The sequence below is a fragment of the Ascaphus truei genome, chromosome 17 (genome assembly GCF_040206685.1).
Source record: "Ascaphus truei isolate aAscTru1 chromosome 17, aAscTru1.hap1, whole genome shotgun sequence".
Classification (NCBI taxonomy): domain Eukaryota; kingdom Metazoa; phylum Chordata; class Amphibia; order Anura; family Ascaphidae; genus Ascaphus; species Ascaphus truei.
The window spans coordinates 34,192,423-34,264,511 of NC_134499.1; the positions used below are offsets into that span (position 1 = coordinate 34,192,423).

General features: G+C 40.4%; 1 protein-coding gene across 1 annotated transcript; it reads left to right on the top strand.

Moving 5' to 3' along the window:
* Positions 1–428: 428 nt before the first annotated feature.
* Positions 429–36,820, top strand: LOC142467798 (uncharacterized). Its single transcript, XM_075573661.1, has 4 exons — positions 429–492; positions 33,665–33,970; positions 35,364–35,441; positions 35,805–36,820. Exons 1-4 carry the CDS (start codon positions 429–431, stop codon positions 36,800–36,802), a joined length of 1,446 nt encoding a protein of 481 aa, XP_075429776.1. The 3' UTR covers positions 36,803–36,820.
* The last annotated feature ends 35,269 nt before the right edge of the window (positions 36,821–72,089 follow it).

The window sequence follows — 72,089 nt, forward strand, 5'->3', positions numbered from 1 at the left end:
AGCAGATACATCATTTTTTCATATAATGAGAATAGGAAGCTCACGATAATGACGGTGACTTATTACAAACACAAACATTGTAGGAAGAATAATGACATCTGGAAACACAACACTGCGATCAGTAATAATAAGTTACAAGATGCCAGGCTGTATGGATTTTTATTTCCAGAAATATCATAGGTGACTCCCAGTTGCTGGCACCAATTAAAGTTAATTATTGTTCTTGCTGGGTTCTCTTGCTTATAAGATGTCATTAGTAAATAAGCAACTTCTTACCAAGAGACATTTACTTAATATATCAGAAACACATCCATCGTGTTTAACCAGGCATTCAGTGTTAGCAGATTTAGTATAAGTGGCAGAATATTTAATATTGCTTCTACATTGCTGCTGTTGTGAAAATGTGTTGACTGGGACCAGGACCACTTATGACATCATACTTCACCTATGGCTGGCAACCACAGGATGCTCATTATGAGAATGCTGTTGATGGTAAGTACAGGCATACCCTGCATTAACGTACGCAATGGGACCGGAGCATGTATGTAAAGCGAAAATGTACTTAAAGTGAAGCACTACCTTTTTCCACTTATTGATGCATGTACTGTACTGCAATCATCATGTCTGTGCATAACTGATGTAAATAACGCATTTGTAACAGGCTCTATAGTCTCCCCGCTTGCGCACAGCTTCGGTACAGGTAGAGAGCCGGTATTGCTGTTCAGGACGTGATGACAGGCGCATGCGTGAGCTGCCGTTTGCCTATTGGGCGATATATATTTACTCGCAAGTTTACTTAAAGTGAGTGTCCTTAAAGCGGGGTATGCCTGTACAGGTTTGGGGGCAATGGCATTTTAGGGTAGAAAAGCGTGTCCCACATACAGCAAGTTTCCTTTGTTGTTGGTGAAATCACCTTTCCTCCAATCTTAAGGGATGCCCCTGTGTCCTTTGTAGTTCCCTTGGGATGAATAGTTCTTTTGAAAGCTCCTTGTACTGTCCCCAAATATATTTGTATATAGTTATCATATCCCCTCTTAGACGCCTCTTTTCTAATGTAAATAAATCTAAGGCCTCGGTCCCGCTGCGCTCGTTGGCGCAGGCGGCCACACGCGAGTTCCCCACCAGCAGGGGAATCCTCCCGAGCCAGTCCCGGTCCCCCCTGGCGGCACAGCGCACTACACGCTGTGGCGCGTCAGACTGCTATGGGACACAAGAAAATGGTGTTCCCTAGCGTTGACGCGTCACGTGGTGTGGCTGTAAGCCAATGGGGAGGAGAGGCTTCGGGGAGCGGGGAGGAGTGTGGAGTGACAGCAGCGTGAGTGCCTGTCTGTGTGTTTGTCTGAGTGCGTGCGTGCCTATCTGTGTGTGTGTCTGAGTGCCTGTCTGTCTGTGTGTGTGTGTGTGTGTGTGTGTATGTGTGTGTGTGTGTGTGTGTGTGTGTGTGTGTGTGTGTATGTGTGTGTCTGAGTGCGTGAGTGCCTGCCTCTGTCTGTCTGTGTGTGTGTATGAGTGTATGAGTGCCTGCGTGTGTGTGTGTGTGTGTGTGTGCCTGCGTGTGTGTGTTGCTTACCTTCAATCAGCAGCTCCAGCCCGAGCCCGTGGAGGGAGGGGGGGGAGAGTAGCGGGTCCCTCCGCTCAAGCCACGCCCCCCTCCCTGTCAATCCTCCCACTCCCGCCCACCTCCCGCTCCGGCTCCCGTTCCGGCTCCCGCTCCCTACAGACCGCATATCGCGGTCTGTGTATGTCAGCGCACCGCCTGTGTGCAGTGCGGGCGCGCTGACTCTGGGAGCGGGGCCTTAGCCTAATTTAGCTAGCCTCCTCACCAGTCAAATAAGGAAGGTATTTTGCAGTCCTATACACCCTTCACTAGCAATAGGAACAAGAGTTAAAGAGCTTTCATTTGGATACCAAGGTTTATGGCTGGATACCTGACAACTTTCTGACAAAGTGGCAACCAAATTGGAGCTTTTGCTTGAAAGAATATGGTGGTTTGGTTTGCGAAGGCTATCAACAAGACTAAAGCTTATGTGAGGTTTTGTAAAGCACTGGAAACATAAAACACCAATGCATTAAGGCGTTTGTCATTGCAGACATAGTGAAAGCAGTTGAACTGTTGCACAGAAAATAGATCTCAGCCCAGGAGTCAAAAAACCTGCCACATAAATCAGTGATACATTGGGACATGTAATGGAAAGGATACAGGTGCGAACTATTTTGGTCTGCACTGCTGTACATTGTCAGCTTCTCAACCCTTTTTGTACTGAACTTCAAAAACAATCACTGAAGAATGTCATGAGAGATTTAGGAAAGGCTGTGGGTATTATTAATTAGCCTTTCCCACAGTCAGAACTGTCACTTTTTAAGGCTTCTGCCGGTGCATCCACTGCAAACTTAAATCACGTTAATCTAATAGTGATGTTTGCAACTGAAAGATATTTTGGAATCGCTCTACGTGGTAACCAATATGCAAAGTCTACCTTCTTAGTACTGGTAAGCAGCATCAGAAAAATCAACAGTGGTCTAATTATGAACTTGGTAAAATATATCATTTTTGAAACCATATCTTCATATTTCATTTTCAATGTCGAATCCATAAATGGTTAGAGCATTTGTACCATAGCATATATTTGTATCCCTTTCAGTGCATTACAGCAGGAGTGCTCAACTCCTGTCCTCAATCCCCCCTACCCCCCCCCCCCAACAGGACAGGTTTTCAGGATATCCCAGCTTCAGCACAGGTGGCTCAATCAGTCCCTGCTTCAGCACAGGGCTCTCAATCAGAGACTCAGCCTTTCTTTGACTGAGACACCTGTGACGAATCTGGCATATCCTGAAAACCCAACCTGTTGGGGGGCTTGCGGACTGGAGTTGAGCCCCCCCTGCATTACCGGGCCATAGAGAGCTGATGGCATTTATAAAGGAGAGTAAGGGTGCAGGGAAAGTTGAAAACCAAAGACAAATAATATCGAAGAAAACATACAACGGATTCACTGAGCTCCGTTAGAGAATAGAGAGAGCGTTAACGATCATTGTTGTGTATAGCGGTTAATTCCTAGATTAAGATCAGATATCTCTTATCAGAAGTTAGTGAATACCCCTCGTAGCGCAATGTAATTATGAGCATATTACGTAAGACATTTTGGAAAATGTAATAGTCTCATTATAGTTTTGCTTCAGGGAACCTTCAACCATTGACGAACACGCAGGATGTTCACATAGATATCATTTTGGGATGTTATTACATTTGGAGGAATAGCTCAAATCCTACTGCATAATTATGGATAGTGTGTTGGAAATGACTGTATGTGAGGACGTCACGCATAATGTGAAAAGAGCGCAATGTGGGGTGTATTGTGGGTTTCCGGAATGGTTTGTATGATACGTTTTTTCTGTTTGGTGACTCAAAATTCTCTATTGCTAACACTGTGTCACAATTTACTCCTCTTGATTAGAGATGGAAAAAATTTTGGGGGCGTATTTGGATCTGCGGCACATCGACCAGTTCCTTTGGTTCGTGGATTTCTGTGGATCTATCTCAAAAAGGGCGATTCGCGTTGTGTGTTATTATTACCAATACATTCCGCGGATTCCGCAACCTGTGGACGGATTTGCAGAATCCAAAACATGGAATCAGCAATCTGTTGACGGATTCTTAAGATTCCGATTCTTGCTGAATCCGCGGATTGAATTCTACAAATACATCAACGGGTTGTATCCAATCTATGTGTAGCAGAGCAAACAATTTGTGTGCCCAGAGCATTCGTTGTGTGGAGTAGATCTTGACCAACTTCAGAGAGATCATCGTTGACCCAAAGATAATGGTTCAATCAGCAGGTTTTGGGTTTTGGGATTTTATTTTTGTATCACTTTTTTTTTTATTGAGAACAACATACATCCAAATGATAACGACAATGTCATAGGCACATGACATGACTTTTCAACTGAGTTAAACAACATGTTGTCCCAAAATGGGTATTTTTCAGTTGGTAGTTGGTGGGGGGGGGGGGGAAGGTCTAAGGGGGGGAGGGGGGGAAGACATACTGGGGGGGGGGGGGTGGGGGGAGACTGGTGGAACTCTGTTTTCTTCCTCCCTTTCCATCAGTACGAGGATGGCCTAATGCCGGCCTAGTCCTAGCGGGCCGCTCCAGGGGTCCCAGGTATTCCGAAACTGTGGCATTTTTTTATTGAGCATTGCTGTAAGTTTGTCCATGGCCATGACCTCGTCTATTCTTCTCAACACCGTGTTACTCGCTGGGGCTTTGGTGTGTTTCCACGCCGCTGCTATTGAGCATCTGGCTGCGGTTAGGATAGCTGATACTAGTCTACTCAGGGGAGGGGCAGGTCGTCTATAGGTTTGCTCAGCACGAAGGTCAAGGGGTTCAAGGGGAAAAGAAGCCCCATAGTTTCTTGTAGAAGCTTCTGGATCTTTGTCCAGTACCTCTGAATCTCCGGACATGACCACCAAATGTGGGCCATGTCCCCCTTTTGGCTGGGTTTTGGGATTTTGATGGCATCAAGATGGTGGACTGAACCTTTCAAAACTGCACAGATTATAACCAAATTAAGCAGGATTGTAAGTATTGTACCTGGATCGAATGTAGAAAATCCATGTTTTGCACATTGGTCAACTTGATGTTGGATGCTCCAGAGTGGGAACTGGAAATAAATGTTTGTTTTTGCACCCGATGGGGAAAAAAACTAAAATATAGTTTACCAAACAGCGTTAGAATACAAATACATACATTGTTTTTCATTAAGAAACTAAAAATGATCCATTTATAAATCGAAGTATTTTTCCGTTTCTTAGAATTCCCGAGCAATGCCGGGTACTTTCAGCTAGTTTAATACTGTAAGCTCCAGCACCTGGCGTTGCTTTTCTTAGGGCTCATATTTATATTATTATAATTGCAGTTAACATACGCCGGTGCCGCGTAGGAATGAGTAATGAATATTACAAGAATGCAAACATTAGGTAGGGCAGACTTATGACCTTGATGTTGTACTCTTTCACCTCGTTATTCCCCTCGTCTTGTACCATTCCACTAAATGCCTCTACAGTGACTGCATTTCTGTGTTTGCCAGCAGCGTTAATAAAGAGCAATTGGATGTTTGACACTTTAGTAAATTCAGCTTTTGGCAGAAGAAAGAAGGGGAGCAGATGCCTTTGATAAATGGGACTTTTGTTTCAGGCAAAATAATAATGTGTGGGAGATTTCTATTAGCTTAGAAGGAAAATACACTTGATGCAATGTCATTAAATGTAAAGCTGGGGGTAGGAAAAGTAATATTAATATTTTCATTAATGTATACATCTGTTCTGTATTAAACACTGCTTTGCATTAAATGTGCAATTTAAATGCATTATTTTAGAATTGCTAGCATGGAAATAATTGGAACTTCTCTTATCTGAATCAACACCATATGAACAGTATCTTTATTTTATTTTCCATGCAATGGGAAAAAGAACTATACACGGTGTAAACCATCTTGTTGCCTCTTACTACATATTTCTATCATCATAGTTCAGATAACAGGAGGTACAGTAATTTCACATACAGGAGTCTAATCCTCTCTGCAATACCTTAAAATAATACATGCTAGCAGAGGTGGATTTAGTTACCGCCAGAGCTAAAAAGATAAATATGGTAGAGCTCTGGAGGATACCCTGGTTTTAATGCAGTCCAAAAAATATATACAGTCTATTGAATTAAGGTTGGAATACTGCTTTAATTCTCCAATGGAAGTGTGGCCATGAGTTTCTGAAATACCACAAATGAAATTTGCCAATGCTTGAGATATGGTGTAGCTTAGAAAACAGAACTACTCAAGCACTTGGTTTTCTCACCTACATACAATATCATCATAGCAATAATAATTTAACTTTAGAAATAAGCCTTCATTGTTTTTCTATGTTGTAATGGAATATCCTAAACCTAAAATAGTGGACAATTATATTGATGTTTTATGGTCATGTACCAATGTGTTTACACTACCAAAGCACAGCTTAAGGGTCCTCTGTGTTTTTCAATGGTATTTACACTCCTAGGACATTTACCATCGCAGTGTGTGGAATTCTATCCAGCAGCTAAGGGGTAAATCAACCAACCTTCGGCAATAGTTTCAGGCTATTTATAATAGGTCAAGATTTTTTGAAACCTTGAATTAGTGGTTAATTGTACATGGAGCACACTGACATTGACTAATGACCCTGAAATGAAATATGCAGAGAGTTTATTGGTACTGAAAATTAAAAATACATTTTTAAACAGTTTTAATGAAATATGGACAAGAGGTGACTTGACACGATGAGGAAAAAACTGGCTGACAAGATGTTCTAGTAGATGTCTAACTGCTGCTGAGAAACTGCACAGTGAACAGTTTGTTATTTAGGTCATTTAACTGACGCCAAAACCTTCCATGATGGTGTTACAAAGAGATTTGGATCACCACATCATAAAAGACAGGATTCTAGCTTAGCTTGTTTCCTCCTCATTGAGATTTACCATTGCTTCGATTTAATAATAATATTTTATTTCATATAGTGCCTTTCTCCTAATGGAACACAATGCACTTAACATTTACAAAATAGTGCGTTGTATGCCAGACTGTACATAGAATTTTACAGAACCAGTCCCTGCCAAGCCACAATCTGTTTGTTTTGGTGCATGATGAGGTCAACAATATTATACTGTTTTTTTTTAGAGCTACTGCCTCTATTCACTGAGTCACATCTTCTATAAGGCTTATTTCCAAGGTACCTCCCCACATGTTGTATAGTGTTGATGAGTGTTTTGGGAGTTATATAAGTCATGGGTATCTACAGAGGCACTTAGTTACCAACCATCATAGTCCTACTCCACCATCCACTGCCCTTACTCTTTCCACTACTGTCTCTCTAAGTCTCCCAACATGACACTGAAGCTGGAAGCCCTGCGGAAGAACGATTCCCTTTTATGCTGTGTCCTAAGTGTTGCACCTATTGTTTATCAATCCCTCTATCCTGTTGTGTATTTTCTAAAGCACTGAATATGTTTTTGATGCTATATACATACATTTATACATACATACAAGATGATTGTCTCCATAAGTTTAAAAAGGTATTTGACACACGAATTAATAAAACATGACAACAGTCAAGGCAGCAGATCAGTATGAGGAAATGGCAAGCCTGCTCATTTGAGATTTGTAAGGTAGAATACTCCTTAACCTAATCTGTGTACGTGAGAAGAACAGGAGGGGGAAGGGGCTGCATGGAGATCAAGGGACAGTTTGAAAAATGCTTTGCTTGGTTCATTTTGTTTAATGAACAAAAAGATTCAAACTTTGTTATCAAGTGACTGTATACATTATTTATGCAGAACTCTTCTTTTCAGATTCACCAAATTGCTAAACTATTTGAGCAAATAAAGTTAAAATCTTTATAGATTAAAACTGTGAGCCTGAAAATGCATTGATTGGGTTTTATTTAAGTACAAAACATGTTTACCCTATGGTTATTTATTTTGCTTGATACATCTCGTGCATCACGAGATTGCTTCATTGTAATGATTTCTATTTAAGGGAAAGTGTGGTCACATCAGCCAATTTGACAACGCTCGATATGGATCGTTTCATGCAAACCAATTAATGATAAGCCTATTTTTGGTGAAATGATCATTAGGAAAAATATATAAATCAATTAATTGACATATTGATGATAGCATTTTGTTTCCCAATAGACTGAATAGTTTTGGCGTTGCTATAAATTCTGTTGAACTGACATAAATACAATACAACTCAATATGCTGCTTTGTGCTACAATGTAACTACAATTCACATCACTGTGAAATGCTCCAAGAACTAGATAGGCTATCCCTTGAGGCCAGACACATGGTCGATTTTTCCTGTCTTGCCTGTAAATACTTTCTGAACAAGCTACCCACCTATCTGATCAAGTTCCTCACCCCTACCACACGCAGCTCTTATCACTCGAGATGTGACTCTATAAGACTGTTCACTGTTCCAAGTTCAACAAGGAATGCGGTTACTCCTCCTTCTGTTACCGTGCACCTCACGTCTGGAACAACCTACCTGAGACTCTCAAAGCCGCCTCCAGTCTAAGTAATTTCAAGACTTCAGCTGTATTACATTTTAACCTTCTCTGTAACTGTTCCGTACGCCTATAACTTTTATTATCTCAAACTGTACATGAAATGTCTGTAAATATAACGTATAACCTCTGTTCATTTAATGTAACCGTGTATTGTCACCATAACTCCGTGCCCAGGACATACTTGAAAATGAGAGGTAACTCTCAATGTGTTATTTCCTGGTTTTTAAATACAATTATATTGTCACCCTTTTATTGAGATGCCTATTTGCTGTCTGCAGTTTATTGACTGAATGGAAGTTTGCCATAGTATCAGAATGAAAATTGGAGCAAATAAATCAACCCTAAATCAACACTCCAAGTGAAGACTAATACCAAACAATGCTGCTTACTGTACAAAGAAGTCTTATGTATACTATGTCAATCCTACATAAAAACGCATGACAGAAGTGCAACACTCTTTCAACTGGGATCTGATTCTTAATTAAAGACGTGTTGACATTTATTTTCAATGTATCTCTGAAGATAACTTTAAGAATGAGACCATGATAAACACAAACGGTTCACAAAACTGTCACATTGCTGGGGAAATAATGACAAAAAGGCCCCAAATCCACAAAGCTCTGTTATTGACTTCACGAGATGTTAGCTTCATTTACCAACACGTTAAGGGTTAATGGGTATCTTCAAAGCTGACTAATGCTGCGTTAAGTGCTGTTTTCAGCCATAACGGACGTTAGTGCTAACAATATGCCAAAAAGGTGTTCATTCTAACAGTGCATAGCCTCAGAGCTCCGTTACAGTTATGGTTGGTTAGGTCAGAGCTAAAATTGACGTTACTCACATCCAGACCCTGAAATAGGTCACTTACAGGGTTTGGATAAGAGTAAGAGTGAATTATCGTATCGTAATTTACAGGGTTCTTTTTCTCTTCTTTCTTTTCCTTTCTAACTTTAATTAAACAGCTATCCATGGTCTTGATGGGAGTAACTCCACCTTTGGGTAAAACGGGTTTAACGCCATGTTAGTTGAAGATAACGCAAGGCAGTGCTAATTTAACATGGTGTTAAGCCTATGCTAATGAGATCACTAACGGACATTGTTTTTGCATATAATTAACTTTGTGGATACCCATTAAACTCAGGGGAAATGACGTTCGGAACCTATTTAGGTAACGTTGCTTGCCCTGATTCACGTAGCTCTGTGGATCTTCCCCAAAGATTCAAATGAGGCAAAAGAAAATTGAAGTGGTAAAGCAACTTTGAGAAGATTCATGCCAGTGACCATCTTTAACGAGCCCTGCAAATAATTAGCTGGTGTTCCCCCCAAAGTAGATATTTACTAAAAGGGTTCAAAATGAAATATAAACCCAGGATAAGACATGAGAAGTTTAGGTCCTTTGTAAAAGAAAATGTTTTGGGATGTATTAAATTGGACCAGTGCTTTAATCATTGACGTTTAGTAGTTTTTCCCGTCGGTGATCATTAACAATAAAAGGTACCAAGAAATATACAAGACATCAGCAGCTGGTTCCTCATCACCTCCCTTACGCATCATAAACCGAGGATCTCTGTATACCATTTCGATTTTATTAAGCAAGAGTGTAATGGAGCAAACTATCTTGTGTTCCAGAAAATTGATTTGTTTCGGCTGTATCATTAGCATGTATATTTCTCGCCTGAAAAATGCAATGGTGCGAAAGGGCATTAAGACAGAAGATAGCACAGGGTTTGTATACAGTATAAAAGCCTCACATACATATTTGGGGAGACAATCAATGGAAACATTAGTTTCTCCCAGGAAATTGAAGCTACAAGATATAAAGAAAAAAGAAATTAAAATGGACTGTGTATATGTCTTCAGGAATACGTAGAAATTGGAAAAATAACAAAAATACATTTGTAGAATTAAAGAGCAAATAAAAATATCACTTGTGAGAAAATTCTCATGTCTCAGACAGGTCTGCAACCTGCTTTTCCCCCCATTATCTCAGCAAACAGTGCTTCAACTGCAGCCAGGGATTCTGGGAAATTCCATGCAAATAAGCACACAGTGTCACCTTTTTGCTTCTTATTCATTTTAACATGGAGCCCTCTGCTCCCATGGTCCACCTCTCACGCTGCCACCTGTCTCTGCCACCGCCCTGCTCCGTGACCACAGACCGTCTTCCTCCTCTGCTCCCACCGCCGCCCCCCCAAAATGTGCCGACATAGGCGACCGCATAAGTCTCCCAGTGGGTCCATGCTCTCATAGCTTTTCAGCATAGCCAGTAAACGTACGCACAGACAGCTGTTTCCACCTTTTGGGTCTCATCAGTGTAAGAATGGTTATACTGGCTGTGCAATATGATGCTGGGATAGGTTTCAGTGTGTTCTCATTTGCATGTAATTTCCCAGAATCCCTGGCTGCAGTGGAAGCGTTGTATGCTAAGAGGTAATGGTGAAAATCTGGGTTGCAGACCTGTCTGAGACATGTGAATGTGCTCACACGTGATATTTGTATTTGCTGTACACTGTACGATGGAGGTTTTTGTCAATTTTTGACCCCCCATAACTTATTTAATGTTGGTAGGGGACATTTCCATCTGCCTTGTGCATCAAAGAATTTTAATCCAACTTGGAGAGAGTCATTAGGAGGAGTTGGGGAGGAGCTGCATGGTGCACAGATTATAATGAGATGTACAGTATCACATTCTGCGTCTGTGAGCTATTTGTTTTCCCTTTTACTTGCCACAAAAATACCTCCATACCTGATGTGGCACACGTCTAAAATTCTGTATCAGACCTAGGGTTGCCAGTTGTCCAGTATTGAACCAGTGTCCTGTATTTGGACACTATGTCCTGTAAACAATTAGAGGTAATACTGGACATGCCTGTGTCCGGTATTACCTCTTTGGACATAGTGACCTAACCGGCTTGGGGGACCGTTGGGTTTCCCTGAGCAGGGAGAGAGCAGGGCTGTTGTTAGGGGCCTGGGCAGTTTCCTCCATCCTCATTGGCTGCTGCTAAGTAATGCAGCCAATCAGGAGGAGGTGTCAGGAGACAGGGGTTGGGGCCAAGGAAAGGAGGAAACAGCATGAAACAGAGAGAGATGAGAGGGGTGTGTGTTTCTCGAGCGCTTCACTTCTTTCACCATTGTGTCCAGTATTTTTGGTGAAACCATCTGGCAACACAATCAGATGTAAGAAACTATTATTAATTATGCAGCAGCTATGCTCCAAAAAAAATAGAGTGATGCTTAAAAATACATTTCTCTACGCTGATACAAAGAGCCCCTTAGAATTGACAGATACATATACAAATACATTTGCCCATATGATTATGGAATTAGCCATAGTAACATTCCTATGAAGTGCAGAAGATATTATATTGACAGTCTCTTTGTATCCACCGGAGCAGAAGAAACAAAAAGCAATCCAGTCATAAGAGAGGTGGAGGGGATGAGAGGAAGGAGGGGAGGGGGAAGAGGGAATTATGTCTAGTAAGGTAAATAAATCTACAACAGCTCTCTTGCCTCAGAATCCATTAACAGATTGCACTGGCCAGAAGTTTACGCCACGTCAGGCTTAGTAACATCTTATTGATACACAGAAAACAAAGGGGAGAAAAATATGAAAATGACCACCTGGCCAAACTGCATATAGGGAAAAAGTGGTGAAAACAGCCGTGCAACATTGATGCGCAAAGACACATGATCTATTGTATAGGGCTAGGCATTGAGTTTATGCCAAAAAGACCCATTGGTTTTTTTTATGCCAAAAAGACCCTGGGCTTTGTAAGAAGAGCTCAAGTTATCTCCACACTGGCAAACGTAAAGGGGGAGCGTTCCTGGAACTGGAATTGCATCACCATATAAATGAATAGCTGACACAAGGAAGGTCAGCGAGACATCAAAAGAAAGTGCATTCAATGGTGCATGGGGTAGTGTTTCATTTTTAATTAAGTGACCACATGAAGTGAAGACAAGTGAATTAGTGAATAAAAATACAAATATTAAAATGACACGTGGTGCTGCTATCTCTATAATAGTTTGCTGAAAGAGATATAAGTCTCTATTAGAGTGTGAGAGATGGTATGTAACCCACAATTTGGAGTGATTGTGGTGTGTATATAAAACCCATGTATCATAAATTGACAACTGCCGTATATATTTATAGCGCTTGACCACCTATGTTGTTAAATGCTGCTTATCATTCAATTGTAATCTAAGCTCCTTTAATAAGGTAGTGAACAGGTGCTACATTTATATTCCTCCAGATTAAATAAACCGCATGATGTTAACTCTAAAGGCCATATATATGCTAGGCATTCATACAGCATGTCCAATAGAAAGCTGTATAATCACCACAATAGCCATTTACCTGCACAATAGCCCACAGTAAGGGGCTTCAATACAGATTGCTTACACATATTGTATAGCGGCCTATTCACAAAGCAGTGATAAGTGGTTTTAAGTGCGCTAAATGCCCTTATAGTGCAATACTGCGTGCTCTGCTGTTCACAAAGCAGTGATAACAGTGCAGTATCGCACTATAATGGCTTTTTATCACCAATAAACAGTGAAAAAATAGTCGTACGATAGGCCCAAAAATGGCAAACCCGCCGTTTTTTGCCAGTAACTGCTATTCACCAAGCAATGATACGTTTATCGTACTGTAAAAGCTCACCATTTCTTTTCACCAGCTAAAGACTGGCGCAAAAAAGATGGAGACATGCATAAAAGCACTTTTTTTCTGCACAGCATTAATACAAGAGGCTGGCTAGGGTCTCTGGGTAGTCCCTGCGGGTGTCTGGGGGTCCCCGAGCAGTCCCTGCGGGTGTCTAGGGGTCACAGCTGGCCTGCAGTACCAATCCTGTGCCTAGAAAAAATAATATATGCATACATTCAAATAAATACATCTCCCCCCCCCAATACAAACAGTACAGTAATGGGCAAAATTACTATTATCTAGATATGGATAATAGCTCATTTGCCCATTATAAAATAAAACATTAGCTAGCCAGCATAAATAAAGTAAATAAACCTTTCTACTTACCCCTGCCATCATGAATGGCGTCCTCGTCAGCATACTCCAGGTCCATGTCCTCCGATGCCAGCAAGAATACATGAAAAAATACAATCTAATGCCCCTAACCCTTAATCACCTTAGCGGTTAATAACCGCTATAGTAATTAAGGGGTTAACCCTCCCACGCTACACACGCGGGAGGCCAAACAACCCACCGCTGGACCACTACACCCACCCTGTACCCATTGATTGGCATAGTGGTACATCATACCCATATAATATGGGCATGATAAGCCACTATATAACTCAATGGTCACCCTCATTAAAAAGCATGAAGGCCAAAAATACACAATAATAAAAGATATACACAAGCACCTAAACACCCCATTTCAATAAATAAAAGCACTAGACAACCAATTAAATACATAAATAAAAGCACTAGCCAATCAATCAATTGAATAAATAAAAGCACTAGTCAACAAAACAATTAATTAATTAATTTTAACCACTAGTCAACAAATCAATTAATTAATATAACCCCTAGCCAACACATCAATTAAAACCAGTAGCCAACAAATGAAATAATGAATTAAAAACGCTAAACAATCGGAAAATGAAATAAAAACAAGCCATCCAAATTACAAATAATTTTAGCCAAACAATAAACAGAAAACTAAAAAACAACAATCAATAGAAAAAAAGCATTTGCCAAAAAATGAATTGGCTGTCACTGTATTGTTCTGTACCCTAAACGGGCACAGTTTAATACATTATTAGTCAATGGGCAATAAAAAACATGAAAATACAAAAATACATTAAAAAAACTATAAAAAATAAAATGACATACATTTAATATTTTTCTTACCTTCTGAAGTGTTGACCCTCCAAATCACAGCGATTCTGCAAGCTCTCGTACCACGACGTCATCAAAGTCAATCCAACGCCATCCACCATGTAGATCCGGAGGAACAGGTAACAAAATTCTTCTTTCTTTTATCTTCTATCACCGTCTTCTTTCTTCATCTGTCATTATTTCTTTCTTTTCTTTAATCTTCTATCTTCATCTGTCAATCCAAAACCCAATGGTAAATCCAAAACAGGATGTTCTCTCGTCGTCTCCTTCCTGTTAAATGAGGCGTCCAGGCCTTTTATAGGTCAGATGTTACAGATCCAATCTGATTGGACACTGTATCATGTGCCCACATCCTTCTTTTTTTTTTTTTTTTTAAGGATGTAATGTCATCTCCAAGAGAGGTATGTCACATCCTTAAAACCGCATGGCTATATCACATGGTATTACAGCGAATAGGTTTGAGGACAATCCCATTGGTTGCTGCACCATGTGATAGGTAACATTAGTTCAAAAGGATGTGACATCACTTTAAGGGATGACGTCACCATTCATTTATATGGTATCCATTAACCCTAGTACATAAGTTGCACCCATTGCCAGATCTTTAAATAAAGCCTATTTGTTCAGATTAATTTAATAACCTCTGTATTTTGTTCTTAGTGAGCGGTGTGCTCTCTTTTGTGGTTTACTGTAATTGCATCACAGTTTAAAGTACTTGTAAAACTGCAAAGCACTGGTAACCACTTCAGTGCGTTGATAGAACTACACTATGCACTTCAATGCTTTGTAGAATACAGTACTTAACCACAGAAGGGGCAGAACCACTGTTATTTACACAAGCCTGAATACAGGATGTGACTGCGATGTTTTTGAAAATATGAGACACCAGTCAAATTCTTTGAGCGTTTTTAGTTAAAATAGGATTTGTCTATATGTGCACTGTTAAAATGAAACAATATTCAGTACGATAACAATAAAACAGCTTTAGAGAAAACCGACAAAGGAATTGAGTAACATATGGCTCATATGGCATATGACTGGCTATATTAACATTGGAAAAATCATGATTTTATGACTTTTATTTGAAAACTTAGAGCAACTATCCAAGAGATTATAAAAATAATATGTTGAAAGAATGCTAGAAGATGGTACAATCTTTTTTTTTTATGCAATGAATGTATCAATACATCTAAATGTTCTCTTTTTATACATAATAATAATAATAATAATAATAATAATTTGAATTGAGACTTTAGTTTTATGACACACTGTGTGTGCACATAATCTATGGATGTTATATTGTATATAACTGTAAGTTATTGTAAACAAAAAGAGATACCGGCGCCTAACGAGTCCAAAATGATGGAATCCTGGATATCCAGTAGAAATAGTTCCAATCCCAAGATAATCAACAGTCTCTGAATCTTTGGGTGCTCAGATAAGACTTCATGCAGGGGAAGTGGAACATGAAACGAAAAAAAGAGATATTTAGTGCAACACAGCTAAACAAATTATACAGACATTAAATTGCAGACTGGCTGACACTGGGTGACAAGACAAACAGACACAACAAGACAAACAACACAAAGCAAAGCTAATGATAAAAGTTAATTTAATATAACTGGATGAATAAAATGGTAGGACAGATAGCTGGTGAGCTGCTCCGGTCGGTTAAAACCTAGCTAACACTCAGAAGACAGCAGATAAAATATCGCAGGGTCTCTGCGGACCCTCTACACGTGGCAACCAGCCTACATCAGTTCACTGCGATATTTTATCTGCTGTCTTGTGAGTGTTATCTAGGTTTTAACCGACCGGAGCAGCTCACCAGCTATCTGTCCTACCATTTTATTCATCCAGTTATATTAAATTAACTTTTATCATTAGCTTTGCTTTGTGTTGTTTGTCTTGTTGTGTCTGTTTGTCTTGTCACCCAGTGTCAGCCAGTCTGCAATTTAATGTCTGTATAATTTGTTTAGCTGTGTTGCACTAAATATCTCTTTTTTTCGTTTCATGTTCCACTTCCCCTGCATGAAGTCTTATCTGAGCACCCAAAGATTCAGAGACTGTTGATTATCTTGGGATTGGAACTATTTCTACTGGATATCCAGGATTCCATCATTTTGGACTCGTTAGGCACCGGTATCTCTTTTTGTTTATGCTATATATTCTGATTGTACTATCAGTTATCATCAGGCTGCCTATTTACCATTAGGGTTCACCCTCAGAGTAGGGCACATTATTTTATTCCCATTAGCGCTATCACACATCACCTTTCTTTTCTTGTAAGTTATTGTAGCATAACTTTGCATTATCTTCTAGCCCAGTCTCGGCCTTATTCTAATCAAGATCCCATATTAGGACTTTTGCTGAAGTGGAAAGAGTTATGCCTAACTAGGGTGTTAGTGTTACACCCAAAAGTCATACTTCAGGCTCAGGGTGTGAATAGGAGTAATGACAAGTTCACTTTAAGCCTTAATGGACTTTAGTGGATATGTGCTATCGTGGTAATGCATCATTTGATATAATTTGCATGTCATTATCATTGACGTCCGTTATACGGTAGATAACAATATGCTCTTTGCGGGAGAAAACATAACAATGTTACTGCAGGTTATTGTCCTTGGAAGATGTACAATTACAGACGTAGTAGGACTTGATGTCTCCGGCACCGGGGTAAGTTGGGTGACCGCGACCACCCGGAGACCATATGATTATCGCTGCAGTATTATCTTCAGAGTCGCAGCTTTTTGCTTTTTCCGCCATGGCTCCAGAGACATTAAGTCCTGCTACATCTGTAGTATTAACGGGACTTCTCTTTAGGATTGGTGACTAAACAGAGCTTGGTGGATCTGCAAAGAAGGAAAGATCAAAGAAGGAAAGATGTGCTGCTGCTTTCAATGAATTCATCCAGGGCCACCGACAGAGGGGTAAGAACCAGGACCACCGTTCCGGGCCCGGTGGCTAGGGGAGGGAGCGGTCGGTGCTGGAATTGAGCTGCTGCTATCAATGAATGTGCCACATCAGTTTTAGAGGTTGATGCTCAGAACTGGTTTTTTTTTATTATCAGTAACAGTTTATGATATGAATGCTGTCAACTTTGACATAAGATAATGACTTGTCAGCCATTAAACACAATGAGCTCTAGTTAATTGAAGGGTTGTTATGGACAAGATGCTTTAAATGCAAATGAGATCCCTACTACCCTACACATTGCTGACAGTTTTTGGCACCTGTTTATAGCATATCTTTTCAATGGAAGATTTTCTGGAAGAGTAACAATAATAAAAAAGCGAAAATAAAAGAAAACATGTTTTTTTTATTTTTTATATCGTGTTAAATATGTACAGGCATACCCCGCATTAACGTACGCAATGGGACCGGAGCATGTATGTAAAGCGAAAATGTACTTAAAGGGAAGAACTATGTTATCAATGCATGTACTGTACTGCAATTGTCATATACGTGCATAACTGAAGAAGGAAAAAAGATAAGCCGGCGCCAGTTCAAACCGTGACGTGTATAGTCCAAATCAAGTCCTTTTGTGATGGTGATGAGCAAATTGCAGATTTCTTCCAAAACGTGACGTGATATGTGAAAAAATAAAGAGAGAATTATAGTGCAGTATGTCAAATTGAGGACATAAAAACATATAACACTGACAACGTGAAACAAACAAGACAAACTCACAACACAAACTAGCCAGACAGAATTAATAAAAAAGCTATTTAATGACAACTAATATAGGATTCTGGATGTTTACACACACTACTCCGGGGGGGCAAAATCGTTGCCCTACTCACAGGATGCAGGATAATTAAAAGCAGCAGGACTGGAAGCACTTTCTGTAGATCCAAGATGGCGACCGGAGCTCACTCTCTGGCGTCCCCACGTGTGGCAGATGCTGTCTGGGGCTCCAGAGGGTCTGGATCAGTGGTGCTGCTGCGCGTGACTCCCTCCTCCTGCCGGTTTCCAATCCTCCTATTCTCCTCCTCTCCTGTTACCCAGCCGTGCGGTATACTCCACGAATGATTTGCTTCTAAAAACGAGTCCTCCCAACGCGTTTCGTGCGCATGCGCACACTTCTTCAAGGGATGTGACTACCCCTGAGTCTGGATAGTTTATATACACAGTCCACTGTTCCAATTGGTCCAAGTTGTAATTGGCTATATGTTAACTGTGTGACCCTAAACTGCTGCCGTGACAGTGACAAACTGGTCAAACTGACCCCTCCTTTAGGAACTTCAGTCCTTTTTGTTCGTACAAAGTATTTTGTATTTACCCTGCTCCAACTGACTCGCAGCTCAGCTCAGTTGGGCTGCGAGTCAGTTGGAGCAGGGTAAATACAAAATACTTTGTACGAACAAAAAGGACTGAAGTTCCTAAAGGAGGGGTCAGTTTGACCAGTTTGTCACTGTCACGGCAGCAGTTTAGGGTCACACAGTTAACATATAGCCAATTACAACTTGGACCAATTGGAACAGTGGACTGTGTATATAAACTATCCAGACTCAGGGGTAGTCACATCCCTTGAAGAAGTGCGCGCATGCGCACGAAACGCGTTGGGAGGACTCGTTTTTAGAAGCAAATCATTCGTGGAGTATACCGCACGGCTGGGTAACAGGAGAGGAGGAGAATAGGAGGATTGGAAACCGGCAGGAGGAGGGAGTCACGCGCAGCAGCACCACTGATCCAGACCCTCTGGAGCCCCAGACAGCATCTGCCACACGTGGGGACGCCAGAGAGTGAGCTCCGGTCGCCATCTTGGATCTACAGAAAGTGCTTCCAGTCCTGCTGCTTTTAATTATCCTGCATCCTGTGAGTAGGGCAACGATTTTGCCCACCCGGATTAGTGTGTGTAAACATCCAGAATCCTATATTAGTTGTCATTAAATAGCTTTTTTATTAATTCTGTCTGGCTAGTTTGTGTTGTGAGTTTGTCTTGTTTGTTTCACGTTGTCAGTGTTATATGTTTTTATGTCCTCAATTTGACATACTGCACTATAATTCTCTCTTTATTTTTTCACATATCACGTCACGTTTTGGAAGAAATCTGCAATTTGCTCATCACCATCACAAAAGGACTTGATTTGGACTATACACGTCACGGTTTGAACTGGCGCCGGCTTATCTTTTTTCCTTTGTCTAGTTACTGACTGTACAGTCAGTTTTTGTCTGGCTGCCTATTATATTTTATTGTCATTGTGTGTTTTAGCGCTGTTTTGCACCGTCTTTTCTGTTTATACGTGCATAACTGATGTAAATAACGTATTTGTAACAGGCTCTATAGTCTCCCCGCTTGCGCACAGCTTCGGTACAGGTAGGGAGCTGGTATTGCTGTTCAGGACGTGCTGACAGTCGCATGCGCGAGCTGCTGTTTGCCTATTGGGCGATATGTCCTTACTCACGAGTGTACTTAAAGTGAATGTCCTTAAAGCGGGGTATGCCTGTAGCATGTCCACTTATGTAGTTCTTCTATAAAATAGGTTTGTTAGTTTATTCTTAGTGTGAGGTAGAGAGCCACTGTCCATTCAAAAGCCATGGAGGTGATTATTGGTCAACTGAATTGCAATATTTGCCCATTGAGAACTAGCTTGGTTTAAATCAATATTACAGATTTGTGTACCAAATAATTATTTCATACATTAGGCACTAGCATTCAGCCATTTTATGACCCTATTCAATATAATACAATGATTACATACAGTTAATGATGCAGTGCCTTCCATTCACTTGAATCTAAATACATAATTAATTGTGAGTCACCCTGCTTCTAATTATATGGAAGCCTTTATAGCTACAAACTTGTCTGCTTTTTTTCCCCTCTTCAAGCCCAAATTAATATACTGATAACTTTCATTTCTAAAGTTGCATTAAAAAAGAACACCAACTTTTCAATTGAAAGCAGCATTGCAAAGATATTATTGTTGTACAAAGAGTCAAATATTTTAATGTAAGTAATGATTGGATTTCACCACTTCACAAACGTTGTCCAGTGGTGATATCCAATAATTATTTATAAATACTTCTGGCTGGAAAATCTGTGCAAAAAATAATGCGCCGATTTAAAAATAAAATAAATAAATCAATGGAGTAGAAGCTTAAGGTGACAGTATGTATCAATTGAATGTCATTACCCAGAATCCCTGGCTGCAGTGAGAGATAATGGTGAAAAGGGTGGCAGACCTGTCTGTCGTGAATGGGCTCACAAGTGGGATTTACACAGTATTTGCTTTAAATCAATGGGAAGTGTTTCCTTGATAAATCTGGGGTAGTGTTTGCACTAGTTTTGCCCCAGCTTTAAAGCCAGCAGACTTTAATACATTGCCCTTACACTATCTACCTAAATAACATACTTACATAAAGGCCTTTCTGTCCTTTTGAGCCTATTTTACAGGCGCATTGTGAAAGGAAAATACAACAGGTACATTGGGTGTACTTCCTGAGAAGAGTCGGAGTTAGAACTCTCACTGCCAACCCTTGGACTGGCCCCAGCAAATACTGGAAGTATACACGTTACACTCTATTCCAGAAATGTTGGCTGAACCTGGCTGAATTATCAAGCTTACAAATAAAGTGCGAACGTTTACATAAATTACTTTATAAACTTCCAAATGTTGCCTTCAACTAATGTTCGTAATGGTGACTTTTTTTCTTCTTCTTTTAGTGGAAGGAATAGTTTTATTTTTAGTGTTAGAACTAATTATTGTGATTATCTATTTGTGACAAACGCTGGGCTTGGTTAACATGTCAAACTGTGGGAAATGTATCAATTTGCATTGTTTTCGGTGGCTCACTGCCCAAAGTTGCATGCTGTTTGTCCCATTTAAATCATTTTGCTAGCACTATAAATAAAACCTTTCTGTGCCTGATCATGTTCCCCATTATTTTGGAGATTTTCATCCTTAGATAGGTTGTCCGTCTCTGTACAAAGCGTTAACTGAATATATGATTGTAGAGGTCCTAACAAGAATATTTGGACCAAATGGTTCCCATGCTTCTGTAAGTTTGAATCTGATAGCAACCTTTCTTCTTATTGAAAGCATAATCCTTTATTTGACTTGATAAGTCCTTCATGGGAGAATCTGAGGTCACCTTCATTTGACCTTCCTGCCAACATTCCACCTCATGCTGCACAGTGATAGTTACTGAAACTAGATCTCATATAATTGGCAGTAAACTTACAGAAAATAATGGGGTACATTATTGAATGGCCAATATATCAAGGTTATGTCTCAATTCTCTTCTGTCTAGCAGAAGCAATATACCATTTAGTAATAAGTAATATATTCAATTATGTCATTGGTATGAATTACTATATGTTAAAAACTATTCCTATATGTTTCATATTTTTTTAAATATGCCAAAGTCTCAACCGGGATCCGTTTTGTACCTTTCATTTTAAAATGATAAATGTGTCACTTACTATTCCCTAAACCAAACACATCTGGGATCAAGTCCCATTCTGAAATCAGTAAATTACTGTAACTATCTCATTACGCATATTGGTAAAACACAATGGCCAATTTGAATTTTACATGGTATTGCTCCCTTAACCCTATGAACATCACACGCCAGTCTATCTCATTGAGTTCATTTCTTAAATGAAACTGGAAAATTAAAGTAAGCAGCATTGTGTTATTAGATGCAGAAGGAATTGAGGCTTTTTTACTGTCAGCGAGGTGATATTTTGGTTGGTGCACTCACATGTACACTGTAGCATAAGAGGGCGCTTTGCACTGCTCTAAAGTAACACTCTGCTCTGATTAAAAACTAAATATGTAATTGAGATGGGTTGTCACAATACGTTATAGAGCAACATTTATTCCAATAGAAAACATGTTCCTATTAATATGTTGTATTGCATAGAAACTCGTTTATACACAGATACGTATTTCTGGTGAGAACCAATCTGCGAACAAGTAATAAGAACTTGGCAGCACAATTTCTTTTCTAAATTACAATCAGTTACAACAAATGTTCACCCCAGTTGACGGTTATATGGATATTTAACATCTGAAAGGAACACGGAACAGAAATTAAAATAAAAGCTGTGTTACCTGTTAAATATTTCATGTTTCTACAGAATAACTATGGATCTTAATACTGTATGAAAATATTTGATATAATGTGTGCCACCATTAATGTGATGTTCCCCTTGCAATGTAAAGATGTATATGTCTCAAAAAATACAATAAAAAAGATGGAATATATATATATTTAATGTTTCTGTGATACAACAATAATTTGTGTAACCCCACCACGCACCTCCACGTTCTTGATCTCTCATTCCACCATTTGGATTTTCTGATGATCTCACCCATTGTACAGTATATCTACCGATATATATTTTCATTAGGTCTGAAAGATGGTTGTGCAACATTTTAGCAAATAGTATCTAATGAATTACGTGTAACACATCTACTAGTCTCTTATGAGCTGTGCATTTATATTAGTTTAAGGCAACAACCACATAGGAACAATTCTACTCATTTGCTGTTTACAAGACACATTTTTTTTTGCATTTGATACAGTGGCTTACAATACTCATAAGGGCTTTGTGGTCAATGCTCTTTTGGCGCTGATGAAATAATGTATATCTAAGTGCAAAAGTAGCAAAGCAGAAGTCGGGAACCAAGCTGAAACTAAAGGGTTTGAAAAGATATAGAATGCTGTCTTTGCTTGTAATGCCTTTTTAGTTATTTAACCCAGGCTGTGCAGTATAGAAGGCTTCATGGATGTTCCTATAGGAGCCAATGTGTAACACAATCATGAGCTTAATTACCATTGAAGGTATCACTGAAGGCAAAGGCATTGAAGTGAATGGACATATTGTGCACAATGTAGCCACCTTGTTTTTGTAATTAGGGCACATTGTGGACTCATTTTCATGAGTAGGTGGCAATCTAGCTTAAGAGAGTGCTTTGAAATTGTTGGTTGAAACACTACAATGGTGGATTGGCTTAAGATGGGGGGGATGTGGACTTGTCAATTTTGTCCTGTATCTTCAACTTCTTCCATCATATTGGCTCTGGGTTTTAGAAATGGAAATAGAATTTGTGCTGTCGGCTACTATAATACTCCCTTTCATCTCACTCAATGACAGGGCACTTATTCACCCAAAAATACTGTATGAAGCTCACATCAGAATCTAACATACAGTATTGTGGTGGAGATGTCTGTGGCATTGGTTAAGGGAGGAGAATTGTAGCAGTGGGGCTGTCACGGGAGACCAGGACTAATACCAGGGATCAATATTGCCAGACAGAAACACAAGATTTTATCAAATTAATTTATTGGAAAGCAGTATCCATAACTGACATATTGTAACGCTGTGCTCACCACAAACAAGGCAGGACCCTGGGACTGAGGTGTGAATTGGTAGAAACGCCACCCACAGTCACAGGGGCACGTCTGGAGAGTGGGTTGGTCAAGGTAGCCGTGTCGGGTTGGAGAAGTCAGAGTTGTCATAATACTTGAGAGGTCAGAGTAGGAGAGGTCCGGATTGTAGAAGGTACTATTAGCCAAGGTCGGGATTGGACATAGTAGAATAGTTGTTGTCCGAGTGCCAAGGTCAGGGTTGGAGAGATGTGGAGGGTCAGAGGTAAGCCGGGGTCAGTAAGCCAGAGGTGCGAAGTCCAAGAATAAAGCCGGGTCAGTACACAAAACAAGATACAGCAAGACAAGACAAGACGAGACTGTGAAGGCAAAGGAGAGATGAAACACACCAATAAGTGGGTCTATGCTCAACCAAAGTGCCAGAGGCACTGCAGAGCATATACTGTATAGGCCTGAGTAGCCAATGAGACAGGGGGGCGGAACAGAGGCGTGGACTCAGCGGAAGCCATGATTGGTTAGAGCAGTGCAGGAGACAGGTGGGAGTGTGTAATGTGATCAGTGTTGTCACAGAGCTAGGGTGCGCTGCACATGCGTCACGTGCGCTTGACGCGCGATGCAATCCGGAGACGGGACCTAGCCCCGCAGTACCTGGTGACGTCAACTGTGTGCGTATGCGCGGCCTGTGGATGTTTCCCTGGAGGTAGTCCCGCGCGTGAACGGAGGTATGGCGGGAGCGCACCGTAGGCAGCACAATTCCTGAATCCTCACACATAAACAGACAACACATACTCACAACTGGGGAAACTGGGCATACCCGGCAACCTGGTTGCAGGGATCTCCTTGCAGAGATTTCCCCTGTTATCTTCCTTCTTCCTGCACAGTGCCTACAGGGACTGGTTTTCAAACCTGGGACCAGCACTGGAGCTCTGTATCTGCAGCTGGAAATCACCACCAGAACTGGAGCTTGAGTTAGCAAGGGGTCTCCCTCCCCACATGTTTATACCCTTAACCCACCAGCTTGCAACATTCAGGGCCAGTGCTGGGTACATGCCCAGGCCCTGATTGGTGGATAGAAATGCAGCATTACAAAAATCAACATAAAAGAGTAACATAGAAAGGTCGCAGACAATCGTTGCAACTTTCCAACTGACACACAGTTAACCTCTGGTCCCTGAGCTGCTGGAACCAGGCAAAATACATACAGTACACATATACACTGGCGACACACTTTATTCGAGCTCGGCTAGTCCCACGAATTCGGGTATACCCGGGTGTATTGAGGTTTGTGACTGTTTTCTGCCCGAGTGCATTGAGGTATTTTCCAGGCAGGGATTGAAGCATTTTATTCCCGCTGGCTGCAATACTGCACAGTATATATATATATACTGCATTACAATTCATGAATTTATGCCATCTGGTAGACACGCGAAGCATTGCAGCCTATTAAATCCTAATCATTATCATTTAACAGATCAGCCGCCCATCAGCCAGGCATGAACCCAGGCTGGGAAGGCAAACGCAACGGGGCTTGTCAGAGGTGAGGAGCGGCGCATTCCAGGTATCTGCCAGGTACATACTGGGTATTTGCTCGAATAAAGTGTGTCGGTGCAGTATATAACATAATATAATCCACTGTATTATTGACAGGTAGGGGTAATGGCAGGCTTAACCTTTATTAACAGAAGCCATATTTACCCCCTACCGTCACAGGGGTCACCAGATGTTATTTTCAGTGAGACTGGACACCCTTACGCCTTTTAAACATTTCCATGTTCAGAAGGTACAGTCATGTCCGAAAAATGATTTTTTTATTTATTTAAAAAACAAAACTAAACTCCCACATCTTTCTAAAAATGGTCCTCAAAGCTTTGCCTCCCCATGAAGTAAGATTGTACTATCCTGCTTCCTCGCACCGCACCATTATATTTGTATTGCACTTCAGCCCCTGGGTGTTGTAAATAAGCCCCTGTGGATGAGTTTTGGGATGAGAGAAATAAGGAGGAAAAAAGGGATATGGAACGGGATTAATGATGGCTGGTATTGGAAGACAGCACTAATGATTATAATAGAACATAGAACAAGAGTGACTAAGAAACAAACAGAAAGATGACAACCTATGAAAATCAGCAAGATAGAAAAGACGGGAGAGATATTGTGATTTACTGTATACACTTAAGTAACTGCCAAAAATGCATTGAGAAAGATAACATATGTTTCTTGCACATAAGTAGTTGAATAAACCATGTCAGAGCTAGATCTCAGAGATGAGCAATCTTAGAGGTAAAGAGATCCATTGCCTTTCATATAATCCGTACATGCAGAACTGGAGTGTACAGTGGTTCCCAGCACACAATAAAGAAGAATCAGAGAAAGTGTCAATATGAAAATGCAGAAATATATTGAAAAATGGATGCAGATACAAAGCCAACCCTAATGAGGGCCTGGAGGATACATCCCAGGGAGTAAAACAAAAATGCAGAGAATTGAGGGGAGATGGTGGGTGGAGGGGAAACAAAGGGAGTGGAACAATACAAAAACAAGGCGGAAGGGGGAAACAATGTTTAACGCACGCAATGAGCAAGGTGATAAAATGTAGGGGGGGCGACGTTTCGGGGCCTAAAATGTCCCTTCTTCAAGCCCGTTCCCACAGACTGAAACAGTCCATGGTACTTCCCTAATTTGTACACCTCCAACCAAAAAAACTCTCAACTTAGCAAGGTAAATAACATAGAGAAAATGCTGAATGGACCTATTAAAGCTAATACCAAATCTGAACAAACACAGTCAACCTATCAGAATGAATGTCAGTATATGAAGTGGTTCAAAAGCACATGACCAGGGCACCTACGTTAGCAGACTAAGGTCATTAGAAAATCCTATACAATAAAGTATCAATGTACTAATAGAATAATGGCATAAAATGTACTGTAATCTGATAGAGCATAAGAATGAACATGAGACAGCTACACAGAACACTCTATAGTAACTCAGAGATAAGCTGATAAAGCAAAAATTGAAAAATATGAATCCTCTGCTGTGCTGTTTGTCAGTGTCTCTCATACAATCTCCGTAGTGGTCCCTGTGACACGCCCTTCAATTCTCTGCATTTTTGTTTTACTCCCTGGGATGTACCCTCCAGGCCCTCATTAGGGTTGGCTTTGTATCTGCATCCATTTTTCAATCTATTTCTGCATTTTCATATTGACACTTTGTCTGATTCTTCTTTATTGTGTGCTGGGAACCACTGTACATATTAGTGATTTTCCCTGGGGGCGTCTGAGGTCCCTCCCTGTTCCCCTGCACCATATTATTGGTTTATTAATTTACTAAACACCCTTTACTGTGGAGTGCTACCTAACCCACACACTTTTTGGAATGCATAACTGGGGGTTCCTTACAGTTATTAGATCTTTTCATGTTTATCTGCTTGTTTTGCTAAGGGATTCTAAAAGGCTTCTACAATGTACTGTACCTCATTCTTCCCCAGGCAGGCATAGGGAAGCATGCTGCCCCTTATTTGAAATGCTATTTCATTAGGATATTGGTTATTTATTGACTTCCTTCGACTTGTAACTTGTGAATCCAGGAAGCAAAGTTTCTGTAATATATTTGGGTCTTTAAAACCATCTGCTATATGTACCACCCACATTCCGCCTGTTTATGTCTTCCACTTAATGATTGATTTTTTTCAGACAGTCTTGGCTGGTACACATCTAGACTGTCAATCTTTTCTTTGACAGTTCCTTTTGTTCAGACAGGTGCTGCGTAAGATCCCTGAGCAACTCTGTATACACACATCCATAATATGTTGCATTGCCTTTGTTATTAAGGTATTAGGAGGCGTACAGAGCAGAGATTGTCAGGGTTGCTTCATTGTGCGATTCTTAGGGATATATTATTATTATAATAGTATTTTGCTGGTGAGAAAATGCTGACAAAAAACAGCATGCTTATTATTCTGCAGTAATGAAATGGTTCTTGTGCATTTCAAATTAGCATTAATTCATAATTAGGCAATAATGTGAGGTACACCTGTATAGATCATCTGCATATATGTAACATGGGTCTTTCTTAGGTCTTAGGTATTCCTTACTCAAAAGCATAGATGGAATACTACATGCTGATATTACAGTATGTAGTAAAAATATGGAACAAATTACACCTATCATAAAATATCTACAATTGTTTGTGGTATAATATTTGTGTTGGCGAGAAGTGCTGACAACTTCTGTATACTTCTTGACGGAGTGGAGGAGCAAAGCAATTTGTCAGTCTCCATGATCTCTATGGAAATTCCATCAATTTAACCCTTTAATCAAGAGGGTAGTGTTGACGCACCTGTACATGCTTTTCTTGCCAGAGAGACAAACATAAAATCAGACAATAGGAAAGGAAGTTCCTGTCCCGGGGAGCTTACAATCTATGTGGTGTTTTTATAGGCATGTAAGTGTAATGATACAAGTACAACCTGTAGGCAGCTGAAAAACTGGCAAGGGTTTAACAAAAAATCTCCATAGTAAGGATGAGCAGGTTCATGGGTCCAGAATAGGAGCCGCCCCGAACACAGTTGGACTCCAGACAGGCAATCTATCCGGTACACACACTGATTACACTGGGCCTCCAACAATTACTGACTGCACTAACAGTGGAGCTTGCACGTTACAAACGGGGCTGATCACTGATCAGTGGCTCAGGGAGGCATTACAGTCCGCTCTGTGTATAGCATACACTTGTGCCCGTGGCTGGTAGTGTGATTACTGTGGGACCTAGGGTCAGCGATGGCAGGCTGTCCCTGAGCCCAGACACGCAATTTATCCAGTATACACACTTTTAACTTCGGCTTATTAGGAACTGCCGACTATGTTAACAACGGAGCCTGTGTGTTATGTATGGGCTGATTACAGCCCCCCTTCCCTTGCTGTACCCCACACGTGTATTCACACTACCAGTGTTGGTGATAGACTACACATCGCACAACATTTGAGTACGTGGGTTACTGCATTTGCTACTGTGGTTCAAACAGTAGTTCCCGCATTTGATTTATGATAGTTTCTCCCTTGCCTTTTAATTCACATAGCTTATAGGCATCATGTTAATTAGGCTCATGGTTTTAACCCACTTTATTTTATATTTGGGGTAATACTCTTTAATAAAGTTTTGGTTTTAATGTTATAACCATATCATTCATTTTGTCCTCTCACCCATTCTCATTTGAGGTTCCACAGTCCTTAGTTACCATCATTAGTTCTCCCATTTATAGCCTCTGAGTGCTCTCACTACATACAGTAGGGGATTCTTGTTCTGTGTGTTCATCTGGTGGTATAATCAGATGTTCCCCCAACCTCAGGGGCTGGAGGTGGACACGCTCATCCCGCAATGGGAGAGACTCATAGCCCTACTGCTCTCTTCCTCATCCAGAGCAGGACTGACTACATTTGGCACTGCCCCTAATCAGGAAGGAGAAGGGGCGGGCTCATGGTTTATACCTATCCCTGATAGGCTTACACAGGCCATGAGTCACCACAGTTTACTTCTGTCCATCAGAGAGGAGCACGAAGGGGGGTCACAAGCCCACAGAATTAACCTCTTACAGCCTGCAGCTAGCAGGACTTACATAACAGGGAGGGGAAAGACAGACAGAAAAGACATACCCTGTTACATACAGATAGCATGATGCTTCATTAATTTAACCATTTGAGCACTTTCACCTGAAACCTGCTCTATTTGGAGTGTACTTTGATGGGGTTAGCCAGCTTAAATCTTGTTTTGATCAACATTTTTTTAACTAAACTGCTCCTTTGTTATTAAACGTAGGTTAAACATTTAGAAATGGCGTTACAAAAATGGCAAGTTAATTTGGGAGGAGCGCTGGAATTATATATTTATTTTCCACATCTGTACGATAGTAAACACTACAAATATATCAGCCGCTGCCCTATCCGACTTGTCAAAAATACAATACAACTGAGAATACAACAATTACAGTCTAGTTTCCAATACGGTTCTGTTATATGGTTTGTATTTCGTGAGTACTGATTTTGATGTACAGTAGTTATATTTGGAATTTCCCCCTCTTATTTGATGCATTTCATACACAGGCCAAGATATTTTATTTTAACACTAGAAATCAATTTATGTTGGGTAAAAAAGGGGAAATGTACATTGCAGCTGCGTGTGTGAGGTGAGGCCATACACAGCACACCTCAATAAATCACTTTCTCATCCTTTCTCTGTCATTTTCTTTCAGCCTTGAGCAAGCACAAATGCATTTCTTCTTCCAGTAAATAAAATCAGGACGCTCTGTCCATGGATGATAACCTGGGTTGTTTGAATGCATTTAGTGATACCACAAATAACGCTTTCACAATTTGCTTCTGCAGTCGTGTTTAAGTACTTCTATTAAATTAGACATTACGTCAGCATGGAACAGGAGTTAGCTGGTGATCATATGCAATATTTCTGTGTGATACCGTATCATTACAAAGTGATAACTTCATTGATGCCCATTGTTGAATGCAACCTACTTTCAGCTATGACCCCTGATAGCTAATGTTAGTGCAGATTAACACTAAGCTTTTCTGAAGCTTATGCTAAGGCAAAGAGTGAGATACAGCCTGTAACATGTGTTATTTACCTAATGAGTGTTATAATGTATTAACCAGGCTGCAATAGAAAAAACTACAGTAGCTTGACTAAGATCAAAATGGTTCATATATCTGATCATTAGATGTAGTTGATTATGTTCCTTAGACAAAATGACATGGCTGTCCCATTATTTTACTTCTGAAATATGACAGAATGCTTCATAAGGTTCCCATATTCAACTTAAAGTGGGTGAATCGTACAAGGTTATAACACAAAATAACCAGCAACTGTAACCCCTTAAAAATGGCCATGTTAAGGGTATAAAAAAAAGGTCAATAAAAAAAAATGTTCAGCTGTCAACCAACATTCATATAATCAATGCGCATTACAGTAACAGAGAACGCAGTATCTCGCGCTAAAAGAAACCAAAATACGTGCTTGTAGAAATGATAACTTGGAGGATAATTCCGCATCTTGGTTGGAGTTTAGGGCTTTCAACTTCATTGTTAGGCTATTAATTAATACTTAATAAACGTCTTTGTTGCCAGAGCGGCCTTGGACGATGAAAGAAGCTCATGTCATTTTGTAAAGAACTATCACACAGAAAAATTATTTAAATATGCATCAAGAAGACAGCAGTAACATAATATATTCCAACAAATATCAACCATTCTTACCTCAAAATGCTGCGTCAAATGGGTATATGTTTGACACAAGTGTCTACTGGAACCAGAAGGTGTTTTATAACATAGATTCACCTACTAAATATGGCCCAGGGTGTCTTACAGCTCAGGAAGGCATCTTTTCGCTAAGCATTGCTAATGCTCACTATATATAACCTCTTATCTACAACAGTTAGCAACACTTTGAGAAGTAATAGTACCTATTTATTTATTTTTTTACTCAGCTTTATTTTTTTTTTAGGGTTGGAAAGGGATAGAGAAAACAAAAATAATTGGGGAGGAGGGTCGCAAATAGGGCGATGTTGAAAAAGGTACAATGATTAGTACAAGAGGTTATTTCAATTTAAAATGTAATACAATTAAAAGACAAAAAGTGAGGGGGGATGAGGGCATAATGAAAATTAATTTCCATAGAATTCACTGTGATGGATTGGATAAAATGCCTATTTCTTCATCTGTAATACTTTGCTATGATTCCTTACTCAAAATGGCTACCGCAGCTACCCCTCCCTTCAAGTAAGGAAGATGGCACCGAGGAATTCCCCTCAAATGCTGATGTGTCCAAAAAACCTGCAATAACAGGACCATAAACTGCAACAACAAGACCATACAAGGAAAAGACCCAACAAGAACCAATGAGATACTGACATGTGTATTTACACACAACCTTTAGACCTGAGAGAGCTCCTTTTGCATACAATCCCCCAATGCAGCCTCTATATAGGAACGCAGGCTGTAGGAATAAAGTCAGACATTATCATTCTGAACATGTGTCAGCGTGATTTTTTCTCAGTGCACGCATTACCTACGTGGGAAACTAATCAGGACGGGGACAGATACTCTGCAGACGGTTGTTCTGATCCAAATCATCACTATATTGGTAACAATGACCAATGAAAAGATGGGCCACCGGCATAGTTACACCATGGGCTCCACATGGTTTGAAATGTATTCTGCGTGTCATTAAGAAAGCTAATTCATTTTTACGTACTCATAGCATGCTATATCCTCCTGATCTGTTGGTGACCCTTGAGGACTGGAGTTGGCCGCTCTTGGTTAAAGGCAGGGGCGCGCAAACCTTTTTTTGTGGCGCCCCCCCACCTTACCTTCTCCGTTGGCCGCCCCCCCTCCTTACCTGACGCAGCAGGGTCGTGTGACGGCACGTCACGTGACCTGCTGCGTCATTCACGTTCGCCACTCTTTCGCTTTGGTGGGTGTGAGTTTTCAAACTGAAAACGACACCCGGCGGCGCAGTACAGCGTTGGCGCCGCTGCACTTGAAGAAGACAAATGAAGTTGTGATTTCAAGTGGCAGCCGCGTCACCTGTACTTCGCCAGCCAATCACAAACACACAACGTGTTAAAGTCCCGCCTCCAATCACGTCATTCTGTCTGCGGGGGATGAGCGCACATCGATCAGCAAAGAGGCGCGGACGTGCGGTAGCGTTGCAGCCTGTCTGAGCTCAGCCTTATTCAGCCAGATGTCTCTGCAGAGACTGCCTGCACATGTATCTCCCCTCACAGAAGCATTCAGTGAGTTTTTATCTACTTCCTTAAATCATTTGTCCTGGTTGTTTAAGCTGCTGATCTGTGTAGGAGCTGTGAGGCTGCAGGAGTTCAGGGGGATGTGACTTCACCCTCTGGCGCCATACTGGAAGTCAGATTAGGGGCCTCATGCAGTAAGCGACGATTATGTGAAATCGGCAACCTTATCGATTAGTCATGTTATTGGCGTTTTTCCCTCTCCGTATGCAGTAAGTGCCGAATACATTCAAAATCAACCAGAAAACAAATCCGCCCACTCTCACGATGATGAGCCGATCACACACAGGTGTATCGGCGTGCGTGGCGGGGTGCTGTTAGGTTGCACAATCACAAATCTTGCTGAATCAGGCGAAACAAGCATGTTTTTGATTGCGCGCCATATTTAAAGGCAACGTGTACTGCTAATCATTCTCTGTGTTGTTGGGAGTGAGAGAGAGAGAGAGACGCACAGAGCTGGACGATTGAAGATTTGCATATTGACTGAGAGACTTGTTGTGTATTGGGTGAGCTTTGTCCTTTGTTGTTTTGTTTACATCTTTGTCTTGTTTTATATGTGGAAGTGGGTCGTGTGATTGCCTGTACATTTATTGTCTGTTTTTTGTGAGTGCTGGAAGTATGCCCGCAAAGCGTGGGAAGAGTGATGCTGGTGGGAGTGGGAGTGCTACTCGTGGGAGTACGCGTCGGAGTGAACGTACTGTTCAGGGGAGTGATGTTGCTGGTGCACCGAGTGGTGTTGCTGGGAGTGGGAGTGCTGTTGCTGGGAGTGGGAGTGCTGTTGCTGGGAGTGGGAGTGCTGTTGCTGGGAGTGGGAGTGCTGTTGCTGGGAGTGGGAGTGCTGTTGCTGGGAGTGCTGTTGCTGGGAGTGTGAGTGCTGGTGCTAGGAGTGTGAGTGCTGGTGCTAGGAGTGTGAGTGCTGGTGCTAGGAGTGTGAGTGCTGGTGCTAGGAGTGGGAGTGCTGGTGCTGGGAGTGCTGCTGGTGGCGCAGTTGCTGATGGGGTGTCTGGTGGTGGCGTGCTTGCTGGTGGCCAGCTTTTGGAGGCTCTTCCATTGGAAGAAGGAGAGTCCAGTCAGCACCAGCCAAGCTCTGACCCTAAACCTGCTCGGAAAAAACGTGTGGAGAAGCCACGTAATCCTCGCTTCAATGACCAGGAAAATAGGGCTCTTGTCACTGGCATTCTGGAGCACTATGACAGTCTCTATGGACATTTAGTAGGTAAGTGTAACTTTACATTTATTATTCAAATACATGTGATCCTAGGTCATCTGAGTTTTGTTCATATGCAAATATGGGTACACAATATCTTTCTATGTTCATTAGTGTGGAAACACAGCTTTTTATCATGCCTTACAAGGACAAATAAACACAGGCGGTCAATTTGCCAGAACTGCATACAATATGAATGCAACCTTGCTTACATGTATAGGTTTAGTAGTGAATGCTCATGTGCTGCACATATTACACATAAAACAGCATGTTTGCTATCTCTTGGAACAGCTAGCAGTGTAGGAAACTGGTGCTTATATTATTATTAATTTACCTCATATCTTTTATATGTTTTTCAAGGGCGGACAAGTGCAGCAAGCAAAAAAGAAATGTGGGACACAATAGTCATTGGTGTCAATGCCTGTGGGAATAGTGTCAGGGACAAGTATCATTGTCGGAAAAGATTTGATGATATTAGGTCCAAATTGAAAAAGAAAATACAAGACCAACGCGTGCATGCTACTGGCACTGGAGGTGGGCCCACACCACAACGTCTCATATTGACTCCATTGGAGGAGCTGCTTCGGCCAAAATTACTTACCGTCGTCGTGGAAGGCTTGGCTGGTGACCGTGACATTGGAATTTATCCGTCACAATTTCCAGCAGGTGATAAATATTACTGTACTAGGCGTGTCGTTGCTTACAGTTATTTTGCATAGTTACACTGCTTTTTATACTGTCTTCACAATATAAGCATACCTGCATCTATATATGTATATGTCTGATTCTGTATATATATATCTCAAAATAGACATATATGTAGTAGTCCTACTAAAAGCAGTAACTAATATAGCACGTGCCATTGCGTGCTCATTTACATGTGAATTCCCAAAATGCATAGCTGCAGTGGAAGCAATTGATGGTGGGCGAAGATGGGGAACAACAGGGTAGTACACATGTGTAACACATGTTCATGAGAAATTATTAGTAGCTACAGGTACAGAACAGAAATATGTATCATATTATTGTGTATTTTATTGATTTTACTCCGACAAACATGACATTACTGCCTATTTTAAGCATGCATCAAAGAAATTGCATGTAACGGCCTACAAACATCACTGGCACTAACACATCTATAGTTGCTTATGAAAAGGTCCATTTTTGCTTTATGTCATATACAGACAGCATAATGAGGCACACGTAGCATATGTTATGTCATTGTTTTCATAACTTAAACACTGCAGATGACTACTTAGCTCATCTACCATTGTGTTAAAGCAGCTGCAATTAATATCTCATCACAGCATACACTTCAACAGAGGGGGTGGGGTTCAGCACACACACTAATTACAGCCTCATTTCACGGTCAACTTAGTTCACACCATTTGCACCTGTTTCAAGTCATTGAAAGGTGTGGCTGATTAGGCTTTTTGGGGAAGGGAATACCTTTCTTACAACCTGAATAGCACAACTGAAGTTAATCACACTCATTTGAAAGCTTAACTCTAGCTACTAAATGCCCCAACAACTCATTACTTATCAAAGCGTACGTCACACATTAGTTCACTCATATCTATAGTTGAACTACTATGAAAGACACATTATCACACACTGCATGTGTTGTCTTGTTGAGTCACAGCCACATTCAGGTGTGCCACATCTTCGATTAATGTACCACACATATCCTCTACCAAAAACAACACTTTTTGCAATATGACCACCTTCATGATAACCATTGTGAATGGTCATCTCATGATAGTTATGTACATTATGATACTGATATCACTACACAACATATGATTTTTAGGTACAAATTTAATGTATTTTTCCTCACGCATTACTGCAGAACCATAGTATGTTGTATGTTAGGGAACTCAAAAGTTCTAAGTACACAGGCATGTACATTGTTATTACAACTATTTATGTTCACTTTCACACACACATTTTGGGTTAAGGAAATGATGCTGTTAGATACTCATAAATACAGAACATACAATAACTGTTTGTTCAATATTTACACATGTAAATGTAAAACTAATGTTATTGTTATATATAGTTGCCCCTGAAGGACATGTGTCACCTGAGATGGAACAAGTGTCTTCACCTGGGTCAGCCAGCTCAACACTACTAGAAGGTGAGTGTATCATTTGCTGGCCATATAATATGTGCTCTTCTATATGTTATGTTGTCATGTGCATTATTTGTTTTGCACATCTTCTTTAAATAGGATTACTTAGTGTCAGTGAAAATTAAGTGTAAGGCAACATGTATTGTGTTAGTGATGTTAATTATCATGTAGGACTTCTGAGTTTAGAGCAACTTTTCATTCATTCATATTTCATACTGAGTCCAAACATTATTCGTAAGTCAAGGTAGTTTTTAATGAGGTTATAAAACGTATGCTAACATGTTAGGTGTTACTTAGGACACAGTACAATTACATAGTAACACAGCATACATTAACATGCCATTTAATAATGTGTACATTTCTTTTTAGAACATCATGGTGATGAGGATGATGAGTATGATGAGGATGACGCCACAGAAGAGACTGAAATACAATCATGTGACCATGAAGAGGTGCCAATAGAAACTGTTGTACCGCCAAATCGTCCATCAACTTCCACATACGATGCAATTGTAGCTTCAGAGGGAAAAATAGTGGACGCAGAAAATCGTCGCCATTCAGACATGATGACAGTGCTGGAAAGGATGATTGGACTGCAGGAAGAAACAGTATCACAATTGGCACATCTCCACAGAGTCTTCATTGAAGTGCCTAAACAGTTGCAAAAAATCAACACCTCATTCGAAGCATTAGTTGTTCAGCAAACACAAGCTAATTACTGGAGAATGACTAATGTACCACAATTCAACACCTCCCAGCCAGGATCTGTTCATGCAGGTCAGTTTTCACCACATTCATCTGATATTCATTCACCAGGCCCAAATGTTACCGGTCAAGTAGCAGACATTGCTGTGCAGGTTCCTGATGACATCCTACCGCTGCCATCTGTACAAATTCAGCAGCAGACACCTACAAAGGAGGCGACAAAAACAAAACAAGACACACATGAAACAGACCAACCATCACTTGTGCAGTGTCTACCAACTTGCTCACATGTGTCACTGGGCACAAGCCCTGTCCGTGAACAGTCACTACCCAAAAGCCCTGTAGGTGAGTCGCTGCCCAAAAGCCCTGTAGGTGAATCGCTGCCCAAAAGCCCTGTAGGTGAATCGCTGCCCAAAAGCCCTGTAGGTGAATCACTGCCCAAAAGCCCTGTAGGTGAGTCACTGGCCACAAGCCCTGTAGGTGAGTCACTGGCCACAAGCCCCGTAGGTGAACAGTCACTGGCCACAAGCCCTGCCCGTGAAGTGCCAGAGGCCACTCAAAGTGGCTCTGTTGTGCCTAAAGTTGGTGGCAAAAGAAAAAGGAAAATTCAAGAGACAACAAGCAGGCCTGTTACTCGCTCGCAAAAGGAACAAAAAAAATAAATGTTATAATTCAGAAAATATGTCTTTGGCCTTGTTTTGTTGACTTCAGATTATCTAATTACTATTGTATGTATGCTGAAGACTGTGTTGTTTCCAAACTTTCAACTATGTTCTTGTACACGTGAAGTTTTGGAAATGTTAACACTCATAATTAATTGTGTTATAAATATTTATGTTGTAATCGTCTGTTCAGTAATGGTCCACCAGGAGCCAGTTGCTAAGTTTAGAGAAGCTGCCATTGACTTTGCAGCAAAACATTGCATTTGGGTGTGTTAATTGATGTAAGAATTGCATATGCATATTAGTCACATGCAATTATTAAAACACCTAAGTAAGTGCAAACATCTTTCTTGTACGTGTACAGCAGGATTATGTGTAAATTATTACTTACCTTTGCCTTGCTTGGCCATTGTAATTTTGTCCTTTAATCAGTTGTGTGTTCGTTTCTATAACATCTCAGAATGTATAATAATATATATACACACACACACACACACACACACACACACACACACACACACTGAGTGAGTGTGAGTGTGTGAGTGTGTGAGTATATATATATATATATGTATATGTGTGAGTGTGTGTATATATATGTATATATATACACACACACACACACACACTGAGTGAGTGTGAGTGTGTGAGTGTGTGAGTATATATATATATATATATATGTATATGTGTGAGTGTGTGTATATATATATATATATATATATATATATATATAGTACTATATAAACTGGTATACACAAACTAATACACTTCATGCTTCCTTGTGAAAACACTATTTTAATAATACAGGCCTAATGTTTGAGAAATATCCTAAGTATGAGACTCTAACAGTATTGTGCTTAAACAAATGTTTATTACTTAATTCAATCATGTTTCTCACCATTTAAATAGGTTTCATACAAGGTATACTTAATGCCATCAATGTTGTGTGTACTCCTGCAATATAAAATTTTTTTTAATATTATATATAAATATATATATATTTTTATAAGAGATATATTTATATATATATATATATATATATATATATATATATATATATATATATATATATATATATATATATATATATATATATATATATATATATATATATATATATACACACGTATTTAAACTCATGCAGACAGGGAGTTAACCAGACTTTCACATACACACAGAAATGTAAGCGGGGAAAAAACATTTCTTTTTGCAGGTGTGTTTTTACTGATATGCCTGGCTAAGAAATATTTTCACACACTGGTCTTTGTTAGTTTTCAAAAAAACACTATGTGAACGCATTCACAGTCTAGGGATGTTTTTCACAAACGAGATAAAAGAAGGAGAAATGTTTCTCCCACAGTCCCATATCACGAACCACAACTGTTAACCCAATTAGACAAACAAATCCAATTGGCGTTTGAAAGAAGGAGTCAAAGTAGTTAGTTTAGTTGACCTTGACAAGGAAAAACAGGAGTTTGTTAGCCATTCAGCACATTCATTTTGATGAGCAAATAACACAGACCTGCACACAGCTTTTGTGCTACTCAGACATGGCTGATGAATTCGTTAACAATATTAATCCCCTTTTAGGGTATAAGTACATGATCTGTGAAGCCATCTTGAACAGTCGCGGACAGAAAGCAAGCACACGCCAAATCGATGATTTCATTCGAGCAAAATATCCTTATTACCAAGACCGTAAGCATGCACGGAATTTTAATTCCTCAATAAGATTCACTTTATCAAGTAATGACTTTTTTGAACGTGACCAGGATAAGCTACAACACACCTATGGTTTCTGGAAGATTGCCCCGGAAAAACAATTTCTCCTGAAAGACGGCACTTATATTGTCGTGAAAGGCATATTTATTCCTAATGGCAATAGCAATGTATCCGCTACTACTGATCCGTTTGAATCGATACGTGCTGCAATATCTGCAGCCTCCATTCCTGAAACCCACATTGTACAAGAACAAAAGTACTATGATTATGTACCAAGCCTTTCAGCTGAAATTGCATTGGAATGGGAACCGGAAGAAATGAACCTACCTCCCGACCAATTATTTGAAGAAAGCTGTGGCGATTCCTATGAGCGCATCCTGGAGGAGATATGTGCCATACTGGATTCAGCGGTTGGGTTAAGCGTGGATGAAAATGGCTTGCATTTCTGGAGCGACCAGTTGCAGCCAGGCGAAGAGTTAATTCTAGAAGAATGGTAAATATAACAATCGTTATGCGTTGACTCTGCGTTTAAATTTTTTTTTTTTTTGTAACCACCATTTTCACTTTCAATGCGTGGATACAGCGTAACATTGCAGACTGCATAACATGTAGCGATCACAAACAAATTGTTTCCTAATACAATATAGTAGGACCTGAAAGAGTAGTACACATTGCTGACGGAATAAATATACGTACTTTCCTATCCCTTTAAACATATTAGCAACATTTTACCATTACTCTAACACATACCTGTTTTGTTATCATGCAACATCTACAACATTGAAAACCGGGTCCACCACGTATGACGTGGGACCCTTGTCATGGGCCAAGGCGTCCTTAAAAAGGATTAGTGATGTAAGTCCCGCCCCCAAGCGACGTGCGCGCCTCAAAGCCTATTGGCTGTCATGTTTTGTTATAGTAACGGTAACTGCAGTGTGTGATGCGTGCGGCTCAGTGTTTGTAGGCGTACCCTGGGCGTTAGCCGAATGTTAATTGAGTGGGAGGAGTGTTAGCGTGCGTTTCACGCTGGCTTAACATGACGTCACACGTATTGCATTTGCGCATTGTGTTATCGGCCGTGCTTTCTGTTCAAACACGTCTGTTTAAAAAGAATACAGATGTACTCGTTTAGAACGAATGTAGTTTCGTCTTCATTGTATTTGAAATAAAGATGTTATGTTTACTGGTATTTTCAACATGTATTGAACGCACAACGTACGCTTTGTTTTGCGCATGCGCTAACAGTTAGTGGAGCCAAGCGTGAAGTGCGTGCGCACACAAAGATGTGCGCGCACATCTTTCAGTATACAGGCAACGTTCACTTCTTATACATAGTTATGCCTGCTACAAATTTAAAGAAACATTACATACTGATGAACAGTTTTACTTCTAACATATAAGTGACTGACGTGTGTATCTACACAATCATATAGAGCTGCGTAACGCGTTGTCACGGATGCATATCTAGTAAGGTGCCATCTTTGACCATCATGTGTTTGCTGTATTTCAGAGATGTCGGGGAAGATACAATCGGATCAATGTATGATTTCAGAAGAGTCTACCTTTATATGAGATGATTGTGAGGAGGAGCCACCGACTACTATACTACATATGGAACTAATTTTATATTGCTTGCAGCGCTTATTAACAAACAATTAAAAATGTGATACCCTTATGCCTATATTGCATAAGCACTTAATTAACATAATGATGTTGCAAAAGAGTGCCTCATGAATTTTTATTGAGTGTTCTTTAATGACTACTAACATTTTATGACATGGTGTGTTTTATATATAACAACCATTCCCACTCTGCTAACACATTTGTGTATTATAATATGTAATGGAACGTATGACTGTCGAAACTATGTAACAATAATAATAATAATATGAGCATGTTCATGTATAGGGCTGCTAGTTGTACGCAGCGATTTACAGACACATGTTTCAGCCTGAGGTCCCTGGCCCGTGGAACGTACAAATGTTTTTTTGCCGCATGAGGCACAGGGAGATAAAGTGACTTGGCCAAGGTCACAAGGAGCCCACACCGGGAATTGAACCAGACTCCCCTGCTTCAAACTATCAGTGCCAGTGTGTGTCTTTACTCACTGAGCCACTCCTTCTCCCAATGTAAAGGACACTTACAACCAAGTAGCCATTTATTTTTAAAATCTCTTGTTACATGGGTATGTAGATAAAATGGTTTGGGACTGTAGCAAATAATGTTACTGGCCAGATGTTATGGTCCCCTCCAATGCATGATGTTCTGAATATGACATCACCATCATGTTATGAAGTACGTTTCTGTGTATATTTCATTAACCTAACTAACTATAGTTTACTGTGTTTATTAATCGTTTAGAAATACATAGTATAGTCAATATGATGATATAAGCTACCATAATAAAGCTGGTGTTATCATTTGTCGGTGTTATACATGGATCCTACACCAATTGATAGAGACACAAACAGTTGTCTTAAAAAGTGTGTCTATGCTAGTGATGAATGTGCTCCCGTAAGTAAACAAATAAGTACAGTTATCCCCTTTTCTCCAACCACCTCTATATTACATTAATGGAAATTATAAGGAAACATACATAAAATGTGATGAAATGTGAGTAATCATTTTGTAATACAATGCACATGAAAGCTCAAGAGTAGCTAAATGCATATACATGATACAGAAAGTACATATATGTAACATTTGTGTTTAAACCAATATGTTGGGTTTTTAGTTCCAATAATTATAGGAAGATTGAGGTAGCCACATCTTATGAGAGATGTCAGCAAATATACATACCATGATCAGTCATACTGGAGATATACCTATAATGCAAAGGAACAATATATAAATTGCAAACATTGACATGCCATCTTCAGTACCGTAAACAACACAGCAAAGTGTGTATTTGGTGTTAAATGTACAACACCATGTATATTTCATGACATTCAAAATGTAAATCTGCCTGGTGTACACATCATCTGGATGTACATGTTACACTGCACCAATAACATTGTATGTAAGCATACTAGAAGCATGAATGATTATGGGCATAATATGTGTTTTGTCTTAGCATAAGGAATAACACAATGCTAAAATATTATTGCTTTGTTACCCAAGTTGTATTCACATACACACAACTAAAGTACAATTGAAGAGGGATTATATAACCTGTGCAACAATAACATACCGGTGCCACATCCCTTTGTGCACACAGCAGAGAAAAGAAAGGTGTGCAACCCATATTCATCTGTGTCCTAACAGAAGGTTATATAAAGAAACATTATTGTTAATATAACATAATTAAACTATAAAAGTAGTACTAGGAACATATGAGTTTGTACTTACAAGAAAAAAATGAATTGATGAGATTCTGTCGTGTCTGGCCACCACTGGCTGTTTGTTCATTTTCAGCAGCTACATGGGTGGGATGCTCGTCTACCAAAGCCTCAGCTAGGTCTGACTGTACATTGTGCCTGAGTGCAACATTGTGCAAAATGCAACAGGCAAGGATAATATCAGACACTTTTTGAGGCTTGTATAGAAGAGCCCCACCAGTTCTGTCCAGACACCTAAACCTGGTCTTGAGTAGGCCAAATGTCCTCTCTATAACAGATCTTGTAGATATATGGGCTGCATTGTACCTGTCCTCTGCTTCAGTTTGAGGGTTTAGCACCGGAGTCAAGAGCCACGGCCTAATTCCGTATCCTGAGTCACCTATAATGAATGGAGCACACATAAGCTGACATTAGTGATCAAATTGTACAATGCCAACATTCCTAAATCAACATGTGTTTTGTGTTAGAACATGTAAATATGTACTCACCCAGCAGCCAACCAGGTTCAAAATGTCCCTCTTCGAACGCATGGAAGACTGAAGAGTTCCTCAGGATAGAGGAATCGTGACTGGAACCAGGGAACTTGGGTACCACATGCATTATCCTCATCGTGGCATCACATACCACCTGTACATTGAGTGAATGGTAGTGCTTCCGATTGCGGTACACATGCTCACTCTGACTAGGTGCAATCAAAGCAACATGTGTGCAATCGATTGCACCCAGCACAGATGGTATCCCTGCTATATTATAAAAGCCAGTCCTGACTTCCAGCCACTCTGTTGCCTCTGTAGGAAAATGAATATAATTCCTAGCGCGTCTATTGAGTGCATAGAGAAACTGGGTCAAGGCCCGCGAGAATGTAGATTGCGAGACCCCGCCCACTATGCCCACAGTTGTCTGGTATGACGCGGAAGCAAGATAATGTAATGAGCACAGCATTTTAACAAGCCCAGGGACTGCACGACCTCTGGCTGTGAAAAAATCTAAATCCCCCCTTATCTCCTCATAAAGAGCTAAGATTGCTGCTGAACTCAAACGATAGCGACTTACAATCTCCTCCTCACTCATCCCATCTAACAGGGTTCTCTCCCTGTACAGACGCGGACGAGGCACAAGTTGTCTCCTCTGTCTTCTCCTCTGATCTCCTGTCCCTCTACCTGTCCCTCGGCCTGTCCCTCTCCCTGTCCCTGTCGTATCCGCGTCACTGTCACTGTCCCTCGGTGTGTCCCTACCTTGCCCTATATGATTCTCTTGATCATCAAGCATGTCATAGAAAAGAATGTTCCTGCGTCTCCTAAACATTCGCAACATTTTGAAATGAGTAGCTGTGAATGAGCAGGTAATGTGCGTCCTTTAAATAGGTATGTGATGATGTCAGGTGACATAGTAAAATGCAAGGTGTTACATTAACATAATAAAGTACTTCTGTGGCAAGCTGTGTGCACTTGTTGTTCTAAGTATTTGTTGTGTGTATTCTGCAGGGAATGATGATATTTGGCAATGATGTGACGTGAAGCTTTGTACAAAGATTGCTTGCAAATAAATAGTTGCATGTGCAATGCATGTAACACTTGTGAACGCAAGAGTCAGTCATGTAATGAGACAAAAAGGCTGAGATTGACGTGGGAAAAGTTTTGTGTAACATGTGTAATTATCCATGTTATTGTGACATGTTGGCAACAATGAATAGTCGTGTGCATATGCATGCATTTGTGTAAGGAGGATAGTTGGTATAGAATGAGTTTACAAGGTGTCCCAATGATGAATTACTGTACATGTGTGTATAAGTTAGGTTGAAGTGCTTGTAATGCAACGGTTACAATGTAAACATGCAATGTGATTGAGCGTCCAATAAGTGACGTCATGAAAATAGGGAGGACCCAAAAGTATATGTAAACATGAGAAGACAGATGTACATGAACGTTTAAAGATGCGTGTCACATTACAAGCATTGTGTAATGTAAAGGAAGATGAATATACTGTGTATGTGTGACATGTGTGACATGTGTAACATCATGTAAATAATTGTCGCTGAGTTGAGTAAAATGTGTGATATGATGTGAGGTTCTCCTTTAAGAGTGTAGTATAGTATTTTCCCTTGCCACATCATCACATGATGAGTAATGTGACCCGCAAATGCTGAAAACATGTAAAAGTCGAATGTTATGCAAATAAGACACATCAGCTGTGACACAATGCAGGGAATGCCCCCACACTGTCATGCAAATCCCCCTTGTATTGTGAGCAATGAAACATAAACAGTACTATACTGTTATACGTCCCCGCTCCATTGACTTCCATTGATGTACAGAAGATTTTTTTTTTCTAAGTGCCGTTCCGGCAGCCTTAGCGATCGTTCTCCCGTCCAAACTGCCAACTTTAGTTGGCGGGAGAAATCGGCCATAACATCTCAATTTCGTAGTGCCGATCAGCCCCGATAAGCTGTTTTTTTTTGTTGAATCCAGCCGATTTAAAAAAGTGGCGATCAGTGTCGAAAACAGGCTTATCGGCAGGCGACTGGCCATAACCAAATTATCGGCTCCGAAACCTGGCGATATGAAGCACTTATCGGCGCTTACTGAATCTCAAACCCAATTTTGGCTATAACATGGCCATATTTCCCTTATCAACGCTTACTGCATGAGGCCCTAGGTGTCTTTAATGAGTTTTTCAATAGAAATAAAGACATTTCAAGCCAGGAAGGGCATTTAGTGGGTTTTTGCTAAAAGTGCACTTAATGAGTTAGTAGAGTACCTCTAAAACTACAATATTAGCTTTGCAGTGAATTATTAGAGAACGGAATCATTTTATATCATTAAAACAACTGGATACGTTAATTCAACTGAAGTGATATGATCAATTTGGTAAATATAGTGAGAACTTGAAATTCCAATGAAAATGATTATAAACAGCAAGTGAACTTATTCGTTTACAGTACACTCCTGCTAACGTGCTACATACAGTATAGTAATTAAACTGGGAAACCATGTTGTCTCTAGTATGCCAGTGGTAAAATGAAATAGATGTTCTGATTATCCTGTATCAATGGAGTTCAGAAACAAAAGCACTGGAGGAAAGTCAGCATTGATCAATAAAGACACAGAAAAGCTTAGTCTATAATGAGATGATAGCCATTAGCTGATTATTCTATTTAGTGGTTCAATTAAGAGTTTTGAGGATAGATTACTGTATATAATTAGCTCATACTTACTTTACCCTATCCCACTAATCTCGATATTACTGTTACCAAGAGCTTACTGTGTATAACACTAGTGCATAATCTTAGTGCTTTCTTCTTAGCACCCATGCTGTAATGCACACATATTGCTCTGTGTGTGTTTGCGCTGAAGTCTTGCTCAGCTGCATCTCATTTCACCTGGAGCCTCCTTCTTCTAACTGGACTTGCCTAGAGCTGAGATTATAGTGCCGGCGATGGCGCGTGCAACAAAAACCCAATGTCAATGGAGGCGCACATGAAGCGGTTCAGCCAATGAGGGCGAGCCAGCTTTGTGACGCCTCAGCCACACCTCCCCAATCTCCTGCAGCCAAGTTCACACATCGCTGGGACTGCAGGAGTGCACGAGGCGACACGCTTTGTCATGCGCGGGCGCGCAAGTATTATAATCTTAGCCTTAGGCAGCAACAAGAGTTAACGTTCTGCCCAAGCAAGCGTTTGGAACGTTAAATAATGACTCCTGGAATATCTTACTTCTCCTCTCCATTCTTCCCCCTCCACCCCCCATGTATTTACTGTATCCCTTAATACTGTCACCCACTACTACGATGTCTAGCTTTTCCATGCACCATTCCCCATTGTAGTGGGATACTCTTTGCAGCACCAATCCGCAACTTCTTCTCACCTGCCATGACTATTACCAACAAACTCCTCTCCTACGACAGCTTCCTCTGTTTTCTTCTTCACCTGCTCTGTGATGACAAATCCTCAACCCTAGACCATCACGTACAGTATACAGTACCCATCCTATCCCATCAACATGTCAGTTCCAGAACTTTCTATGTACCTTGCACTTCCAAACCCTCCTGTCTTAACCACATCCCCTGCCTCCATTTCCTGATCACTGTGTAATGCACTCACTGTGTGCAATGAACTAACCACTGTTTATGATCATTTTCTTTCCAACTCTTTCAACCTTCTAGCAACCAATAAGACATGGCTAACTCCCACTGACACTGTCTCATCTGTTCTTTCAGTCATACCTCCAGATCTGGTGCTGGACACCGTGAGGAATAGGCAACCTTCTCTTACTTTTTAAGTTGTCTCCTTGCCCTCATTCCTTTCAAGCTTGCACTACAGTAGTTGTTTCTTCTCCCCCGACTCTCCCCATGTTGACATCAAATTTCACCCGCCCGCACCTTCTTTCCAGTTTCTTGCTGCCTGGCTCCAGCTCTTTCTGTCTTCTGACTTGGACTATCTTATTCTTAGATACCCACCCCGTGAACCTCCTCTTGCACTTGCCATAATACAATACAATGCCACACACTACCTCCAGCCATGCTAACATGTTCTCATGGGAAACCACTGCAGGGCTGGAGTTCAGTTGCTGGAAACAGGCTAGCAGGAGTGACAGACAGTCAATGGTCGGCAACAGGCAGCAGATAGGTATAGGTGGTAGAGGACAGACAGTGGTCACAGGCGGCAGCATTTTTGAAAGATCATTCACAAAAGTGGCTAAAGGGGATGTAAAAAATTTTTTTGCGTCCATGATATACTGTTTAAAAACAATTACATAATGCAATTGAGTAAAAACAAATGCAGCTTTGTTTGTTTATAGTGTAATTAAATTAATTGTATAATTGTGCTGCCCTCTTTACCTTTGATAAGACCAGTAAAGAAATAGATTTGTATTTCAGGTTATTCCGTTTGTTTCTTTATCTTTTGTGCACTATAGTATTGTTCTGTCAGCTTGTATGTACAGTACATGGCCAGTTAGAGTCCTGTTGGGTTTGGGAAATAGACATATGGTTTATTAAAACGTGGAAGTCTTGAGCTTCCCAACAGAAATGTAACTGAGTGACCTGCTACCGAGATCCGTGTAAAGAAAAAAGACAATGTCCTCCAGGCTGAATTTCCATTTCTTACCCTTTCTGTTTTATTTTGAGAGATCACCGCAGATGGTTAAGGCAAACAACATGAAATATAACCTCTCATTGTTAGCATAAAATAATAATGCATTTTCTTGACTACTGGTGGGTATTTATGTTGCAGACTTGATGTAGCAAATAGTGCATTCCTAGTGTACTTTCCATAACTATTCTTCCAAGAGAGTACAACAATATTTACCTTGCATTATGACAAGTTGTCGTGCATGCCATTGGAACTCTATGACAATCACTATATACATATGCATTCAACAGCTTAAACATCCCTTGGTTACATGTATTGATTCCAATTTATCTTTATATACAAGGGGCAGGGGGGGGGGGGGTCTATTCAAGTTGTCACTGTGACAAGAACACCACAAGAGAGCAGTTAGATTAACAAAGCTTTTCCACTATATAACATTCTATGAGGTAACCCAATTTGTTAACCAACCACATAAATATTAGGTCAACTTAGTCATGTTAAGCAATATCATTATGATGCTATGTAATTGCTATGAACAGCCATTCCATCTGCAGTGTGTAAGCTTTGTCCTTATGGACACCAGGAGGATTCACCGTGGCTCAGGCAGAACTATAGAAGTCTGACCAATTTACAGTACCATACTCATGCATTAGTCAATATATATCTATGGCAACAATCACTCTATTGCTCAACGTTTTGTTTCTTGACAGATAATTGCTCAGCTCACTGGCTCATGCTTTTACAGCATCCTTCACTGTTCTGGCCACTTATTACATTCATTTTATTTTATACTTAGAATGTACTACCCTTTCTCGGTTTTTTTATTTATTGTTAAATTTATTTTTTTACTTATTTAAAAATAAATAAAGTACGTATACATTAGTAACCCCTTGTGGACATGGTGCAAACACATAAAAACCACCATAATAATACATCAGTATTTGGCTTTACAAGACACCCCATTTGAGGGGCAATCTCCAACCTATCAAACAAGGTATCCTTATCTGGGGAAAATACATGTTCTTATGCCATCGGCCAGACAGACTAAACCTTAGCAAAATCTTCACCCTCAATCTGTAACATGATTGCACAAACACAATTGCTACCTTTTGTTGGAAAATGTGTATATTTAACAATTCATGCTTTCAGAAGCTCTTTGGTCTCTTTTCAGATCTGCAACAAAGGGATTAAGAAACTTCCTCCCCCGGTTCCACAACATCAGACATAGTAACATCATCTGCAGTTCAAGGACATCTTCAAAATGTATCTTTGTCAATATGCCTAGTGATGTTTTCCTTTGGGTTCACATTCATTTTCCAGGTTTCAAGTATGTAGAACAGATAATGCGTTGGGGCAGAACAAGACTTTAAGCCAAAGGCTTGATGATTGTCCCCTAAGGATATTTCAAATGAGCAGAGAATATTAACTAAATCAGCAACAAGACTCAGGAAACAGCAAAGGCAACTTTTTAGCAGTATATCGACTCCAGGACACGGTTAATTAATTTTCACTGATTGCTGGTAAATGGCTGGATTTAAGGTTATGAACATTTTCTTGTATTCTTTCGTCTTCTAAATGTATGTTGTAGAATATAACAAAAGACAAGAAGTCCCAGAGCTACATCTGACATGACAAATGATATAGTTAAATACGTATCTGTTTTTCTTCTCATATGTGAGGATCATACAGTTAAATGATTTGGCCAAAGCATTATAATCTTGCAGACCACACCAAGGTATCCCTTCTCTTGCAAGTCCTAACACTATCTCTGTAAACATACTCTTTACCTCTCTGATAGAGGAAGGAGTCTTAATATACTGGTCATTCACAGCTGCATCTCAAGACCTGCTATTTAAAGAAGGGCAGGGTGTGCTTAAAACCAGGCAGGAGGGAGAGCAAACCTCCAAACAATTGTTATAAATTCATATTTACAAAAACACACACAGTTCTGAGTTTCCAGGGATTGTGTGTTTGTATATGTTGTACAATACACTTAAATATCTTCTGAATGCAAACAGAACTACACAGGCTTCTCCTATTCAATAATTTACTCAGTAAAATCAGATTGGTCAGATAGTTCTTGTTATGATGAGAATCTCTGTGGTTATACAAAGGTTTCTCCATGTTGTTTAAAATCTTTATCGCAACTTTCTTAAATTACATTCCATCCTCTTGACATTTAAGCAGATATAGGGAGCGCAAAAACCGGAGGGGAAAAAATACAAAATAGTGTAATACTGTATCAAAAATGTTACAAGTTAATGAGGAGAGTCTTCAAAGTGCGCACTTACGACGTATCAGGTGGTAACAGGCACATCAAATATAGGAACCTAGGCATAATCTTCATAAACCAGGTATATAACTTCCCCTGTATTTGGTGTTGAAGAGGTGTATTACTTGTTCCCCAAAAAAGAGAGAGAGAGAGAGCAACAACATGGTGCAGACCGCACTGAACACAGTTCTATAGCTTAATCTTCAGAAATGTACACTCACATTTGTAACAATCTTTTGTGCAGTATGCTAATTGTAATGATAGCAGAGGTAGGTGATCCCTACATGAGAGCTTATTCACACCCCACCACCAATACCGCCGATGAGTTGTTGCGCCATCGGCCGGTCCCGGCGCTTGCGTGTACTTCCCTCTCACGTGGGCTGGCATGGTGATGTCTCTCCCCTCTGATTGGTCGCTGTTGTCCTGTGACTCTACGCGTCTCGCTTATGTGCTTCGTTGGGAGTCATGACATGATGACTCCTGACGAAGCACGTAAGCGAAACATACCCCCACGCAGTGTTTAGGGGCATGTTATGTTGATGTGTTATGTAATGCATGGAGTGATTCTTTGTTAAGGATCACAAGGTACCGATGTGTTCATCCATACCTACTATATAAATACGGTTATAGTATAAACATTACAGTAGTCTGTTGCCTGTTGTCTGACCTAACGCCATGTGTGACATATCAACCAGAACCAGAGAACTCAGTTCCCCACCTCAGCAATAGGTTTCAGAATAAGGAGGATTACACAACATTTATATCTAATAACACGGGACATTTTTAGTAGATTCAGTAGCATGAACATGAAAGTTACACTATTTTTTAGATTCCAGCAGAACGAATTTACGTTTAAAAAAAATCAGCATTTTATAATGACTTGACTCCCACAATATCTAGCAATATGTACAGCTAATTAGAAACCTTTCAGGACCACAGTCATATTATTTTCACAAAAGTAATGGCACAATGTGATTGATAGAATTGTACTATTTCTGAAATGAAAACAGAGAGTACACTATAAAGTTGAGAAATTCCTTTAATATCAGTCTTTTTTATTTATAGATCACTGCACACAGATTGTGGCAGTGCATGCTGAAAAGGCGAAACAGATCGTTCAGGAGGAATGCAAATACATTGTGTTCAATCTGCCGACATCCCAAGTTTACTTTTGCTACTATGTTTTTGGAAGTGACCTTATAGTGAGTTGTCCTGCTCATATTCTCAACAGAAAGATCCTCTGCTTCAGTCACTCAAGTGAGCAGGGCGCCATTTCAGCGGAAGAAAAATAGCCATAGCCTAGGCGAGGTCAAATACCTTGGAAAGCGCTACAACAAAGGTTAAACTGTTGACCAATGAGCCAAAGGCAGAGGGGCAACTGAGCATTTATTTGCACATTGTAGGTAGTAGACAGAGATACCTACACATTGTGATGTCTGATTATCTTCACTGAAGCAGCAGAAAGCTCAAACTAGTGTGCATGGCAACAGGTCTACATGGACATCTTTTGTGTAACATCTGAAATGTCACATATAAAGTGTCTGTGGAGTTAATACAGGTGTTAGAATTGGAGGTGAGGAATACATGAAGAACTGGACTCTGAAACCACAACAACAACTCTACAACTGTGAGAACTTGACTTTCTAAATGCTCTGATAATGTGTACTCTTCCTATCCTTAATACCTGGGAAGTCTCTCCTCCTGCATCTCACTATGCCATCCCTGTTGCTTTTTCGGCTTACTGTTCCTTCACTCCTTTGTAAACGTTTCAGTTATCTCCAACTTCCCCACTCCCCTCCTATCCACATTTCATCATCTCCCCTCCACTTATGCCTGTGCCCATACACTGCACCATTATTTATACACCTCTCTCCCAACAACTTCTTTACCCTTCAATAAAAAGCATCCCCACAAATCCTCTATTCACACCCTCTATCTACTCCTTCCTGCTGCTGGGGATATCGTTACTAATCCTGACCCAGCCATATACACACCTGCTCTTACCCACGCCTCCCTGCCACCTCTTCCCCTGCTAGTGGTGTTAACCTATCTGATTTAATACTGACTAACCTTTAAAACTCGCCTCACAAGTCAAGCATCCCAACAGCCTGCACTCATCGCTTCTGTGCCACACCTACAGTAACTCCTACCACTCATTGTGCCAAGCACTGCCATCTACAGCACTTATTCCCTCACCTGCTGTCTTTAAGTCTCCCATCTTACCACTTAGATTGTAAGCTCTTCGGGGCAGGGATTTCCTTTCTTATTGTCTGGTTTTGCTGCACTCAGTGTATTATTATAATTCCCTGTAATGTATTCTTTGTGAAGCACTGAGTACACTTTTGGCGCTATATAAATAAAGATATACATACTGTACATACATTGTGGTTTTGGTTAAGTAACTCTCTTTTCTGAGTGTGCCAAGTGCTAACCACCAACTGGTTGCGCAAAATAGGATGTAACATAAGAGAAACCGACCACTCGCAATTGCTATAGAGAATAGTATTATTTATGGAGGAGGGTTGTCCTCTGTTGCACTTAAGTCTTCCTTCAAATGAGGGAGATTACCTTTAAAAGCAATGCATGTTATTCATTTTAAATTATTTATGATATAATTAGCATTGGGAAGTCTCTCATAGGATGATCAGATCAGGATAATTTCTGGGGACTTTATGGTTAGAATATATTTAGTATTAAATATTTTCCCGTTTCGGGAATGAAGGAGTAGGTTTTTTTTGCCGCTGATACAGTGCGTAGATCTGATAGTGGAGTATGCCAAAGGAATACATATAAATAAGGTGAAAATGTAAATGGCAGCTGATCCAGCAAACAATCCTAGTTTAAAAAAAGGGTGCATTTTTATTTTAAATGGTTGCTTCCCACTAGCATTGAAGTTAGTGGTTGACGTCCTGCATCTAATTGAACTTTTTCATGGAGAAATAAAGATTCTGGAGGGTTTTCTTTAGATGAAATGGGAATTTCATCTCTACACATGGCCAGTTCAGTCCTCTCTCTGAAACAAACTTCAGACAATGTTCCAACACTGGTTTGGGATTCACAATAGTGGAGCTTGTATAATTGTTGATCCAGAATACTTGGTGAATGCTTAAGGATTGTTTTGTTTTTAGATGACATAAACCTGTTTAAGTCATAACACATTATCAGTGCACAAGGAAATTCATGCTATTGACATCCATTATTCTCTACATGATTCTAAAGTTGATAATTGCTGATGGTTGGTCATTTTCTAACACACTGGTGGTTAATGTAAATATGATCAAAAAGCCGGATATTATATGATCAAGTATGCCCCTCTTTTTTACAACAGTACATCAATCAAAACGAAAAAAGGGCAAGAGAAGGGCAATACTGTAGGAAGGTTATAATGTACTTCTCCTGCTTTCATTGTCTATAGATATACTGGCAGATCAATTTTGAGCTGCAGCCGTCCTTCTGAGGAAGGACATACAGTATAGCCAGGGCACTGGGCGGTTTCTAATTATCCCCTCGGTTGCTAGATATAACGACAGCCACCTCACTGTTTCATGACTCAGAAATCAGAAAGTTATTTCCCGTTCCATGTCCTTATCGCTGAACTAGAAAAAAAAATGACAACATCATTTCATCAAAATCACTTCTATGCCTGAACTGTTTAGTCATTGTGGATGGGGGCTGTATGTTTTCCTTCTCAGCGTTGGTAATTTTATATGATATCTGGAGTTGGGATTGTTCGGCGTCGCTGTACTTTTGGTATTCCTGTATTATTGGATTTTGGTTTCTCTTATGATCCGGATGTTATTGGCGGTACCCTCCCCCTCACCCCGCTCCCTTTCTTTATTTCTGTATCCCTTCCCTTATGTTTTTCAAAAACGAAAATAAAAAATACTTAAAAAAACAAAAAACACTTCTATGCCATGCAACTTACTTTGTGTGCGTGTGAAGAAGAGCAGGGCTGTATAGAATAAACAATTCCTCATTGCAAATATCCGGTCAATAAAGTACTACTTTGTATAATTGTGGGCGCTCCGTGGAATTATATTGAAAGTCTCTTTATTGCACTCAAGTATAAACAACAGCAATATTATGAGCAAGATTTGAAGAGGGGAGGAGACTAATGAAGCATAAGGAAATACTGCTATATTATTATAGGCTGCAGCTGCGGTGATACAAATCTGTCACCCGCTGTGACATATGATATTATTGCAAAAAAGGTAAGAGCCAACACAGCAGATGGATAGAAGGTTGACCGTAGATCAAGAATGAATTTTGGACTGGAAACAGTAAGCAATTTCTGTCTCGCATGGATCAATGCTGTGTATGAGGACTGAGAGACCTGAGTAAGAGGCTGAGAGCAGAGGCACAGCCAAAGTAATTCATGCAGTGCAGTTACCAGGGTGCGAGTGGAGAGAGGAATCAATTATACTGTACCATCTATATCCATTGGGCCCATACACACATGGTAGCATTATGGGTATCAGTCTACTTATGTATATGAACATTATTGCTTTTCAAAGCTTATTTTTTTAATATAGGTAAGATTCAACATTTTTATTTCAGTCATTATTTAGCCACAACACAGCTTGTGAGTTAAATGTCAAATATGACTCATCTCAAATTTAGTCACTAGAACAGGGGGGACCTGTGGCCCAAGGGCTGCATGCGGCCCTTCAGTGTGTCATGTGTGGCCCCTGAATGGGAAGATGATGACAAAAATGGGGACTATGACTGCAGAGAGACCATAGAGACATGGAAGAAGAGAAGCCAGAGTGCCCCATAACCAGCTCTTCTCCTGAGCTCCTACAGACCAGCGACCCATGGTGGTCTCCCAAACAGCACAGGGTACAGTGAGTATACACCCCGTCTGCTGAGAGCTCCATGTGGTGCCGGCTGTGGAGACTGGAGGGCAAGGTATGGACAATGACCCCACTGCCCCCCTTCTCCCTCCTGTCATCCCCTTGTCTCCCTGCCCCACTCTGCTTTCATATCCACTTGCCCCCCACTGCCCCATGTCACCCTCTATTCCTCCCTCCCCATGTGTCCCACCCTCTCCCCCTGTTCTCCATGTGTCACTCCCTCCACGTTTCACCTTCTTCCCCCTCCCCAATTTCACCCCATCTTTCTCCCCATCCCCATGTGTCTTCCCCTCTTCCCCCCCACCCATCTGGCACCCCCTATCCTCCCCACCTCCCACTTGTACTCTAGTCAAGTTATACCCAGTGTCAGTGTAGTACCGTCAGATTATGCCCTATGTTAGTGTGTTGTGCTGCTGGCTACACACTCTCAGTGTATTGTGCCGTCAGGTTGTATTCTGCACTATACACTGATACAGAGCATACCCTGATGGCACTTTACACTAACAGTCAGGTTATGGTCTGTGTCAGTGTATACAGGTATCAATTAGATTTTTTTTCTTATTGTGGCCCTTTGACCATGAGACAGGTAAATTCTGGCTCCAACACCCAGCCAGCTTTACCACCGCCCCACCCCCCCACCCCCCAAAACTACAATACAGCCGGTGCTCGCTTACCCGACTCGCAAACCACCGTCGGATAACGGACCATTGGATTGCGGTCCATGTTAATCCGCGGCGGTGAGCATCAGATAAGCGGGTCCAACGTCGGATAATGCGTCTAGCAGACGGGATTTTGCGGTGTCGGATAAGGCTGCGGCCCCGCTTGCACTGACCACGCTCATGCTTGAGAGCGGTGACGTCACCAACTCTCTAAGCACGAGTGCCGGGTGTCCTGCCTATTTCGCAAGCTCGCGCGGGCAAGTTGAGCGCGCTTGAAAGTAAAAATTTTTGTTTACTCAAGCGCCAAGCTTGGGTGAGTGTGCGAGCCAGCACACGAGCGCGCGCGCGCGCGCACCGCATGAGTGGGGACTTGCACATGTAGATTTATTTAAGTAAAAGTGGCAAGCGCGGTCAGCACCAGCGGGGCCGCAGTCTAAGGCATTCAACGGTAAGCGGGACGTGGGATACCGAGAACCACCTGTATAGAATGAAGTGCAACACGTACAGGTATAATGTATTACGATAGAAATGACAAATATATATACTTTTTACATTAATGAAGATCATTTAAAAACAGCCACTTAAGGAACGAAGAACTCGCTGTCAGAAAAGCGGCTGCATTTTAGCATGTGAAAAACACAAGGGAATATTTCATTGTTCAGGTGGAAAAACATACGGTAACTAAAAGACTATCAGCTGCGGTTCCTGATTACTCTTAATCAATATTGTGCATGTTCTGATTATGTTCAAGTCATCACAAGCCATTCATTATTGATCAATATTTTGACACTTTAACATCTGAATTGTTACAGGCAAAGCTGGACTGCGGGAAAGGAAAGGAAAGCAGAATGCAGCTCAAATGATTTACTGTGTGTGGCATTTTCAATAGCACTAAATATCACAACGAAGTTGCATTGGCATGGCTATCCAGGAGGAAATGAAAAACATTACATTGTATCATCAGGCTAGAATATAAATCAATTCATAACAAGGAAGATGATATAGATATTGTGTGCTGGGTGATAATGGTGAAAGGCGGGGTTGCAGACCTGTCTTAGACATGCAAATGAGCATACAGTAATATTTCCATTTGTGATATATATATATGTCAATGGATGAAGTGTAGGCAATGGTGTAATTGTATTTTTCCTTTTTAATTCGTTTTTTTTAATTTATTTAAAATATATAGGGGTTTATTAATTTAACTGCAAAACCCTCACTAATTAGCAACACCGGAGGAGAGCAGGCAGGGGGGGCACAGCACAGGAAGTTTGAGCACCCCCGAACTAAGGCATGGGTGTTCAACTCAAGTCTTCAAGTCCCCCCAACAGGTCAGGTTTTCAGGATATCCCTGCTTCAACACAGGTAGCTCAATCAGTCTCTGCTTCAGCACAGGTGGCTCGATCTAAGGCCCAGCCTTGCCATCATGTTAAACAAGCGTTAGTGCCCTGGAATAGGACCACACGTTTTAAACTGGTTTCTCTCTTCTTCTTTTTGTAATATCAAGAAATGAACAGTATGTGTCTATCTCTGGCTCTAATTTTTGATGGGATCTGTGAGTTCCTTCACGGCTCAGTTTTGGAGCCCTTACTTGGGATCCCTTACTCTTTTCTGTATCTATAAATGACCTGCACACAATCTGTAAGTGGAATCGGACGTGTGGTTGCGGACGCCTCGTTGCAAAGTGCATTGTGTGTGTTGTTCCCTTGTTAAAGTTTCTAATGTATTTTTCCATTAAGGCTGTATCCTTGTAAGTAGAGTTTTCAACCGCAACATCATCTCAAGCATTCATGACACCATTCATAAAACCAATCGCAAAGGCAAGCCTTAGTATAAGAGGATGCAGAGAAATAATACAATCAATAATATTCATTGGGACTCATTGTAGTGTTCAGTAACAAAAGTTACTTTATCATACTGAACACGCAGGCCCAGATCCACAAAAGGGGGCTAATATTTAGGACACCTTTACTCCCATTCATGGGAGCTGAGTCGTGCTAACTCTTAGCACCCTTTTGTGGATCAGGGAGATGGTGCCTCTGTGCTTTGATGATGCTGTCAGGAGTTGGCACTATACTCCACAAGGTGTAGATCTGGGAACCCCCAGAAGGGAAGAGGTAGAAATATCTCAATGGTTACTGTGACAGAGTAAATAAAAGTCACCAGCTATATGCCTGGAAAACCTATGTCTAGTCTGCAGTGCAGCACTGACTAGGTTAACTTCAGCTGGGAACCTCAGGACAATTAGTGGATCCCAGCTGCCTAATCAAGGTATGTTAAAAACCCAGGCTGTAGACACATGGTGCTGGCTGTTGAGGAGAGAGGAGTAAGCTGCTGGAGAGATTACTGAAACAAGGTCTGTTATCTAAGGAAAATGAATTATGAACTGTCTGTCTCCTGCATAGAAGAGGGTAGCTGCGTGATCTTTACACTGTCTGCTATAGAGAAACTGTATGGTTTTGTCTGCTGAAGAAAAAGCCAGTTTTCTTTTTGTTTGCTGATGAAAAGCTATTTTTGTTTTTGTGTGCTGTATATCTTTTAAGGCTGAATAAATAAGCCTTGTCAAGAAACCCATGTGTGTCGTTGCATGTACCCTGCAACAGTTACCAAAAGCAGAACATACAAGACAGGACACACAAGAGCAGAGAAATAGTCAGGTGGGAAAAACAGGGTAGGAGAAGGACTTGGGGCAGACAAAGACAAGCAACAGTGCAGCAGGTTGCAGGCAGAGCCCGACTTACAAACAGGCCCATCAGGTCCCGGCCTAAGGCCCCTGAATTTTGGGGGGCCCCTGGCCAGGTCAGGCCCAATAGGGCCGGCCTTACCTCTAGTTTTATTTTTCCATAGCTGAAAACCTGAATCTGAAATGGGCAGTTTGTCGACGGTATAATCAGCGCATTGTTTTTAATTGTTGCAGGCTGCTCTGTTATCGGAAGCTTTTAATTAAACCCTGACTTCAAACGGAGTTTAAACCCTAATTTTAAACCATGGCGGGTGAAGGCGGGGTGTGGTACGCTGCTGAGGGCTCTTTGTAAATAACAGTGCTTTCATTTTGAGGTGGCGGAGGCACCATGCGTGATGTATTTATTTTTGGGGTGGGGGTCGGGGGACCTAGTTCTTGGTCTAGGGTCGCCAATTGGGTAAATCGGGCTCTTGTTGCAGGTGATTCGTTGTGATGTACAGCAGGGGTGCACAATCTTTTCCCCCTGTGTCCCCCTCCCGGCTCTCCCCCCCCCCCTCCTCGCACCCCCTTACTTACCTTGGCTCCCGCGTTCTGACATCACGACTTCACGTGACACCGCAGCTGTCTGAGCCAAAGTAAGTGAACTTTACAGAGGCCTTTGCTGCTCTACCGGCATTTAATTTAAATGCCTTCGGGAAGCACGAGGGCCTCTGTATTTCCCGCGCTCCCCGCAGAGAACCCAGTTTGCGCACCCCTGATGCACAGTATGTTAGAGAGCATTCTAGTTAAAAGGAGGAGATGAGTCAAAACCACACAGATACCCAGTAAGCTCATATAACCTCCAAATATTACCACAATATATATATATGTATACAAGTGTCAAAAGGAGTGCTACTGGGCGTGGCATTGTATACTACAAAAAACAAAACACAAAGGGAGCCCAGAGCTACATCCAATATGACAAAAATACACAGTGAAATACCTATATATATATATATATATATATCTTGAAAGAAGGGTAATTTAGTTTAACCCTTTGGCCAAAGCATTATAAGCATACGAGCCACTTCAAGGCATGACCAGATACCGCAGGTCCTAACACTAACTGATTAAAATTCTTATTTACCTGCATAATTACAGGCAGAATGATCTGCATTGGATCTGTCACAACCAGCTGCATGAAAAGACCTGTACATTTGGAAAGTGGGGAGGGGCGAGCTTAAAACCTGGGGAGGATGGGCCACAAACCTCCAAAACAGCTGAGACCAGCTGGACAAATATATATATATATTTAGGTATTTCACTGTGTATTTTTGTCATATTGGATGTAGCTCTGGGCTCCTTTTGTGTTTAGTTTTTTGTAGGATGAGTCAAAACCCCAAGATTTTTATAAGCAAGGTTGGAGTTAGTTACCGTATACTAAATACAGGACTAGCCATTTAGTTGATGAATCATTTCAATATTTGTGAAACTCCTGGGCTTTTTCAACGTTCAATTACATAAATGTACCTTCAAATAAAATCAAACTGAAATCAAGGGATTCTTTCTGAGAAAAGAAGAAGATCGGGGCGAACCAGAGGGCAAGAAAAAGAAGACACTTGTGTACTCTCAAAGAAATTCTAGCAAGCGATTCATAGCCTTCAGGCTGAAGATGACCCATAAATACAGTACAAAGTATGGATGGAAGCAGAATTTATTTTGCTGGACCCCTGAGGATTTTAATGCTGATGGTGTTATAAAAGTTATAACAGGAATTTCAGATTGAAAGGAAATAGAAACTTAACTCATTCTGCAGTGCTATACACAAACATGGGACTTATATATTTCGGAAAGTGTTCATTTTTACATCCTCATAAGCAAATACGTATTATTCACGGAATATCTTTTTTTTTTTCATTCTCTAGAAAAAGGTTTAAACAATTGTAACCCTCCCGGCTCCAAAAGAGTTTACATCCGAGTGACTATATACATGGCAGTGCTCAGTCTCTCGTACCTGTTCAGGGTGCTCAGTAGGTGCCGGCTGGGTGTGGATGCTTGAATGTAACCCGGATGGGCGCCAGGAACGTTTATAGCCCATATGGTGCTTTATTGAATAACTGTCTATAATGTGTCACAGACACTGACATACTTCACTGACTGATAACTTGTGGCAAATAATAATAGGCAGTACTCATCCCCTTTGTAGCTCCCACTTTTATGCTGGGGAGGTACTTGGCTTGTTACCCGCAGTTAGGGTTAAACTGGTGGTCTCTTGCATAGAGTTAGTGCTGCCCCATGTTAAATGGACCTCTTGGGAATACACTTCAGGTTGCAGAATTAGGAACCTGCTGCTGTGTACTGCATACTTCTTCCATACCTATCTGATCAGGATTGCACTAAGGATCTTCCAATTGGGGTTGCAGACCTGCCTAACACATGTGAATGTGCACACAAGTGATCTTTTTATTTGTTATATGCAATAAGGTGGAGGTTTCTTGTTGCCTTTTTCACCCACCATAACATAAAACACACACACATATATATATATATATATATATATATATATATATATATATATATATATATATAATATATTGAAGAGAGGGGTTCAGTGGGTAAAGGCAGAAGGGTGCTAGTTTTATCACACTTTACTCCAATTCATTTAAATGGGAGTAAATGGTTGCTAAAGTTTAGCACTCTTTTGTGGATCTGGACTCGAGTCTGAAACCAGTGATATTGCCCTTGAAGTAGTAGTGCTTGGTTCAAATTCCACCCAGCTCTTTGTGACCTTCGGCAATTCATTCCATCTCATTACTGGCCACTTATTCTCTGGCTGGGTCAAAAACCCTCAGATTCATATTGGTCCTTCAACTCCTCCAGCCAGGGCATTATTGAACAGTAATGTTTGCAGTAATGCACATCATTAGGTAGACAGTAGAGGGAAAACCTATACAAGTGCATGAAAAGTTTAATTAAACTAATTGAATTAAGAAGTCCCTGCCCATCAGAGCTACAACAGCTAATCTCACATCTATTGGGGAACTTTTGTAAACCTTGAGGGTGCGAGATAAAACTTGTGTGTATTTCCACTGTTTTGCATTTTTGGACTTAACTAGAATACCAGCGAATTGCTGAACATTTGCGAGATTTCAATATTTTGGCCATATTATGCGGATTTGCAGAGCCAGAATAAAAATAGCTTTAAAAAAAGACTCTCTCACACGGTTTGGACATGCAAGGAGGGCTTTTAGAATACGGCAACAAGCTAATTTGTGCAAAAAAGACTCTTTTCACACGCATATGAACTTATCACAGCTACTGCAGCAGGGCCCTGTGTGTACTGTATGTGTCAGAGACTTCGACAACAATTTTTGTTGTATTTCTGCTGAGAACCAATTTTCCCATTCCTGGATTTTGAGTTCCCCGTCGCTGATTCTTCCCATGATATTCCTACTCACTCACCCTCCTTGCCTCCGTATAATGTGACCAAGACAAAAGTGAATGATTTTTGTGTTTTAGTTTTACTTTATTCCAAAAAAGTAATTTTTAGTTATAAAACGGAGCAATGGTCCGAGAACAAAGATATGAAGAAACTGTCTTTGTCCCTACGCTGGCCGTAAAAGGACTTGTAAAACCACAGATTCTACTGTCAGTATTGTGGAGGGCTGCCTTGATGACTTAGACAGATTGCATCTTCAAGACATTAGGCTTCTAACAAACTTCTCTTGCATCACAGCTGTGTCACATAATTGATATTGGCATCATTACAGACATAAACATTAGTGGATTAATTCTGAATTATGATGCAGCTGTTTCAATAACCTTGAGATTGGTTATTCCAAAATGTCTGCAATAATTACCCGGTCCTGTGCCATTTAAAAGCTACCCAGTAAACGCTATCTTAAATGAGATATGGGGTGAACATCAGCAAATCTGCACGTGCATTTTATTAAAAAGTATCATATTAAATGTTTGGGAAACTAGCTATAGTGTAATAAGTTTTTTTTATTCGTTACATGTGCTTCATTATGCCAGCATGGAACACATTCGACTATAGAGAACAGCGCAGTGTACTCTGCTTGGCCACCCTAGAAGCAATTAAGTTTCTGGTGCCAACTTGTCAGTGATATTGGAACCCCATGATAGACAACCTAAACATCAGTTTATTTATAAAGAAAAAAAAAAAAAAAAAAAAAAAAAAAAAAAAGAAAGAAAAACCTGGCGCCAAATAGTCAGTGGAATGTCCTGTACTCCTCAAGGGATCCGCACACTTGCTCGACAGACCATGCAAAGAAAAGAACACAAACAAACAAAAATCATAGCGCAACACTGTAGGGTAAGCAGTACTGCACTAATACACACAAACAGTTAAGAATCCTAGCGATTATTAAAACAATTATTTATTAAAAAGAACTATGCCAAGACCGACAATGGCAAATACAAGGAACCGCAGGTCATCCGGAGCACAAAAATTGGAGCCCTACTTACATACAGCAAGGTTTAAGCTCGCATGGTAGGAACAAGTCCTAGGTAGAGATGATCTCCCTGGCAGGTGATGCCTCTGCTCCACTGCGGCTCAGACACCAGTCAGTCCTTACGTTGGTAACCGGAACAGCTCCGGCCGTGGGGGCTGGTGTGCGGGGTCCACTATTTGACTGACTTTGGACGTTTAAGGACATTTGGCCTTGGAGCCCAACTTTCCCTTCAGCCTGCCAGCTGTTCCTTTAAGGCAACGGGCACTATCGCGCGCGGGCGCGCAGAGACTTCCTGTTGCTCCGTAGGAGGAAGTGAGGCGTGTGTCTACACGCGGTGCAGAGCTGTGGACCCCGCACACCAGCCCCCACGGCCGGAGCTGTTCCGGTTACCAACGTAAGGACTGACTGGTGTCTGAGCCGCAGTGGAGCAGAGGCATCACCTGCCAGGGAGATCATCTCTACCTAGGACTTGTTCCTACCATGCGAGCTTAAACCTTGCTGTATGTAAGTAGGGCTCCAATTTTTGTGCTCCGGATGACCTGCGGTTCCTTGTATTTGCCATTGTCGGTCTTGGCATAGTTCTTTTTAATAAATAATTGTTTTAATAATCGCTAGGATTCTTAACTGTTTGTGTGTATTAGTGCAGTACTGCTTACCCTACAGTGTTGCGCTATGATTTTTGTTTGTTTGTGTTCTTTTCTTTGCATGGTCTGTCGAGCAAGTGTGCGGATCCCTTGAGGAGTACAGGACATTCCACTGACTATTTGGCGCCAGGTTTTTCTTTATTTTGGTTTATTCTGTTAGTACTGGCAGTATCACCGGGCAGCCATCCTTTATTATAAGTTTTTTAATATCACACTGTGTATTACACTTTAGCGCTAGTTCACATTTTTTTTTCTTCATTATTTATAAAGAAACTACTCTTTAGTAGGGAGGAGTGCAGATTTAACAGAAAAATAGACAAAGAATCCTGTAGGAATTGGTAAAGCCCAACTGAAGACTCATCTCAATATTGGCACTGTACACTTTGTACATTAGCTTTGCTTTATTAGCAGTGCTTTGTGACAGGTGTAATCTCTTTTAAACATTTTACAAGTCAAATATGCATAAACAGAAGCACTGTGCAGCAATCTTTAAGTGCTTTCCTTCACTTGTAAAGCATTTTTTCACAGATAAACCTATAGCTTTATCATTGTCTCCGACCCACGCTACCATCTGACAGAATCCTTCTTTCCTAAATGCAATTCGAATGGTTGAGAGCAAGTCTTTCAGTGCGGAAATGTATGGTTACATAGCACCGAAGAAGAGTTTCCTCTTGAAAGCTTAATAGAATCATGGACTTTTTGCGCCACGTTTGTTTTGTTTGCAGATTTAGCCACTTGTTTTGCCTTTTGCAATTGACAAGTAGGATGCATTTTGATTATTTTTTTTGTATCGATTTAAAAACTTCCAAATATATTTCATACACTAATTGGGGTCTGGCAACAATGTCATCAACAACGTTAACTGCAAGTATACAGTTTCTTTCTCATAAATCCTCATTTTTCAGTTCCTGTGACTTTATCATTTTATGAAATTCTGGCGGCAATCACAGTTCTACCAATGGGCTTAGAAAACAAGTGAGAGATTTGCTCTGCTTGCCTCTGCTGCTGTGCCCTCCTATTGGAGTTGGCGCTAATGATATTGTTATCCATTTTAGTGGGTCAATACAATGTTCTAACGTCTTGCAGTCTCCCTTACTCCAGTGGTACTCCACTGCAGTACTCTAAACGCTTGTTTAACATCTTATGACGATATGGGCAATGAGGCTCTTATAATAAAGGTGAAGCCCATCCGTGGCCCTATTGTCTGGATGAATAGGCAGGGTTGCCCTCTATATACATCCTATTGTGGCTCACCTGGCCAAGTATATTATCTGAATGTATACAGTATGTGTAAAACTTTATTTGCTGTGAAATGTATTTGTGCTTGTGTAACTGTGTGTTTCTTTGTTTCCATTGCAGGCTAGGAGGTAATACACTTACCCAGCCTATACACCCAGAGATTAGGGTTTAGCTAGTTTCACAAGGGGATTGAGGAAAAAGGGGAGTGGGGATGGGACAGCCTCCTATCTGGGAGATGTTGGTCCGATAAACGGAGCTATTGTCTGCCCCCGTGGCGCCAATATCAAGAGCAGATGCCCTGTGATTTGTCGCCACCCCATTGTCCATAATTTCTTCTGGAAATGGAGAACCTAGAAAAGAGGCAGCCGATCTGAGCTCCAGAGACATTGCTGAGGCTAGCGTGGAGATGGACTAAGTGGTGCAATCTGAGGTTGTGCCTGAGAAACCTGAAACCAAGGCTGCCTGCTATTCCGAGCAGGAGATTTAAACCTGGCTGACTGCATTTGCTATGATTCCCCCTGTATTATCTGTGTGGATTGAGTATGGCTCTGTTGGTGATATTGTTTTGTGTATGCTGCTCTGACCAGAATAAATATACTTTCATTTGATCTCTGTGTCCTGTCTGGTGCTTTATCCCATGAAAGAGTTCTGGTCTCCCATGACAGATATTTTTGGTGGTAGATGTGGGATTGCCAGGCTCAGGGCTGAACTACTCGAAGGTAGTTTGGACTGTGGGTCTTAATCCTTGAGACCACAGGGCTATGAACTACGGACACTCCGTTCACCATCAGAGATCACCTCATCCCTCTAGTCATCTTAGATGTCAGATGACCCAAACCAGACGATGGCATGGGATTCTGATATGAATAATTTCACATTTCTTTTTTATGTACCAATTATATTTTCCACCAAACATAAGATGGAAATCTCCCTTGATGCTCATCATAACAAAAGGTGAATTTATATTTTCATCAGCAGTGTTTGCTGGAGTGCTGTTGGCGGTTTATTTTTCCCAAGTTCTTTCATCTTTAAATCAAATGCTGATCGGGGATGAAAAAACTCATGCTATTCAAATAGCAACAACAATGAGAAAGAAATAACAGTAAGAGGAAACTGAAGAAAATGATGGTTGTGTTAGAAATATTGCTCAGTCAACGATGGTGAAGATGAACATGGAATAACCTTTTGAAAGTGTTCATTCTTGTGGCAAACTTGAAAAATTATAGAGAATTTTAAATAGGTCAATGGAGACTAAAAAAAAAGTTATCTGGGGGCACTTTTATACGTAATGTTATCTTTAGCTAACAAAAATGTATTTTACATTAAACATTAGTAGGGGGTGGGCCAGGAATTAAAATGTTCTTCTTGTTGTACTTATTCTGTTGCCAGCAGACAAAGCTTTAGAATCCCTTAATGCATTTTTCATTTTCATGTTTAAAAGTCTATCCTCTTTGGGGAAGTGTATTATAATATATTGTATAGAAAAAGAAAACCGGCGCCTTACAAGTTCAGTAGGATATAGGAAGTCCAAAATGATATCATTAAAGTCCCCACAAAGTCCTCTGTAGCAAAAACGATGGAAGAATTGCTGTGCAGCTCCCACCGTGCATGAAGAGTTATGTGGAGGAAAAACAAACAAACAAAATTATGGTGCAGTATGTCAAACTAATATAACTGACAAGATGACCCAAAACACTAATGACAAAACAAGACAGACAAATTAAAAAGACAATAGCAAGGCTAATAATGATGGAAGTTCCAGGAAGTCCCGCCTTCCAGTTACGTGACATCCGCTTGGAGGTCCCGCCCCATAGTGACGCGGCATCCATCAGAGGCAGGGGAATCACAGGAAGGCGCTTCGGTTACCACTGCAGTGTACGAGCAGTACAGCGTTTATCTCCATTGCCTGTTACAATTTGGCATCTTGTGAGTAGGGTCCCAATTTTACAATATCTGGAACTGGCGATTTTCCAGTCTTCTGGAACCCTCCATTTATGTTGTTTTAATAAATTAGCTTTTTATCATTATTAGCCTTGCTATTGTCTGTTTAGTTTGTCTGCCTTGTTTTGCCATTAGTGTTTTGGGTCATCTTGTCAGTTATATTAGTTTGACATACTGCTCCATAATTTTGTTTGTTTGTTTTTTCTCCACATAACTCTTCATGCACGGTGGGAGCTGCACAGCAATTCTTTCATCGTTTTTGCTACAGAGGACTTTGTGGGGACTTTAATTATATCATTTTGGACTTCCTATATCCTACTGAACTTGTAAGGCGCCGGTTTTCTTTTTCTTTACGGTATCCAAGTGTCTGATTGTACAATCAGCACTCACCTGGCGGCCTAATTCCACCTACACTAGGGTTTAATATTTAATTTATTTTTCACTATTTATAGCGCTGTTTTCACACTGTCTTTTTCTTTCACTTTCTTTTGCTAATATTGTATATTATACTATCATTGTAAAAGTGGTTGGTCATATAGAATACTGTGTGTGCTTTATTTTCCTAGAGTCATTTTAATATTTAAATAGGTTTGAAAATGTTGGAGGCATCTATTTAAATAGTTTCTATCCTATAATAATGACCATTTAACTTCTTCTGCCAGCACAATTGAAGAGCAAACCTATGAAGTTTAAAAAGCGGAGTACGCTATAATTCCATCTATGAAGGACTCTAATGCTGGTCACCCTAGTACGTATCATAACCTACAGCAAATCTGCATTTAGTGCCATGTGAATATGAATGACCTTACTGCCACCATAATACTTTAACCCCATAAAAGTTCTATTGTATGAATGTGTTCTTGGAAGATATAATGAAAGGTGTCACATCCTGCAAAGAATTGCAAAGCCTAGATCCTCTCTCTTTCAGAAACCAGTTTTGCTGTTGTGTTACTATGGAAATGTCTATTGCAAGGATAGACAATTTCAGGCCTCACGGAGCACAAACAAGCAAGGTTTTGAGTTTCTCTTTAATGCATATGTATATACCTAATTTACATGTCATTAGTCCAAAAATAATTGAAACTAGGTCAATTTACAAAAATATTTATTATCTGAAAAGCTTTGCATGTTTGTGTCCCTCCAGGACAACAGTTGGCATAAGATGCAAGAGCAAATTACTAAAGAGCTCTCTGCTGCAAAAAGGTATTTAGTCATATCTATCCGTGTGTATGCACATGGTCAGATGTGATGATAGGCAGCGCATAATGATATCATTAGAATCTGAATGACATCTCCATGCTGCGTAAAGTCTCATCCCATGTGGGACATTTTTTTTTTGCACAGTTGCAGTATTACAAATAACACAAGAACATGGGTTCTTTACAGTAAGGGCAGTTAAAATGTGGAATTCATTACTCATGGAGGCTGTGATGGCAGATACAATAGATATCATTAAAAAAAAGGTTGTACATCTTTGTAGAAAGAAAAGCTATACAGGGATATACCCAATAAGTAAACATGGGAAGGATGTTGACCCAGGGAGAAATCTGATTGGCAAACGCCCACAGCCCATGTAGCTGAGAACCCAAATCCACAACATCACATATATTGTGTCAAAAAGAGTGCTACTAAGATTGTGATCTATTGAATAAAACAAAAGACAAAAAGGCCCAGTGCTACATCTAACTTGACATATTATAGCGTTGAATACTTATCTGTTTATCTTCTCATTATCAATGGTCATTTATGGTAGTTCAATTCTTTGGCCAAAGTATTTTAAGCCTCTCAAATGAAGGGAGAGCTGTCTTTAATAGACTGGTCATTTACAGGTGCTTGGAGAGGTTAGGGCAGCTTTTTGCCGGCGCAGCAGTGTTAGGACCTACAGTACAGATGGGCCATACTGTGAGGTGGTTGTTGGCTTAAAATAGTTTGATCAAAGAATTCAACTAAATAACCCTTGATAAGGAGAAGATATACAGGTGTATATAATATGTCAAGTTAGATGTGGCACTAGTCCTCGTTGTCTTTAGAAATCTGATTGCCGTTATTTGGAGTCAGGAAGGAATTTATTTCTCCCCTTATGATATATCATTGGATGATGTGTCACTGGGATTTTTTGTTTGACTTCCTCTGCATCAACATATTGTAATTACAAACATAGGACAAGTATCTGTCGTCTAAATTTAGCACAGGTTGAACTTGATGGACATATGTCTTTTTTCGCCCTCATCCACTGTGTAACTATGTAACAATACAGGGGCGCAATTAGAAATTCTGATTGGGGGGTGCAGTTTTACAAGCCCTCCCCATCGATATCACGACGTCATGTTAAGCAGCATTGTCATGATGTCACTGTGTCATGTGATGGCGTGTTGTCAGGACAACATGCTGCCATGTGCCACGGCGGCATCGCTATGATGCTGCGACGTCGACGAGAAGAGCTTCTCTCATTCAGTGACCCGGCTCTCTCCCCCGGCAATCAGCTGTATTGCTGTGGGGAAGAGCCTGCGGCCTCTGTAAATTAGATACCAATTCTTGGGGGTTGTAAATGCCCCCTTGCACCCCCTCTGGCTGCACTACTGTAACTATGTAACTATATAACAGAACATCATTGCTTTTCTGGAAAGTTTCAGGATGAATTGTAATCCTTTGATCTGACCCTCTGATTAACTTTCTTTCACCTTCAGGTACCATAAAAAAGATAATTGTTGAATGCAACGTTTTTGTTCACAGACTGAGAAGTTAATTGTGGAAGACATCTGCACTTTTTTACTAAGCTATGCCATAAAACAGCTTCCAGTGCCTGAGACACATTACAGCCTATTTACTTGAATGGGCCGCCTTCCACCACTGGAAGGTTTGTTATCGCATCACTTAAATAATCGCATCATTTAAACAATGTTTTTGTATCTACCCACAGTACTGAATATCTTAGCTTATCCAAATAAAGAAAAATGACATCATAAAAATCAAAATAGGTTTTTGTTTGTTCTTTGCAGTTTGAAAACATTATAAAAAAAAAAAGTCCACAACGTATGGATCACAATGTAGAAATAAGACAACAATAATATAAAACTTACAATGAGAAAAAAGTGTATGCAGATCAGGAGCTATGAGAAGGAAGGCCAATGTGCACCGCACATGTCTTGCTCCAGACCGCGATCACCGTCATCTGTATGGTACACCAACTCGATCTCTACCGGTCTGTGACACCAACCAATAGAAACCAATAGTTATCGCTGACGAAGCACGCTATGTGCTAAACGTGTAGAGGTCACTCAAGGTTGCTCAGTGCTTTTCTATTGGTTGGTGTCGCAGACCGGTAGAGATTGAGTTGGTGTACCATACCGCTGATGGTGATAACTCATTGTAGGTTTTATATTATTATTGTGTTATTTCTACATTGCGGCCCATACGTTGTTGACCTTTTTTATCATTTTTTTTTCTCAAACTGATCCTCAGCGCTGTTTGATTTTTTTCTTCTGATAGTATTAAAAGTCTTCAATCTTGGAATGAGTGACCATTGCAGCCGATGATACAGGAGAACGAGAAATATATAACTTTTTGTCTATTTTCAAGCATTCAATGGTAATTAATAATTCCGTAAAGTAAAAATGCTAAATTTAGGAGGAAATCATGAAAGATTTGGCCCAGCACATTTGTATGTATGTATATCTTTATTTACAATATTTACAGTATAGAGTGCCCACAGTGTACTCAGGGCTTTACAAAAGAGACAAAAAACAGTACAAGGAATTATAATACAATAAGCGCAACAAAGTTAGACCTTAGGAAAGGAAATCCCTGCCCCGCAGAGCTTACAATCTAGGTATGTTGGGAGACTCACAGAGACAGCAGGTGAGGGAAAAATGGCAGTGCTTGGCCACAATGGTTGGTGGGACTGTGGGTGTGGGACAGTCGCCATGAGTCCAGGCTATTGAAATGCTTCATTTAAGAGGCGAGTTTAATGGTTTTAAGGAGTTTGAAGACATTGAGTGTAATTCTACATTATCCAACGGGGCCAAGCAGGCTGTATTTGTCAGAAATTGACTTCAATGGAGAACTTCAGCAGAAAACGGCCCGATCAGTTGATTCAGACAATAAAGAAGTAGCCCCATTAGCGAAACTATAAGTAGCATCTTGAGCAATATAATGCTGTGAGTTAATATGTTCTGTGGATTAAACTACAGTATAACTAAGTCATAACATCCTTCTAAACTTGACATCATTTTCTTTGGGACTCAGATGTCCAACAAACCTGATCCGATTTCCCCACTTACCTGATTAAAGTTACAATGACTCAGGGGAGAATTGTTTGAGCACACTTAACTCTCTTTTTCCACTCTCACAAGGTTGTCTAAATATGCCGAGGAGACTTCGTATCTAAAGAAGACTTTTTTGCTGTACAGTCTGACTGATTTAAAGCACAATACATATAATTGTCATTCAGCTCAACCTGATATGAATGTGGTTTTTTTTTCTAATAGTTTTCTGCTGACCAAGGTAAAATGAAGACGATGACAAATAAGTCTTACAGCATCTTTTGCCCTTCAACTGCCATTGAACTGAGAACAATATTGTTTTTGCTTGCACTGAAAATTGGTGAAAAAGTCCTGATGGTGCCAAATGAGCTTTGTATTTTACACAGTGTTCATTTTATTCAATTTTGCTTAACATGCTAAAGGTATTATATAGTCTGGCCATGGTCCCAGTACCTAATACGTAGATGCACTGTCAAAATAATTTGGCTGCAGTAAATATATGTGAGAATAGAGGTGCCCACTACAGGGGCAATACCTGACAAATACTTTCTATCCTGAGATTCTACCATGTGATTGGTGATTACATATAATATTCTAGAGGTGAGGTCAGGAAAAAATATTATATTGGCACTTATTACATACACTGTATGCAAAATCAAATGCAGAAAAAGGACACTTATTAAATTAGGGTCTTTTCTGAAGTAACCCACTGACTTTCTATGACATAATTATTGGGAGCAATGCACCAAAACATAAGTCTTTCACTGCAATCCACATTATGAACAACAAAATATGTAGTGTACCTCAAGGGCAAGTACAATGTTTGAAGCATGGTACGGAGAAGCAAAATTGTGTTACATGCAATTTAATCTGATTAAATCAAAGTAATAAATACATAGGAAACAGGTGACAGATTGTATGCAGGGTATCTTAGCAGTAGAAATTCAGTTTGTATAGACTAAAATGAATAATGTACTCACAATTGCATGACAATGGAATAACGGAGCATATGGAATTGTTTGTTCATATAAAAATCTAGTACACTAAGTATAAATAAAATAAGTCAGTGTCCCATTGCTTTACAATATTCCAAACTTTAACTATTTTACTTTGATATCCATATTTGTAGGGATCAAAATGAAAATTATAAGTCGTCTAGAAGCCTTTTGAACTTCATAAATACAATTCTAGTTGTTTGTTATGCAGTAAAATGGGAATATTCACATAAACAATAGTTGATGTCCTTGGTATTAATACAAATCTTTATACTATCTTTAAATACTGTTTCTTACAAATATTTGTATATTGCAGCGGTTTCTCTATATGAGAAACATGTCTATGAATAATACCTGCTTTGCAAACCATTTTAGCTGTAAATCCTTCATGCCATTTACTTAGCTACAATCTATTTCAGGTTCATTCAGCGGCGAATTTGTTGCAAGTATAGTAACTATGTGAAATACAGGAGCTATTTGCTTATTACTTGGATTCAAGGCCTGGCTCTGGTTTCTGTTGTATTTCCTGGTTTTGTACACAAAACAGCTGCCAGGATATCCAGACTCGCTAGAAACAATTTTACATAATTTGTCATATTTACACAAGATTTTTTACTTTCTCTGAACCCTTAATTACATGCATATGATCTTGTCACATTCATCTTGCCCCATCTGTATATAATGGACATGCTGTACGCTCCCTGCATGAATGCATCTGTTAAGGGAGGCCAGCATGGCATAAACATGAAATCATCAAGTGACTGATCTCTGTTTATTCACCCATACTGCAGTCATGTATTGATAGGTAAAGTGGCTTCTGAGCACAAAGAAAATCTAATGCTGTATACAGTATCTACAACAAGGGTGGCCAACTCCAGTCCTCAAAAGCTACCCACAGGCCACGTTTTCAGGATATCCCTGCTTCAGCACAGGTGGTGCAGTCAAAGACAGCCACTGATTCAGCCACCTGTGCTGAAGCAGTGACATCCTGAAAACCTGATCTGTTGGTAGATCTAGAGGACTGGAGCTGGCCACCCCTGATCTAGATTTAAAAAAAAAAAAGTGTCTGATTTGTGCTTCATGCCATCACTTTCTTGTTGTGTTATTTTGTACTTTTCATCACTGTGACGATTAAAGAA

What these genes read in the sequence shown, in the direction of transcription:
- LOC142467798 (XM_075573661.1), top strand. Translation starts at nt 429, where the DNA reads ATGACATCATACTTCACCTATGGCTGGCAACCACAGGATGCTCATTAT. An exon ending in TCCGTCACAATTTCCAGCAG is followed by an intron (nt 33,971 to 35,363) that starts GTGATAAATATT and finishes TGTTATATATAG; the next exon opens with TTGCCCCTGAAGGACATGTG. An exon ending in CAGCTCAACACTACTAGAAG is followed by an intron (nt 35,442 to 35,804) that starts GTGAGTGTATCA and finishes ATTTCTTTTTAG; the next exon opens with AACATCATGGTGATGAGGAT.